The 72,089-nt window shown below is 47.8% G+C and overlaps 1 protein-coding gene across 4 annotated transcripts; it reads left to right on the top strand.

Moving 5' to 3' along the window:
* The first annotated feature begins 20,175 nt into the window (after positions 1–20,175).
* Positions 20,176–62,273, top strand: LOC139250541 (uncharacterized protein C4orf54 homolog). 4 transcript variants are annotated; one of them, XM_070872929.1, is made up of 3 exons: positions 20,176–20,264; positions 24,060–28,648; positions 58,290–62,273. In XM_070872929.1, the coding sequence occupies exon 2, from the start codon at positions 24,161–24,163 to the stop codon at positions 28,625–28,627; it is 4,467 nt and encodes a 1,488-aa protein (XP_070729030.1). In that variant the 5' UTR covers positions 20,176–20,264; positions 24,060–24,160; the 3' UTR covers positions 28,628–28,648; positions 58,290–62,273. The 4 variants fall into 4 exon arrangements, with proteins under 4 accessions (XP_070729030.1, XP_070729048.1, XP_070729023.1 ...); XM_070872947.1 differs by lacking the exon at positions 20,176–20,264 and adding an exon at positions 22,894–23,059 and having other exon boundaries at positions 58,293–62,273; XM_070872922.1 differs by lacking the exon at positions 20,176–20,264 and adding an exon at positions 22,894–23,059.
* The last annotated feature ends 9,816 nt before the right edge of the window (positions 62,274–72,089 follow it).

Here is a 72,089-nt window from a genome sequence, read left to right as displayed (position 1 = left end):
TTATGTTACCACGTCCCTAATAATAGATTCTAGCATTTCCCCCTACTACTGATTTGAGGCTAACCGGCCTGTAGTTCCCTGTTTTCTCTCTCCCTCCTTTCTTGAACAGCAGGGTTACATTTGCTACCTTCCAATCCGCGGGAACCGTTCTAGAACCTAGGGAATTCTGGAAGATGACAACTAATGCATCCTCTATCTCTGCAACCACCTCTTTTAAAACTCTAGGATGTAGGCCATCAGCTCCAGAGGATTTCTCAGCTATTAGTCCCATTAATTTCTCCAGTTCTACTTCTTTACTAATACTAATTTATTTAAATTGCTCATTCTCACTAAACCCTTGGATCCCCATTATTTCCGGAATGTTTTTTATGTCTTCTTCCGTGAAGACAGTTACAAAATATTTGTTTAATATCGCTACCATTTCAGTATTCCTCATTATACTTTCTCCTGTCTCTGCCTATAAGGGACCCATGTTTACTTTCCTTAATCTCTTCCTTTTTACATACCTACAGAAGCTTTTACAATGTGTTTTTATGTCTCTTGCTAGTTTACTCTCATATTTTATTTTCTCTCTCTTTATCAATTTCTTGGTCCTCTTTTGCTGAATTCTAAAATACTCCCAATCCTCAGGCTTACTACTCTTTTTTGGCAACATTATAAGCCTCTTCCTTTAACTTAATATTATTTTTAATTTCTCTTGTTAGACAATTTTCCCTATGGGGTCTTTATTCCTTAAGGTAATGTTTTTTTGTTCTGTCATATCTTTTAATCTAGTTTCCCAACACACCTTAGCCAACTTGCCTCTCGTACCTACAAAGACGGCAGCTCCAGATAATGCAGCACTCCCTCAGTACTGCAGTGAGAGTATCAGCCTGGACATTGTGCTCAGGTCCCTGGTGTGTGACTTGAACCCGCAACCTTCTGACTCCAAGATGAGAGTGCTACCCACTGAGCCAGGCTGGCAGACATTGAAGGTTATTATGGCAAGATTTTTATTGAGTAACAAAGTTAACTTGATGCCGAAACTAACGCTGGCAATAAATGGATGATAAATGGACGTTAGTTTCGATTTTTAGGGAAAATGGGCGATAAATGGGCGTTATACATCATCTCAGTGGTTAAATGGGCAGTAAGTGGGCGGTAGTGAGGCGAAACTGATGGAAAGTCTGGTCCATTCTCTTCCCTCCTAAGTTGATCATGCATTTGTTCTGGTGGAGTTTTGCACTGCTAAAATGCGTCAGAATCACATATATATCATTACTCTTAACATGCAAGGATCGCAATTGCTGCAAATCTGCAATTCCAGTGGGAATGCTGCATTCTGGGGGATTGAGCAACTTTTAGCACATGGCCTTTTTAAAATGTATTCAGTCACAGGGTGTGGGCATCGCCGGCAAGGCCAGCATTTTGTGCCCATCCCTAACTGCCCTTGAGAAGAACCGCTGTTCTTTTTTAAGCAGTTTGGTACAACTGAGTGTCTCGCTGGGCCCTTTCAGAGGGCAGTTAAGAGTCAACCACATTGCTGTGGGTCTGGAGTCACATATCGGCCAGACCAGGTAAGGACGGCAGATTTCCTTCCCTTTCTCTTGAAAAACGAAGGCTGAGGGATGACCTTTTAGAGCTCTTTAAAATTATGAAAGATTTTGATAGAGCGGATACAGAGAGAATGTTTCCACTTGTGGGGAAGAGCATAACTAGAGGCCATCGATATAAAATAGTCACCAAGAAATCCAATGGGGAATTCAGGAGAAACTTCTTTACCCAGAGAGTGGTGAGAATGTGGAACTCGCTACCACAGGGAGGGGTTGAGGCGAATAGTATCGATGTATTTAAGGGGAGGCTAGACAAGCGTAGAGGGAGAAGGGAATAGAGGGTTATGCTGATAGAGTTAGATGAGGAAAGACGGGAGGAGGCTCGAGTGGAGCATAAATGCCGGCATGGACTGGTTGGGCCCAATGGCCTGTTTCTGTGCCGTATATCCTGTGTAATCCTATGTAAAGGACATTAGTGAGCCAGATGGGTTTTTACGGCAATTTGATAGTTACACGTCACCATTACTAATACTCGCTTTTATTTCCAGATTTATTTAATTAATTGCATTTAAATTCCCCAGCTGCCATGGTGTGATTTGAACTCACGTCTCTGGATAATGAATCTAGGCCTCTGAATTACTGGTCAAGTGTAACTTAACCACTGTGCTACCGTACGCCTTTCCTGCCAGGAATCCAGGGGCATATTCTGCAGAGTTTGCCACAATGCGACACAGCAGGTGCCCTCCTCATGACCCCTTTACGTTGCCCTACAAATAACAGCTGACTCTAAATAGAATCAGGTTGAGCAATGTGGACGAACTACTGTTGAAGATAGGTTGAAGGTGAAGCTGAAGGTGCCCCAATTACACTGGCATCACATTACAGTACGGGTCATGCAACATTACACATTTCTTTGCACTGCATTGAATGCCGCATGACCTCACTGCTTGGAGAGGTATCCACTTTGGCATCATGAACTCTCAGATTGGCAAGAGTAATACATAACAACGTTATCACTGAATGTCACTCGAAATTCACAGATGCCCCGTCGCCAAAGTGACGCTTCAGTTGACTGTGTTTCTGCAGAGTAGTTCGGCCTCAACTGGAGTATTGCGTCCAGTTCTGGGCACCGCACTTTAGGAAGGATGTGAAGGCCTTAGAGAGGATGCAGAGGGAGATTTACTCGAATGGTTCCAGGATTGAGCGACTTCAATTACGTGCAAAGACTGGAGAAGCTGGGGTTGTTCTCCTTGGAGCAGAGAAGGTTGAGAGGAGATTTGATCGAGGTGTTCAAAACCATGAGGGGTCTGGACAGAGTAGATAGAGAGGAACTATTCCCATTGGTGGAAGGGTCGAGAACCAGAGGTCACAGATTTAAGGCGATTGGCAGAAGAACCAAAGGCGACACGAGGGAAAAACATTTTTACGCAGCGAGTGGTTAGGATCTGGAATGCGCTGCCTGAGAGGGTGGTGGAGGCAGACTCAATTGTGGCTTTCAAAAGGGAGTTGGATAAGTACCTGAAAGAAAAAATTGCAGGGCTATGGGGAAAGGGCGGGGAGTGGAACTGGCTAAGATGCTCTTGCAGAGAGCCGGCACGGGCTCGACGGGCCGGATGGCCTCTTTCTGTGCTGTAACAGTTTATGATTCTATGATTCTATGTATAGCTCTGCTCATCCGTTACGCAGTAACTACACTTCAAAAGCACTTAATTGGTTTTAAAGTTCTCGAACTGATCGAAAGAGTGAGTTTTTGCAAACGCGGGACTATGGGGTCATTGCACACTGGGTGACGTCACCCAGTGGGTGGGGCGAGCGAGCGCAGCGCAAACTGTCAGTGCCGCCGCTAAACCTTGACGGAATTCGCGGCAGGCACTGATAGTGCGGCGCTTGGGCGGGAGGTGCTTAGCGGCTCCTTGGCGCCCCCTCTCTGCCACTAATGGTGGTGCTAAACAGTCAAATTTCCAGCCCAAGTACTTTACTCTCAAAGTTGGCACGGTCTTTAACCTTCTCGGTATGGATGAACTGAGGACCTGGCATTGGACATAGGATTCTATGGGCTGCGAGACATGCTGATTTGTATGCAAGGCATTTGGAGATTGCATGACCTACGAAAGCTCAATTCACATTGCTGAAGGGTTGCGGATACACTTTTGGAAGGCTACACAGATAAATTAACTGATGTGGAAAGCCCCTTCAGGAAACTTTTTGGGAGAAAGAAAAACTTGCATTTATATAGCACCTTTCACAACCACCGGACGTCTCAAAGCACTTTACAGCCAATGAAGTACTATTGAAATGTAGCCACTGCTGTAATGTGGGAAACACAGCAGTCAATTGCGCACAGCAAGCTCCCACAACAGCAATGTGATAATGACCAGATAATCTGTTTTTGTTATGTTGATTGAGGGATAAATATTAGCCCCAGGACACCAGGGAGAACTCCCTCTGCTCTTTTTCTAAATAGCGCCGTGGGATCTTTTACACCCACCCGAGAGAGCAGACATGACTCAACATCTCATCCAAAAGACGGCACCTCTGACAGTGCAGCACTCCCTCAGCACTGCACTGGGAGTGTCAGCCTAGATTCATGTGCTCAAGTTCCTGGAGTGGGGCTTGAACCCACAACCTTCTGTTGCAAGAGGCGAGAGAGCTACCCACTGAGCCACAGCTGACACTCTTAGATTTGAACCTTAGACTTGATAGGAAGATATTGAGAAGCATGGTGGGCAGCCTTTTATACTGGGCCCTGCACACCTATGCAGGTGACCCTCAGGTCTCCATCGCAAGGCCCTCTGGTGGACAGCCTCTGCCACGAGCACAAAACCCCGGTCTCCACCAGTTGCACCCTCTAGTGGTGCCAGCATAGTATAGAATTGATAATCTGATCGAAAAAAATGTATGCAGGCAGGGTTATATCAATGTCCAATTGGGTTGCCAACCCTCCAGGATTGCCCTGGAGTGTCCAGGAATTGACCATTATTCTCCAGGTCACCGTTGCCAGCAATACCTCGGGAGAAAAATCATTGGGGCATTCAAAAGAATCGTGTTTTTTTCCCCCATTTTCTTTGGACATTCGTTGTAAAAAATATTGGAGATGTGGGGCGGGGGGCGGCGGGGGAAATAAGGTTGTTTGACTCTGTCAAGAATCAGCCAATCGGGTAATGAAGGTTCTGTTCGCTGTCCAATTGGCTGTGCGAAGCCGGGGCACCGCAAATGATGGACGTGTCCAGCGACCAATGGCGGGAGAGTGGGGGCAGGGCAGTTGGAAGCAGCAGGTCATGTGATGAAACCTCTAGGAATATGTTCAACCACAGTTGGCAACCCGAGTGTACAGTGGGACTGAGGACAGATCCTCGTGTCATCTGCCCATAAAACATGACACAATGCAATTAATATTTTTATCACCCATCTCGCATACTTTTTGATCAATCATAGAAATTTACAGCATGGAATGAAGCCATTACGGCCCATCGTGTCCGCACCGGCTGACAAAGAGCTATCCAGCCAATCCCACTTACCAGCTCTTGGTCCGTAGCCCTGTAGGTTATGGCATTTCAAGTGCATATACAAGTACATTTTAAATGTGGTGAGGGTTTCTGCCTCTACCACCCTTTCAGGCAGCGAGTTCCAGACCCTCACCACCCTCTGGGTGAAGAAATTTCCCCTCAAATCCCCTCTAAACTTCTTACCAATCACTTTAAATTTATGTCCCCTGGTTGTTGACCCCTCTGCTAAGGGAAACAGGTCCTTCCTATTCACTGTCACTAGACCCTTCATAATTTTATATACCTCAATAAGGTCTCCCCTCAGCCTCCTCTGTTCCAAGAAAACAACCCCAGCCTATCCAATCTTTCCTCATCCCTAAAATTCTCCACTCCCGGCAACATCCTCGTAAATCTCCTCTGTACCCTCTCCAGTGCAATCACGTCTTTCCTGTAATGTGGTGACCAGAACTGCACGCAGTACTCTAGCTGTGGTCTAACTAGTGTTTTATACAGTTCAAGCATAACCTCCCTGCTCTTGTATTCTCTGCCTCGGCTAATAAAAAAGGCAAGTATCCTGTATGCCTTCTTAACCACCTTATCTACCTGGCCTGCTACTTTCAGGGATCTGTGGACATGCACTCCAAGGTCCCTCTGTTCCTCTACACTTCTCAGTGTTCTACCATTTATTGTGTATTCCCTCGCCTTGTTAGCCCTCCCGAGTCTCGTCGCCGAGAGCATGCAGAAAGCAAGCGCAGGCAGTGGAAGGGGCGTGCGGCAAACCAGACTCCCCACCCACCCTTTCCTTCAACCACTGTCTGTCCCAACTGTGACAGAGACTATAATTCCTGCATTGGACTGTTCAGTCACCTGAGAACTCACTTTTAGAGTGGAATCAAGTCTTCCTCGATTCCGAGGGACTGCCTATAATGTGGTGATAGCCCTCCCCAAATGCATTACCTCACATAAGCAGATTTTTTTAATCAGAAAAGATGAAGTGAGATGTGCAAAAGATTGCACCGGTGAGTTACACTGCAAATGTAGTTGAGCAATGACTCCCATTCTTTTCAAAGTTCCCTTCACTTTTGGCCCAGCACTGCACTATAGTGTTAATGCAGCCTAAACCCACAGTACAGTCCTGAGCGACTACTGGAATGAAGAGGAGTGAGACCGAGGGAGTGACCAATTACTCTGGCCAAGCTTAGCACCAGTGCACAGCGGACACCACTTCACACCGACACTAGTATAACTGCGTTCCAAGACTCACGCCATTAGGTGCAAGGTATATTTTTACTATCCTCTTTCACTTCAAGTGTTTTTAAGAATGGAACTCTGCCCTCTTGCGCATCCCTGATTTAAATTGCTCCACTATTGGTGGCCGTGCCTTCAGCTGCCTGGGCCCCAAGCTCTAGAATTCCCTCCCTAAACCTCTCCGTCTCTCTCTCCTCCTTGAAGATGCTCCTTAAAACCGACCTCTTTGAACAAACTTTTGGCCACCTGTCGAAATAGCGCCTCATGTGGCTCGGAGTCAATTGTTTGTTTGATAATCGCGCCTGTGAAGTGCCTCGGGACCTTTTACTACGTTAAAGGCGCTATATAAATGCAAGTTGTTGTTCTGATGAAAGGTCATCGACCTGAAACATTAACTCTGTTTCTCTCTCCACAGATGCTGCCTGACCCGCTGAGTGTTTCCAGCATTTGCTGTTTCTATTTTAGATTTCTAGCATCCGCAGTATTTTGCTTTTGTAGTGTTGTTGTTGTTGGAGCACATCAACGTGACATGTCAAAGGAGCAACACACCAGGATCACCGCTATTGAAAGAAAAAAGAAAGACTTGCATTTATATAGTGCCTTTCACGAACACCGGATGTCTCAAAGCACTTTACAGCCAATGAAGTACTTTTGGAGTGTGGTCACTGTTGTAACGTAGGAAACGCAGCAGCCAATGTGCACACAGCAAGCTCCCACAAACAGCAATGTGCTAATGAGTAGATAATCTGTTTTTAGTGATGTTGGTTGAGAGATAAATATCAGCCCCAGGACACCGGGGATAACTCCCCTGCTCTTTTTCAAAATAGTGGCCATGGGATCTTTTACATCCAGCTGAGAGAGCAGACGGGACCTTGGATTAATGTCTCATGTGAAAGAAGACACCTCCGACAGTGCGCCGCTCCCTCAGTACTACCCTTCCGACAGTGCAGCGCTCCCTCAGTACTGCCCCTCCGATAGTGCGGCGCTCCCTCAGTACTGCCTCCACGACAGTGCAGCGCTCCCTCAGTACTGCCCCTCCGACAGTGCAGCACTCCCTCAGTACTGCCCCTCTGACAGTGCAGCACTCCCTCAGTACTGCCCCTCCAACAGTGCAGCACTCCCTCAGTACTGCCCCTCCAACAGTGCGGCACTCCCTCAGTACTGCCCCTCCGACAGTGCGGCACTCCCTCAGTACTGCCCCTCCGACAGTGAAGCATTCCCTCAGTACTGCCCCTGCAACAGTGCAGCACTCCCTCAGTACTGCCCCTCCAACAGTGCGGCACTCCCTCAGTACTGCCCCTCCGACAGTGCGGCACTCCCTCAGTACTGCCCCTCCGACAGTGAAGCATTCCCTCAGTACTGCCCCTGCAACAGTGCAGCACTCCCTCAGTACTGCCCCTCCAACAGTGTGGCGTTCCCTCAGTACTGCCCCTCCAACAGTGTGGCGTTCCCTCAGTACTGCCCCTCCGACAGTGCGGCGCTCCCTCAGCACTGGGAGTGTCAGCCTAGATTTATGTGCTCAAGTCTCTGGAGTGAGTCTGGAACCCACAACCTTCTGACTAGAGCGCGACTGGCAGTGAAGTGTGTAAATAAACACACTGCGTGACCGATCGGGTTTCAAAGGGTTAAACTGACAGCAGCTCCAAAAAGGTCACAGCGAGAGACGCGTCTTGCAAATAGAACACAATGGTGTTTATTCCCCTTTGCTATCTTTAGTTACCTAAGGCTGACCTGAGCTCGCCTAAAGTAAGAATTGATCCCGGCTTTCATCGGCCTATACTGGAAAACATCTATTTTGGCTTCAAATCCGAGGGCAAAATTCCCGGTAGGATTTATTTAATGAGCTGTGCAACTGCCGCCCAAATCCCTGTGACCTGGTACACGATTTTTGCGCAGAACATATCATTTTTCATTCAGTCCCTATCGGATGGGCAGAAACTCAAAGAGGATTGGCCGTCGCCCAAGGAATCAGGGATTTCATGTTCCTGTGTTTAAAACGTACAAGAGCATTAAATGATGTTAGGCAGCAGATGCACATAAAACACTTTGACTCCCTCCCACAGGGAGACAATCCAATATAGCATCTCTAATCCAGCTCACGGACTCAATGCCAAAGCCCACTGTGCTGGCAACAACCCCGAATGGTTGGGTTTAAGCACTGAGAACGGCAAGGTGAACATAACTGGGTACAAACAGATAACAATAACAATAGATAGGATTGCCCCTTATCATTGTTCCGAACGAACTGTAAACCAAATTGGGTTAGCCCCTTCAATGTTGAACTTCTGTCTCTTGGTGCACAAGGTGGGCATAGATTCAAAGTAATTGGTAGAAGGATTAGAATGGATTTGAGGAGAAATGTTCTCATCCAGAGGGTGGTAGGGGGGTCTGGAACTCGCTGCCTAATAGGGTGGTAGAGGCGAGCTCCAGGTGGGCAGAGGAAACGTTTCAAGGACACCTTCAAAGCTTACTTGATAAAATGCAACATCCCCACCGATGTTGGGGAAGTCCAAAACCAGGGCTCACAGTCTAAGGGTAAGGGGTAAGCCATTTAGGACCGAGATGAGGAGAAACTTCTTCACTCAGAGAATTGTGAACCTGTGGAATTCTCTACCACAGAAAGTTGTTGAGGCCAGTTCGTTAGATATATTCAAAAGGGAGTTAGATGTGGCCCTTACGGCTAAAGGGATCAAGGGTTATGGAGAGAAAGCAGGAATGGGGTACTGAAGTTGCATGATCAGCCACGATCATATTGAATGGTGCTGCAGGCTCGAAGGGCCGAATGGCCTACTCCTGCACCTATTTTCTATGTTTCTATGATACCTGGGAGTCCCTGGCCAAAGACCGCCCTAAGTGGAGGAAGAGCATCCGGGAAGGAGCTGAGCACCTCGAGTCTCGTCGCCGAGAGCATGCAGAAAGCAAGCGCAGGCAGCGGAAGGAGCATGCGGCAAACCAGTCCCACCCACCCTTTCCTTCAACCACTATCTGTCCCACCTGTGACAGAGACTGTAATTCCTGTATTGGACTGTTCAGTCACCTAAGAACTCACTTTTGGAATGGAAGCAAGTCTTCCTCGATTTCGAGGGACTGCCTATGATGATGATGAGAGGCACAAAACCCTCATCACATTTAAAAAGTACTTGGATGTGTGCTTGAAGTGCCATAAGCTACAGGGCTACGAACCAAGAGCTGGAATGTGGGATTAGGCTGGAAGGATGGAACTAGCAGAGTGGACAAGGGAGAACCAGTGGATGTGGTGTATTTGGACTTTCAAAAGGCTTTTGACAAGGTCCCACACAAGAGATTGGTGTGCAAAATCAAAGCACATGGTATTGGGGGTAATGTACTGACGTGGATAGAGAACTGGTTGGCAGACAGGAAGCAGAGAGTCGAGATAAACGGGTTCTTTTCAGAATGGCAGGCAGTGACTAGTGGAGTGCCGCAGGGCTCAGTGCTGGGACCCCAGCTCTTTACAATGTACATTAATGATTTGGATGAAGGAATTGAGTGTAATATCTCCCAAGTTTGCAGATGCCACTAAACTGGGTGGTGGTGTGAGCTGTGAGGGGGAACGCTAAGAGGCTGCAGGGTGACTTGGACAGGTTAGGTGAGTGGGCAAATGCATGGCAGATGCAATATAATGTGGATAAATGTGAGGTTATCCATTTTGGGGGCAAAAACAGGAAGGCAGAATATTATTTGAATGGCGGCAGATTAGGTAAAGGGGAGGTGCAACTAGACCTAAGTGTCATGGTTCATCAGTCATTGAAGGTTGGCATGCAGGTACAGCAGGCGGTGAAGAAGGCAAATGGTATGTTGGCCTTCATAGCTGGGGGATTTGAGTATAGGAGCAGGGAGGTCTTACTGCAGTTGTACAGGGCCTTGATGAGGCCTCACCTGGAATATTGTGTTCAGTTTTGGTCTCTTAATCTGAGGAAGGATGTTCTTGCTATTGAGGGAGTGCAGCGAGGGTTCAACAGACTGATTCCAGAGATGGCTGGACTGTCATATGAGGAGAGACTGGATCAGCTGGGCCTTTATTCGCTGGGGTTTGGAAGGATGAGGGGGGATCTCATGGAAACGTACAGGATTCTGACGGGACTGGACGGGTTGGATGCGGGAGGAATGTTCCCGATGTTGGAGAAGTCCAGAACCAAGCGACATAGTCTTAAGATAAGGGGTAAGCCATTTAGGACTGAGATGAGGAGAAACTTCTTCATTCAGAGAGTTGTTGGCCTGTGGAGTTCCCTGCCGCAGAGAGTTGTTGAGGCCAGTTCATTGGATATATTCAAGAGGGAGTTAGATATGGCCCTTACGGCTAAGGGTATCAAGGGGTATGGAGAGAAAGCAGGAAAGGGGTACTGAGGGAATGATCAGCCATGATCTTATTGAATGGTGGTGCAGGCTCGAAGGGCCGAATGGCCTACTCCTGCACCTATTTTCTATGTTTCTATGTTTCTATAGCTCTTTTTCAGCCGGCACAGACACGATGGGCTGAATGGCCTCCTGCTGTGTCGTAAATTTCTATGATTCTATCATCCGATGTAATATGCATTTCTCTGGTGAAATCATCCTGCTTTTATCGGGACACGTTGCTGTAGTTTTGGTCACGTTTGCTGTCGTTCGTAGAGAATCTTTTTAAATAGATCCTGTAGACTACTTGCTGAGTAAATAGACTCTGCTGTCAAATAGACAGTTTGCTGGGAGTCCCGCACTGCCTCCAACTCATTGGCTGATAACATGGTGTCAATAGACACTCTAACATTATTCTGGCAGAGTTCACCAAAGGTCCCCCTCTCCTTTATTTTATCCACTGTGCGCAGCAAAAGAATTCTGCTCCCATTCTGGCTTAAAAGGTGAGGGACAAGAGCCAATTTACACATTGTCAGCCATGACTCAGTGGGTAGCACATGCACCTCTGAGTCTAGAAAGTTGTGGGTACAAGTCCCACTCCAGGGGCTTGAGCATAAATAAAATCTAGGATGACACTCGAGTTCAGTGCTGAGGGGGTGTTGCACTGTCGGAGCTGCCTTCTTTAAGTTGAGATGTTAAACCGAGGCCCCATCGGCCCTCTCAAGTGGATGTAAAAGATCTCATGGCACTATTTCAAAGAAAAGCAGGGGAGTTATTCCTTGTGGCCTGGCCAATATTTATCCCTCAATCAACATCACAAAAAAAAAGATTATCTGGGTCATTATCACGCAAATTGGCTGCCACGTTTCCCACATTACAACACTGACTACACTCCAAAATTACTTCATTGGCTGTAAAGCACTTTGAGATGTCCGGTGGTCGTGAAAGGCGCTATATAAATGCAAGTCTTTCTTTTTTTTTAATTCCAACTTAATTGCTGGTTAATGAGCAAAAAAAAACACTGTAAGACCCACGTTTGTAGGTGAACCTGGTTTAGTGACATTGGAGCTAGTTTAGGAGCACAAGTTAAAGTCGACGCTTAACTCACCGCAAACCACAAGATTAGAACTCCATAGTCAGCAAGTGCGCTTACTCCAGCGCACAGAGAACATGGAATCCCTAATGACGTCATGGTCAATCAGAAGTTTGTTTGGAGTTTGTGTGGCCGGCCGACCTCTGCTTGTCCAGTCAGTCACTCGTCAGCTGTTGCCTCTATATTCTGGCCACAGAAAAGTGACAGTCATATCTGACAGCAAGACTAATACCGGACCCGGCTCCTGTCAACAGGCGACAACTGGAGAGCCACATTCCCTTCCCCAGACTTTCTGACAGCCAGTGCGACTGCCACATTTAACATCCCTGCCCCACCACCCCTTAGTCCAAAACTACGGCTTAGAGATTCCATCACCTTTAAATAGACATTAATCCATCCTGAAGTTTCACCAAGTCGAATTTCAAAATTTCCAAACTGTTTACCCAGACAACACTTTCCGTGCGATCAGTTTCAGTGCGTATTTACACCGCAGCATTAAAAGGCATTTCCTACAACAACAGAAGATACACAAACTATTATCTGCATTACAACAACAACAACTTATATTTATATAGCACCTTTAATGTAGTGCAACGTCCCAAGGTGCTTCGCAGGAGCGTTATGCGATTAAAAATTTGACACCGAGCTGCAAAAGTGGAAATTAGCGCAGGTGACCAAAAGCTTGGTCACAGAGGTAGGCTTTAAGGAGTGTCTGGAAAGAGGAAAGAGAGGTAGAGAGGTGGAGAGGTTTAGGGAGGGAGTCACATAGCTTGGGGCCCAGGCAGCAGAAGGCACGGCCACCGATGGTGGAGCGATTCTAATCAGGGATGCTCAAGAGGGAAGAATTAGAGGAGCGCAGACATTTCGGGGGGGTTGTGGGGCTGGAGGAGATTACAGAGATAGGGCGTTACTTGTGAGCAATGTTCCCGATGAGCTGTGTGGCCACATTACTGCGCGAGGGCCTTTGAATGGAAAAAATCACTAGTGCGCAGAAATTTGAATGGACCACGCAGCCGGTTAAAGGGGCCACGCACTCCCCAAGAAACATCAGAGGGAGCATTGCTTGTGAGCTTATTTTAAATGTATTTTTGGGAAAAGATTTCATGACAATGAAAATGATACCCATTGTTATTTATGCATCTTCAAACGATGCGTGGTTAAACTCAAAAATCTAAAAGTTTCTGTCCGAGTTGTGCTGCTCTGCCATTAACTTCACGAAAACAGCATCTCACCACTAAAATGCATTGAGTGGGGTTATGGTGTCCTGGCCAATATCCCTCAACCGGGAATGTCTTGTTCATCTGTGGTTGCATTGCAATTCAAAAGAGATACGATGGGCTGAATGACCTCCTTCTGTGCTGTACTGTTCATTCGGCCCATTGAATGAATAGTATAGCACTCCCTTTGGAAGTGCTGCACTGGCAAAGATGTTGTCATTTGGATGAGACGTTAAACCGAGGCATCGTCTGCTTTCTCAGATGGACTTAAAAGAGCCCATGGCACTATTTCGAAGAAGTTATATTTATCCCTCAATCAACATCACTAAAGCAGATTATCTGGTCATTATCACATTGCTGTTTGTGGGAGCTTGCTGTGTGCAAATTGGCTGCTGCGTTTCCTACATTACAACAGTGACTACACTCCAAAAAATACTTCATTGGCTGTAAAGCGCTTTGGGAAATCTGGGGGTTGTGAAAGGCGCTATATAAATGCAAGTCTTTCTTTCATTCGAAGAGCAGGGGTGTTCTTCTTGTGTCCTGGCCAAAATTTATTCCTCAGCCAACATCACTTAAACAGGGTAATCTGGTCATTATCGTACTGCTGTTTGTGGGAGCTTGCTGTGCGCAAATTGCCTGCCACACTTCAAAAGTGTCTGTTGAGTGGTTTTGGATGTCATGAAAGATGGTAAATAATTGTAAGTTTCTTCTTTCTTTTACATAACAGATAGCGAAAGAAAGATTTGCATTTATATAGCGCCTTTCACGACCACCGGAATTCTCAAAGTGCTTTACAGCCAATGAAGTACTTTTGGTGTGTAGGCACTGTTGTAATGATCAAACAATTCTTATGTAATAAACTGTTTGCCCAGTTCAAAACTGGGAAGGATTAAAAAAAATAAGTCATCATCGTGTGTGTGCCAAGGATCTTGATAAGATTCTTGGCATCATCGGACTCCTGAATGTTAACATGATTGAAGCCTCGCCTGTCATTGTCGGCACGTACATTCCCTGCAGGTTTACGCGTGGATGCTTGGCCGCAGTTGATGGAACTCAGAACATTGAGGAAGCCAACAGAGCTAAAGAATTCCCTCTGGAGAGACAAGAGCAGCCAGCATCGTTCTCCTTATTGCAGAGAAGGTTAAGCGGAGATTTTATAGAGGTGTTCAAAATGATGAACGGTTTTGATAGAGTTAATAAGGAGAAACTGTTTCCAGTGGCAGGAGGGTCGGTAACCAGAGGACACAGATTTAAAGCAATCGGAGATAATGAGGAAATAGAATTTACGCAGCGAGTTGTTGTGATCTGGAACGCGCTGCTTGAAAGGGCGGTGGGAGCAGATTCAATAGTGACTTTCGAAAAGAAATTGGATACCTACATGAAGGGGAGACAACTTGCAGGGTAAAGAAAAAAAGAATTGCATTTATATAGCGCCTTTAAATAGCGCCTTTCATCGACCACCAGACGTCTCAAAGCGAATTAAGTACTTTTTGAAGTGTGGTCATCGTTTGGAAAATGCAGGAAACGCAGCAGCCAATTTGCACATTGCAAGCTCCCAAATGTGACAATGACCAGATAATCTATTCTATTGACATTGACTGAGGGTTAAATATAGGCCAGGACACCAGGGATAACTCCCCTGCTCTTCTTCGAAATAGTGGCATGGGATCTTTTACATCCTATGGGGAAAGAGCAGGGGGAGTGGGACTAATTGGATAGCTCTTTCAAAGAGCTGGCTTGGGCATGATGGGCTGAATGGCCTCCTGCAGTGCTGTAAGATTCTAAGTACTATGAGCCATCATCAGAGGCGGTCCCTCGAAATGAGGATGACTTGCTTCCACGCCAAAAAAATATGAGTTCACAGGTGTTTCAATGAAAGACCTGAACTACATCCTGAAGGGTGGAAGAAGCCTGTGCACCCAGCCACCACACAGGTTTGACAGAGCTAGGTCTTGGTCCAGTGACAAGGATTAACCAGGACGACTGGAGACCAGCTCTGCTGCACGGAGCTAGCACACATATCGCAGTGTGGGCTGGCCCGTGCTGCCCCTGGGCCCCTAGCTCCGACCTCACACCTTCCCTGGGCCCCGATCACGTCCCTCTACAATCTCTCGCCGCTCCTTCGCCCCGACCTCGCCGCTCCTGCTGTACCTGCCCACGCTCCAATCACCGACCTGGACCTTGATGACATCACTCTTCGCTGCCGTCGCCCTCCTGCACCAGCTCGCGCTGCTCTCTGAAGTGGTAGGCTTCCACGTTGCTTCCAAGGACTACACGCTGCTCCCGAGGCCACTCTCACTCAGGTCGGGGCCTCCACACTACTCTGAGCAAAGTGGTGGTAACTTGACAAAAGGACTTTGGAAAATAATGGCTGATAACAACAAATGTGCTCATGATCACATCACAAGAAGGGACTGAGATGCCGGCTATTCTGCCTTGGCATAATTTCCCTTTAGGTCTGTATTTGGAAGCATCATGTACTGTGTGGTGTGCTACATAATTTAATTATTTTGCAAATTAGGCACTCCTGGATAGATTGGTATTCCCTACCTTTCTGGCACAGATAGAAAAGATGGCACAATGTAGACACTGAATGGAATTGTCAGCAAACCTTGTGCCAATTGGTATAAATATAGATGGCCAAATTACACATAGTTTACAGCACAGAAACAGGCCATTCGGTCCAACTGCTCCGTGCCGGTGTTTATGCTCCACACTAGCCTCCTCCTACTCTACTCCATCTAATCCATCAACATATTCTTTCTCCCTCATGTACTTAGCTAGCTTTCTCTTAAATGCACCCAAGCTACTCAGCTCAACCACTCCTTGTGGTAGCGAGTTCCACATTCTCACCGCTCTCTGGGTAGAGAGGTTTCTCCTGAATTCCCGGTTGGATTTATTAGTAACTAACTTATATTGATGATCCCTAGTTTAGGATTTCGCCATCTTCTCTACATCTATCCTATCGAACCCCCTTCATAATTTTAAAGACCTCTATCAGGTCACCCCTCAGCCTTCTCTTTTCCAGAGCAAAGAGCCCCAGCCTGTTCGGTCTTTTCTGATAGTTATAACTGTTCCGTTTTGATATTAGCCTTGTAAAGCTTTGTGCATCTTCTCCAGTGGCTCTTCTAACGCATTGTACAGATTATTCTTCATTTACATAACCTGAAGAAACAGTGATTATCACACTAATAAATACAAAAAATGAATACAAAATCTATAAGCTATTCCTGTGGCCCACCAAGTTCCTAGTCATCCCTTGCCATCATCACCTGCTCCTGCTCACTCATGCCCTTTGTCATACCGAGTGCTTCCTCCTCACAATAACCATCCATGGCTCAGTGGGCACCACATTCGCTTCTGCGTTAGAAGGTTGTGGATTCAAGTCCCACTCCACTTGAACATAAAAATCTACACTGACACTCCCAGTGCAATGCTGAGGGAGTGCTGCATTGTCGGAGGTACCTGTAATGTATGCACCTGTGATTATGCTCACAGGTTTATAGTTGTAGAGCTTCCGTAGTGTAGCAGTTATCATGTTCACTTTACACGCGATAGGTTCCTGGTTCGATCCTGGGTGGGAACATTATAAGTGTGAGTGATGGTGGTATAGTGGTGAGCATAGCTGCCTTCCAAGCAGTTGACCTGGGTTTAATTCCTGACCATCGCAACCAATATAATTTTAATATCCCTGTCAGGTCAGAAATCATTTATGTGAGCTTGAAACAGCAGCATTTCAGGGGCCACTTGTTTTAATCATTTAATTGTCTTACAACAAAATATTTGTAGAGCTGTTGAGTTGGGAGTGGCTTAGCTAGGCATGTGATGTTGACAAGACCCAATAAAACCCCAGCCAGTTGGGTTCGGCGGGTCCACGAAGAGGCAGGTGGTTGTGAGCCTGGTGGATGAACTGGTAATGTGTAGTGTGATTGTTAAACCTTAAAAACCAACTAGTTCTTAATAACATTGTGTTGCTATAAATTCTTAAACAAAGAAGCCATGAAACAAATACATTAAAAGTACCGTCTTTCGGGTGACTTTAAAGCTATTACACGCACCCAGACTGTAGACTAGACCAATACGACTATCTATTCCAAAACTGACTCACCATTCAGAGCTGTCCTTCATTTAGCCTTATGATAATCCTTTTATGGAATGCCATCGTTTGGTGAAGGGTCCCATGTGTTATTTCTTGCTGAGTTGAACTGAGGTTCAGATGATCCTTTTTACCCTGAGCAGCCCCGGTTTACTTACTGTACATGGATTGCCTGACTAATCAGCAAATTGTGCTTTGATGGAGTCAGTCGTTTATCAGATGTTATCATCTATCACTTTCAGACAGCCACGTAACATAATACGCTGCTATTAATGTGCTCGTGTGAATCTATCTCAAGTGAGAATGTCCTATAGAAGCTTTATTATAGTTAAGGATCTCCAATAGCCCAATAAGGTTCTTATCCCAATCAGACTGTTGCAAGCAAGATCCAACAGATACTGAAAGAAAGGAAACAATGAATGGGTGATCATTTTCTGTGGCAGGGCATCTGCCTTTAGTTATACTTGCCCCTGTCCATTTCGGTTTTTACATGTTTTGCACCGCAAGTTGCTAAGAGTAAAGTTGCAGCGAGGAAAATCGGGCATCAGGGACCTGAACAGGACAGCTAACTCTGTGTCTCCTTAAACAATCAGATTGCAGGATTGTGACATTAACAGCGCAAGGGCTGAGAGGGAAATGTAAATTAGAGTGGGTAAATTCAATGTCAAATCAGGTACAGAAAGAGAAATAAAGCCATTGAGCATTTTCAAGAGAGCGATCGATAGATTTTTGATATTGAGGGAATCAAGGGATATGGGAATAGTGCAGGAAAGTGGAGTTGAGGTCGAAGATCAGCCATGGTTTATTCTTGGGTTGGCAATCAGTAACTGGTGGGGTGCCGCAGAGATCAGTGCTGGGACCCCAACTATTTACAATCTATACTAACGACTTGGAAGAAGGGACCAAGTGTAAGGTAGCCAAGTTTGCTGATGATACAAAGATGGGAGGAAAAGCAATGTGTGAGGAGGACACACAAATTTGCAAAAGGACATAGACAGGCTAAGTGAATGGGCAAAAATTTGGCAGATGGAGTATAATGTTGGAAAGTGTGAGTTCATGCACTTTGGCAGAAAAAAATCAAAGAGCAAGTTATTATTTAAATGGAGAAAGATTGCAAAGTGCTGCAGTACAGCGGGACCTGGGGTACTTGTGCATGAAACACAAAAGGTTAGTATGCAGGTACAGCAATTGATCAGGAAGTCAAATGGAATGTTGGCCTTTATTGCATAGTGGATAGAAAATAAAAGCAGGGAAGTCTTGCTACAGTTATACAGAGTATTGGTGAGGCCACACCTGGAATACTGCATGCAGTTTTGGTTTCCATATTTACGAAAGGAAATACTTGCTTTGGAGGCAGTTCAGAGAAGGTTCACTAGGTTGATTCCGGGGATGAGGGGGTTGATTTATGAGGAAAGGTTGAGTAGGTTGGGCCTCTACTCACTGGAATTCAGAAGATTGAGAGGTGATCTGATCGAAACATATAAGATAATGAGGGGGCTTGACAAGGTAGATGCAGAGAGAATGTTTCCACTGATGGGGGAGACTAGAACTAGGGGGCATAATCTTAGAATAAGGGGCCGCCCATTTAAAACTGAGATGAAGAGAAATTTATTTTCTCAGAGGGTTGTGGATCTGTGGAATTTGCTGCCTCAGAGAGCTGTGGAAGCTGGGACATTGAAGAAATTTAAGACAGAGATAGACAGTTTCTTAACCGGTAAGGGAATAAGGGGCTATGGTGAGTGGGCAGGGAAGTGGACCTGAGTCCATGATCAGATCAGCCATGATCGTATTAAATGGCAGAGCAGGCTCGAGGGGCCATATAGCCTACTCCTGCTCTTATTTCTTATGTTCTTATGATCTTATTGAATGGCGGAGCTGGCTTGAGGGGCCGAATGGCTAACTCCTGCTCCTAATTCCTATGTTCTTATAAGAGATTAAACCAAGGCTCCGTCTGCTCTCTCAGGTGGATGCAAATGATCACATAGCACTATTCAAAAAAGAGTAGGGAAGATCTCTCCAGTGTCCCGGGCCAATATTTATCTCTCAACCAACACCTTAATAAACAGCTTATCTGGTCATTATCACATTGCTGATTGTGGGAACTTGCTGTGCACAATTTAGCCACCACATTTCGACATTACAACAGTGACTACACTTCAAAAGTACTTCATTGGCTGTAAAGTGCTTTGGGACATCCTGAGGTTGTGAAAGGCGCTATATAAATGCAAGTTCTTCCTCTGTACCATATATAGATTGTTGCATTAGGCATTGAACAAGTTTTTGACTATAATACCTGATGTAATGCAGATAAAATCCAAACAGTGAATACCATATTTAGTGTATATACTTGCGCTGTAATGTGTGACCAGCTCTAATGTACATGTAATGACATGCAAGTGATATTTTTATACAACGAACAACATAATGTTGAAAATCAACTAATCTGGATGAACTCCTCACTTATGCGACTGAAGAGATTGGGCAAGTGCGATCACTCGTCTCTCTGCAGCAGTCTGGGATCTTGGTTCCGTGGTTTCATTCTTGCTCTTATTTTTGTAGAATTTTAAGAAGATAAGAATTAGGAACAGGAGTCAGCCACACGGCCCCTCGAGCCTATTCCACCATTCAGTAAGATCATGGCTGATCTTCGACCTCAACTCCACTTTCCCGCCCGATCCCTATATCCCTTGATTCCCCTAGACTCCAAAAATTTATCGATCTCAGCGTTGAATATATTCAATGACTGAGCCTCCACAGCCCTCTGGGGCAGAGAATTCCAAAAATTCACCATTCTCCGAGTGAATAAATTCCTCCTCACAGTCTTAAATGGGCAACGTCTTATCCTGAGACGATGCCCCCTAGTTCTAGATTTTCCAGCCAGTGGGAAACAGCATCTCAGCATCTACCCTGTCAATCCCTCACAATCTTGTATGTTTCAATGGGATGGCCTCTCATTCTTCTAAACTCCAGAGAGTATAGGCCCAATCTACTCAATCTCTCCTCATAGGACAACCCTCTCATCCCAGGAATCAATCGAGTGAACCTTCATTGCACCCCCTCGAAGGCAGGTATAGAATGCCTCAGATAAGTCTGATAAATCTCTTTTCTGCAGCTATCTACATCTTTTCGAGAGTGAGATGGAGCATTGCAGCGAGGAAGATAGAGAAGAGCATTGGCGCGGTGACGCAGCCCTGCTTGACTCCGGTCCGGAGGTGGATTGGGTCTGTGGTGGATCCGTTGGTAAGGATCACAGCTTGCATGTCGTCGTGGAGCAGGCGGAAGATGGTGACAAACCTTTGGGGGCAGCTGAAATGGAGGAGGACGCTCCATAGTCCCTCATGATTGACAGTGTCAAAGGGCTATGTGAGGTCAAAGAAGGCCATATACAAGGGTTGGTGCTGTTCCCTGCATTTCTCTTGTAGTTGTCGGGCAGTGAAGATCATGCCTGTTGTACCCCTTAGTGGATGAAATCCGCATTGATCCACAAGATCCTGCAAATCCACTGGGAGGTTAGATGCAGCAACGTCAGTGTTCTCGATCAGGCCACCATCCCCATCGAAGCACTGACCACACACGACCAACTTTGTTGGGCGAGCCACATCCTCTAATTCTGCCCTCCTGAGCATCCCTGATTGTAATCGCTCAACCATTGGTGGCCGTGCCTTCTGTTGCCTGGGCCCCAGGCTCTGAAACTCCCTGCCTAAACCTCTCCGCCTCGCTTTCCTCCTTCAAGACCCTCCTGAAAACCTACCTCTTTGACCTGCGCTAATTTCTACTTACGCGGCTGGGTGTCAAATTTTTATCGCATAATACTCCTGTGAAGTGCCTTGGGACGTTTTACTACGTTAAAGGCGCTATATAAATGCAAGCTGTTGTTGTTGTTTTCTGTATTGAGAGTTCCGTTGCTTCTAAATCATTCCCCCCACCCCCCCCCCCCCCCCTCTCCTACCCACTTAATTAGCCAGTTGTGTTGTACGCGTTACATCAGCGCCAGGCAATTCCCCAACCCACACGGATTGCTGGCCAAGCACAACCGTTTAAACATGTTTTTGTGTGTGTTCTATTTCCATGTTATTATATATTCGGCTGCACTGCTGGGCAGTCAGAGTTACTGGCTGCTGGTGGGAAGGGTCGGGTCGCTCCGTGTATAAAATACACCTGTTGTCGGCTATGTAGCCGACGCTGCAAGCAAAAACAAAATTGCAATCCACATCCACACACTGTGATACTGAGCGAGGGGAGGCACAGCTATAGCGGCTCCCTGTCGGGGTCAAGTTTCTCCCTCATAACTACTGCCCCTTATTTTTAATCTGGTATGGCGATTATGTGTCTACAAATGCATCTATTGCTAGAGAAGTGGGCGAAGTTATCGCTTCTCTTGTTTAACCACGGGTCTTACTGTTTCAATGCCACGGATAGATGGGGCGCATTCCTGTCACTCGATAGGACCCTGCCTTCTATAAAACAGATCCCCAAACCACCCATTAAATTATTTCTAATTTAGCCTATTTTTAGTTGATACTGTACTTAATGCTGTAATTACATCTCCTGATGCCCAAATAATTTGTGGCAAGTTGTGTAGATTCCCAAAAAGTGTCATGTACTTCAATCTCTGAGTAGGTCGATTAATACCTTGTAAGTTATAATACAACAGGCACACATTTAATCACTGCTCCTGGCAGAAAGAAAGACTTGCATTTATATAGCGGCTTTCACGACCACCGGACGTTTCAAAGCCCTTTATAGCCAATGAAGTACTTTTGGAGGGTAGTCACTGTTGTAATGTAGGAAACGCAGCAGTCAATTTGCGCACAGCAAGCTCCCACAAACAGCAATGACCAGATAATTTGTTTTAGTGATGTTGATTGGCCTCAGGACACCGGAAATGACACAAAATAGTGCCATGGGATCTTTTGCGTCCACCTGAGAGAGCAGATAGGGTCTCGGTTTAATGTCTCATCCGAAAGAAGGCACTTCCAACAGTGCAGCACTCCCTCAGCACTGCACTATCAGCCTAGATTTTTGTGCTCAAGTCCCTAACGTGGGATTTGAACCCACAACCTTCTGATGCAAAGGCGAGAGGATTACCCACTGAGCCACTGACACTGTGATTTTTAAGTGGAATAACCTTACTGAATATTACATCCATAGATATTTATTTCTAATATTCAACATTATCTGAAACCTATGGTGTGGTTACCATCTGCTAAATAAAAAAGTATTTTTTTGTACAATGAACACTTTGTGCATAGGTGTCAGCGGCTCAGTGGGTAGCTCCCTTGCCTCTGAGTCAGCAGGTTGTGGGTTCAAGTTCCACTCCAGGACATTCAACTCTCAACCAACATTACAAAAAAAAACATGATCTGGTCATTATTGCTGTTTGTGGGAGCTTGCTGTGCACAAATTGGCTGCAGCATTTCCTACATTACAACAGTGACTACACTTCAAAAAGTACTTCATTGGCTGTAAAGCACTTTGGGACGTTCTCATGGCTGTGAAAGGTGCTATATAAATGCAAGTCTTTCCTTCATTTTTACAGTAAACCAAAATACTATACAAGCACCGTCTTTCTCCGCTGCGGGAACTGAACGTGAAACAGTTCCAGACAGCCACATAAAACGTCTATTTCATCCATAACTTCCGTTGGTCCCGTCATCTCTCTCCCCCTCCCCTTATTTTCACAATGAGCGAATGTAATGGTCAGTTTAAAATAGTACTTTATTCAATCGGCATAACTGACGCATAGTCTATGAATAGTTGATAGTCGGTGACCCAGCGATAGTGTGCAGCGAGAAGCCGCTAACAAAGAACCCCCCCCCCCAACTCCCCCGCTCCCCCGCCCAGTAAAACCCCCAGATACAGCTCCTGCCCAGACTCTGCCCAACTCATCCTGTGTCCCGCCGCTGGGAACTCAGTATTGCCACTGGGAGTTTTCCCTGCGATCAACTATGGTGTGTGTCTCTGATTGGTCTCATTTCTGTTTGGGTCTGATTGATCTATCCAGGATACCTTTCCATTACCACTGTAAAGCCAAGGTAAAATAATTTTTCCGCTGTTCTTCCTGATTCACAACCAAATTAGAATTTACACGGGGGAGGGGGTGCTGCCCACGAACCGCGGTTTTTGCATTCACTAACAGGCTCGTGCGAGTTTTTAAATTGCATTCTTGCATTTTACAGCATGTCGCAAATTAAACACTGCGCTGCCTTTCAGCTGAACTGGTATCACGCCTTTGAACAGGAATGGATACCATGTTGCTGTCAAAATTGGTAGGGCCAGTAAGTTATTCGGTGACTTCACAGATCTCGTGCATTGTTTTGTAAAAATATTACACGCTTTATAATGGATCAAAAAAGTTGGACTAAAACAGTTTGTCTCATACCCCATCCACCCCTTCCCCTGGTTATGGTGCGAATGAATAATTCTCAACTCCAAACTTGCACAGAAGGATTAAATTGGACACGGCGGGACGCGGGGCTTAAAAACAAGCAGAACACATTGAATTTGCGCTTGTCATCGGACGCGGTTTCAGTGTTTAATATCTGTGCACTTTCCATTGGATAAAGGGTCAGTTACTGCGAATTTCGGTGCGAATGTTTGCACTGTAGAATCAGACAGCACACGGAGACCATTCGGCCCATCCTGCAAGCTCTTTGAAAGAACTACCCAATTAGTCCCACTCTCCCCCCCCCCTCCCCCTCCACCACTGTAACACTTTCCCCCAAACAGTATATTATGGGCTGTAAAGTGCGTTGGAACGTCCAGAGGTGGTGAAAGGGGGCTATTGAAATACAAGTCCTTCTCCCACCCTCCACTCTCTTTCACAGCTTCTTTCACAGCCCTGCAAAATTGTCCCTGCAAACAAAAAACACAATTTCTTATTGAAATAAAGTTAGGATTGTTTTAAAAGTTGAAATAACCGATGCACAAGTCTGTGATTTCAGCCCCAAAGGTGTTGCGATTGTCGGCTGCAAATCTGTGTCCACCCACTTCGATCGTTCGACTCAAACGTCTCTTTTGGGTTTTTTTTTTCAGGAAGCGCTGTCAGTCGGCTGGAGGCTGGGCGAAGGCGGACGTTGCAGCGAATGTCCGGCTGCTGACGGGACGCCGGCGGCGGCGCAGCGCAGATCCGTCCCATGCTTTGCCTGCAGCTATCGGTAGCCGGGGCTCTGAATGGGGGGAGCGTTGGGGGCAGAGGGGGCCGAGCCGTGCCGGCGGGATGCCCAGTGAGCAGCGTGCAAGCGGCGGAGCGGCTCCTGCGGCGGTGCGGAAACAGGGGCGGAGATCCGGCGCACCGGCCCTTCCTGGCGGCCGAGGTGGAGAGGGAGGAGGAGGCGGCCGGCCCCGGCGGGCAGGACACTCGGGCGGCCCAGAGCCCGGCCCGCCCCTCCTCCGCCGAACTTTCCGGCTACGATACCGCCGTCTGCTCGGAAACTTCCGAGAGCTTCAGCGACTGTCTGGAATCGCCGCCGCAGGCAGCCCATAATGATCAGCGGGGCGATGGTGGGGGCGAGAGATCCGCCAATGGTGCTGCTGCCTTGCGCCCTACTTTTGGAGCTCAACTGGAGCGTAAGGACGGCGGCGCTCCGCCGGTTTTAACGAGGCCGAGCGAGAGTGACTCTTCCGACGTTTTGCTGTGGGATAATTTCCTGCCCTACGCCAGCGACGAGGCGCATTATATTACCACGCATGAGATCCAACTTTACGAGCTGGACCATGATGGGGATTGCGAATTTGCGGTGGGAGCTGGCTGGGACGTGCAGGAGAGCAATGCGGCCGATTCCTACATGGACACCAGCTCTTTTGACAGCGATGCGTCGGAGGAAGGTTCTCAGACGCCTCGGGGCGCCAGTGTTACGCCGCCGGGCGGTGCGGGCGCGGCGGACCAGGCGCCCAGCCCAGGAACGGCCGGCCAGAGTGCGGCGGAACCCCAGCCCGGCCACGTCCACTTGTCCATCAGCGCAAGTTCGCGGGCTGTGAGCGAGGAGGGCCAGGTCCAGGAAAAGGCGTCCGCTGCGCATTCCGAGGGGGAAGCGGTCAGCGCAAGTTCGCGGGCTGTGAGCGAGGAGGGCCAGGTCCAGGAAAAGTCGTTCGCTGCGCAGTCCGAGGGGGAAGCGGTCAGCGCAAGTTCGTGGGCTGTGAGCGAGGAGGGCCAGGTCGAGGAAAAAGCGTCCTCTGCCCATTCCAAGGGGGAAGCGGCGCAACGTTTGTGGGGAAACTCCGAATGCGTGCAAACCCTCCAGCCGGCGGGGAACATCGCCAACGGCGCAATTCCTAGCGCTAAGTGCGCCCTTCGTGCGAATGCGGGTGCCAACGCGAATTGCAAAGGCGTTGAATATTCCAGCGGGGCTTCTAGCGCAGTGAGCGAGCTGGACGATGCGGATAAAGAAGTCCGCAATTTGACTGCCAGAGCCTTCAAAAGTCTAGCTTGCCCCAATGACGGATATGTGGACACTTACTGCGCCGGTGGGAGACCATCCACCGGGTTGTCCTCCCTGCCGCAGGACAGCGTTGCCCGCAACCGCTGGGCCGCCTACGTCGACCGCCAGTGCCGCAACGCAATTGAGAAGAAGGATGCGCTGGAATTTCCTGCCACAATTGCACAGGCAAGCGTGGGGCCAAAGGCAGAGGGGCCGCCGAGGAGCAAGGCTTCGGGAGCCCAGCACCTCCCGGTCCCGCTCAACGCCAAGCAGGAAAACTCGGCGGAAAAGGAAACTTTCTCCCAAATCCAGCTGACGGGCAAGCTCGAGCACATTGGCTCCCGGGTCATTACGTTAACCGAGACGTTGAATTTCAGCTACGATGTCAAGGAGCGCCTCCCGGCCACGCGGGAGGGGGCAAGGCGCGTGGAATTGGCCAGAAATGCCGGAGGATCGCGTTGCGCCGATGCGGTTAAGGAGCCGGCGCCAAAAGAGGAGGGGAGCGAGAGCGGGAGAGAGACGCGCAAAGCGGCGGACGCAATGGAGGGCGCGCAGAAGAAATCCAAATTCGCCTCCAGCCTCTTGCAGAATGTCATCTGGAAGAAGATGCAATTCGAGCAGGAGCAGAAGATGGAGCGGGGGGAGATCAGCGACACCTCGTTCGCCGGCCGTGCCAGTCCGCCCGCGCTCTCCGCCTCCCCTTGCGCCGAATTTCCCAGAGACGGCGAGCCGCGCGATTTGCAGCGGCCGAATTCCAGCAAGACCTCGCAGAGTCCCCCCGATCCCGGCGGCGAAGTGAGCGGCGGCGAGGCGGCCGCGGCCGCAAACGGCCCCAAGCTCGCGGCGCAGTGCAAAGCCCCGGCCGCAACTTGCGACGCGGCGGACGGCGCTGGGGCCGCAGATCCTTCCAAGGGGACTTTGCCCCGCAGCCAGCACAGTGCATTCCGGTCTTGGAAGGACAGCGGGCTGGACATGCAGAAGAGCCGAGACGGGGAGCCCCAGGAAAGTCCCAAGAAGGGTCAGCGCGTCCGGGCCGAAATTGGAGGTCACCCTCTGTGCAAAGAAACCAAAATGTCACACCTCTTCGTGCCCAGCATTCAGAAGGTCGCCAAAGAAACGGAGCCGGCGGTGCTCAATGTCAAATACACAACCCAAGCTCGGGGAGCTGTGCCGTGTGCCAAGGCTGCGCCGTGTGCCAAGGCTGCCCCGTGCAGCTCCAGGGCAGACTCGGAGAGCAACCTGGCCGCCTGCAGATCGCCAGAAGTCAAAATAAAACTGCGGAGCCCGAGGGAGAGCCAGCACAGCCCACCGCCGGCCGCCGCTGCCAAGCCGCCGACTCCCAGTTTGGGGCGCGGCACTGCCAGCAGGTCAGCTGAGGAGCCCAGATGCCAGGCGCTGTGCGCGCCGCTGGCCGCCGATAGCGCCGAGGACGGCCGCGGGGCCCGGGTGCCGCAGTTCACGGTGCGGGACATCAGGGACAACATCCAGCGGCTGCAGGCGCCCATTCACCAGGTGCGGGACGTGCGCAAGTTGGTGAAGAGCTCGTACCACGTCCTAACGCTGGACGCCAACCACTTGCGCCCCTCGCAGAGCGGCGGCGCCAAGGCCGCCGGCTCGCTGCCGCCCATGGTCATCAAGTGCCAGTCGGTGAGCAGGAAGGAGGCGGCGGGCGCCGCGCCCAGGCTCAGCCAACGGGCGCCCCACGACACCTTCGACTGGTCCAAGGGCGCAACGCAAAACACCTCGGTCTTTGTGCACCGCGCGCCCGGCCGCGTCCCGCTCAAGGAGGTGGCCCCCACCTGCATGGGCGCCCCCGCCAACGCAAGCCCGCCTGCAGCAGCCACCAGTGCGACCATTGCAACCAGCGCAACGGTTGCAAGCGCCGGCGTGGAGAAGCGCCCGCCGGCGGCCGGCAAGCAGCTCGCGCTGGAGAAGCTGACGGCCGCCGTCAAGACCATGGAGCAGCTGTACATCTTCGACAAGAACGAGTGGAAGCGCAAGAGCGGTCGGGGGCCGGGGCCGCTGGCGGGCAGCCACGTGCTGTCGCTGATCGCCAGCGAGGAATCCTCGTGCAGCTGGGAGGGCGGAGCGGCACCAGCCGCGCTAGCTCCCGCGCAACATTCCACCCGGACCCCCACGCCGTGCAAGAAGAGCGTGGCGGCCGGCCCGTGCGTGGCCCCGCAGCCCTCCGCTGTGGCGCCGGTGGCCCCGCAGCCGTCTTGCTTCAAGCTCAGCGCCCGGTCGCCGCCCGATATTCGTCCCCTGCGGGCGCAACAGCGCTGCAAGCCCTGGGAGGAGGGCGACAAGCAATGCAAGCCCGAGCAGGTGCAGCAGTTGCCACTGCAGCAGCGGCAGCCGCCGCTCCCGTCCGAATACGAGAACTACCTCGCCATCCCCGTCAAGGCGGCCCCCCGCGAACCACCGCCGCCCCCTCCCCCGCTGCCGCCCACCGCCTACCCCCATCGCCCGCCGGGCTCCAGCCCCAAGCTGCAGCGCCAGGCCCGCGAGCCTTCGCCCGCCACCATCTACCACCGCCCGCGGCTGCTGTGCTTCAGCCCGCCCGCGCAGCCGTCCCCGGAGCAGCTGGCGGCGGCCACGATGCACCCGCTGCCCCACCCGCCGCTGCTGCTGGACCCCGGGTACCCGCTGCCCCAGACCCAGCGCAAGATGCTGCTGGACCCCGCCACCGGCCAGTGCTACCTGGTCGACACGCCCGTGCAGCCCGCCCGCAGGCGGCTCTTCGACCCCGAGACGGGCCAGTACGTGGAGGTGCCCCTGGCCCCCCTGCAGCCTCAGCAGCCCCTGTCAGTCACCCCCATGCCCCCCATGGCCATCAACCCCGCTGCCTATGGCGCCGCCTACATGCTGTACCCCGGCTTCATGCCCCCGCCAGCCTTGCTGCCCCCGCTGCACGCCCCGCTCTCCCGCACCAACAGCGACGGCGGCGAGGCGGAGAAAACCAACAGTGCCTTGAGCCAACTGGCCTACGTGGAAAGCCCATACTACTCCCCCACCGGGCTGCCCTTGAACCCTGCACAGACTCTGGGCTCCCCGCACAGGCCTGCCAAAGGCTTCTCGGAAGGCAAGCCTGTGATCAGCATAACCTCACAGCAAGGGCCCCGAATTATCGCCCCACCTTCCTTTGATGGCACGACGATGAGCTTTGTACTGGAGCACCGATGAAACATTCTGAGGGTGCCAAATGTAAGTACTCACACTTGGGGCAGCAACCCGTTGGGGGCAATTGTAACATTGCATGAGATTCAGGCACATGATGTTTAGAGTACAGTCATGAATTCAAACCTGCACACTTTTGTTTAATGAAAATCTGCAGGATATTGCACTCTTGACCAAAGTGAGATATCATGACATTTCGGAACAGGAGAAGGCCATTCAGCCCCTTGAATGCTCACAGAAATTATCATGGACATTTACAGCACAGAAGGAGGCCATTCGGCCCATTGTGTCCGTGCCAGCCGACAAAGAGCTACCCAGCCTAATCCCACTTTCCAGCTCTCGGTCCGCAGCCCTGTAGGTTGCAGCACTTCAAGTGCACATCCAAGTACTTTTTAAATGTGGTGAGGGTTTCTGCCTCTACCACCCTTTCAGGCAGTGAGTTCCAGACCCCCACCACCCTCTGGGTGAAGATATTTCCCCTCAAATCCCCTCTAAACCTTCTACCAATGACTTTAAATCTATGCCCCCTGTATTCCCTTGAGTAAAGGGCGATCTAATCGAGCTGTTTACAATGATTAAAGGAGTTGATGGGGTCGATCGAGAGAAACTATTCCCCCTGGTGGGGGGAGTCCAGAACAAGGGGGAGTCACCTTAAAATTAGAGCCAGGCCGTTCAGGGGTGATGTCAGGGAGCACTTCTTCACACAAAGGGTGCTGGGAATCTGGAACTCTCTCCCCCAAAAAGCTGCTGAGGCTGGGAGGAGTCAATTGAAAAGTTCAAAACGGAGATTGATACATTTTTGTTAGGCAAGGGTGTGGAGTTAAGCTCTCTGAGCTCTCTGCCAAAGGAAATAGGTCCCTCCTATCCACTTTATCCAGGACCCTCATAAGTTTCAATTACGTTGGTGGAATCAAATCTGCATACTTTGTTTAATGAGAATCTAGAGTGTACTCTCGCCAACGTGAGAGATCCTGTCATTTAGGAACATGAGTAGGCCATTCAGCCCCTTGAGCCCCTTGAATGTTTCTCCATTCAGTTAGATCACTTGCTTAACTCCACACCCTTGCCTAACAAAAATGTATCAATCTCCGTTTTGAACTTTTCAATTGACCTCTCCCAGCCTCAGCAGCTTTTTGGGGGAGAGAGTTCCAGATTCCCAGCACCCTTTGTGTGAAGAAGTGCTCCCTGACATCACCCCTGAACAGCCTGGCTCTAATTTTAAGGTGACTCCCCCTTGTTCTGGACTCCCCCCACCAGAGGGAATAGTTTCTCTCGATCGACCCCATCAACTCCTTTAATCATCGTAAACACCTCGATTAGCTCGCCCTTTACTCAAGGGAATACAATAACATTAATAAGGAATGTATTTAAGACTGAGATGCGAAACATTTTCACAGAGGGTGGTGAATCTCTGGCATTCTCTGCCCCAGAGGGCTGTGGAGGCTCAGTCATTGAATATATTCAAGGCTGAGCTCGATAGATTTTTGGATATTAGGGGAATCAAGGGGGATAGGGAGGAAAGTGGAGTTGATGTAGAAGATCAGCCATGATCTCATTGAATGGCGGAGCAGGCTCGAGGGACCGAATGGCCAACTCCTGCTCCTATTCCTTATGTTCTTATGTAAACCTGCAGCTTGGAATTTGGTTGCATTAACAATACTTGGCTAACCTCTTGAGTCTCTCATTGGGGCTGAGTGCACAGTTTTACATGTTGCCCTTGCTCATTGTTCCTGCCAATCTGTTCCCTCTCCACTCCTGTTGTCCATAAAACCTTGTCATCTTTGCCAGGGCTCAGATTCAGTGTCGCTTTCCAGTACGTAGCAGAAATGGTCCATTCTTCAAGTGCGAGCCTAGTCAGTGGGTAAATGGGGCAGAGGCGGTCTGAAAATGGCATCGGGGCATTGGTGCTATAGCCACCGCCATCTTGGGTAGGGTCCTGAGACCGGGTGGCCAGCAATGCTCCTGCTAAGGTGCGCACGCATGCAGCCACGCGGTAATGTGAAAGGTCCTCCGCAGGCCGTTCACCGGCTTTTACACTGTAAATACCGCGCCTGTGCAGAAATTTAAAGGGGTCACGCGTTAAAGAAACAGGCCGCGCAGAACAAAGCGCCCATTACGGGGAACATTGGTGGCCAGTACACCCACCCGTTTCAAGCGGGAGGCCAGTTGCAATATGCAAATCGGAGTCCGGTGACGTTCCTAGGACACCGCTTGCAATTTTGAGGTACAGAGGAGCGCAGTGTGCATCGGCGACACACCGCCCATTTGCACTGGCACCGAGCAGCCTGACCAACGGCCCTTAAGAACATAAGAAATAGGAGCAGGAGTCGGCCATTTGGTCCCTCGAGCCTGCTCCGCCATTCAATGAGATCATGGCTGATCTGATCATGGCCTCAGCTCCACTTCCCTGCCTGCTCCCCATAACCCTTCACTCCCTTATCGCTCAAAAATCTGTCTTTCTCCACCTTAAATATATTTAATGACCCAGCCTCCAGAGCTCTCTGGGCAGAACATTCCACAGATTTACAACCCTCTGAGAGAAGAAATTCCTCCTCATTTCCTTTTAAATGGGCAACCCCTTATTCTGAAATGATGCCCCCTAGTTCTAGATTCCCCACAAGGAGAAACATCCTCTCCGCATCTACCCTGTCGAGCCCCCTCAGTATGTTTCAATACGTTTCAATAAGGTGAAGGTGAAGGTTGGTCCAAAATAATGGCCAAAGATATTTCCAAGTTTTTATTTTTGTGGGGCATGTCAGAGTGCACCTCCTGGACCCACTGACAGCCCATGTGAGATCATCGTCCATCCCTGTCCCCCCTGGATTGTCTCTTCGTCACCCCCCCACCTTCCCAGTTCCGATTGGTAGGGCCCGGCTAATTTCCTGCCCGCCCCCAACTAATGCTCTAACATTGGCCCGAGCCTCGTGGCGGCAGCGAGTGATCACTTCCTGCCTGCTGACCGCCCGTTACACCAAACCGAAATTCAGCCCGGCCCCAGTGAGTGCACGCAAGTCCCTTTGACTGTAAACAGGGCATTAACCAACCTTAAACCTTGGTCTTTGGCCCTCACACACGCACACACTTCCAACAGGGATCACCACCAGCGGGAACCCTGAGGTCACTCACAATGTCCAACCACTGCCCCGGCTGAGATAAAAGAAAGAAAGACTTGCATTTTTATAGCGCCTTTCACGACCACCGGACGTTACAGCCAATGAAGTATAATCACTGTTGTAATGTGGCAAACGCTGCGGCCAATTTGCGCCACAGCAAGCAATAATGACCAGATAGTCTGCTTTTGTTATGTTGATTGAGGGATAACTATTGGTCCCAGGACACCAGGGATAACTCCCCTGCTCTTCTTCGAAATAGTGCCGTGGGATCTTTTACATCGACCTGAGAGATCAGACAGCATCGGTTTAACACTTCATCCAAAAGACAGCACTGCGCTCTCTCAACACTGCACTACAGTGTCAGTCCAGACTTTTTTGGGTGCTCATGTTCTTGAAGTGGGATTTGAACCCATAACCTTCTGACTCAAGGATGAGAGTGCTAGCCACTGAGCCACAGCTGACAATCTAAGTTAAGATAAGCTACAGAACCAGCATTCAGTAATCACTGATTAGGCCTCAGCTGGAATATTGTGTCCAATTCTGGGCACCGCACTTTAGGAAGGACGTGAAGGCCTGGGAGAGGGTACAAAGGGGATTCACCAGGGATGAGGGACTCTGAATGTGGAGAGACTGGAGAAGCTGGAGTTGTTCTCCTTAGAGCAGAGAAGGTTTAATAGAGGTGTTCAAAATCGTGAAGGGTTTTAAGAGTAAATAAGGAGCAACTGTTTCCATTGGTGGGTGGCGCAGTAACCAGAGGACACAGACTTATGGTAATTGGCAAAAGAACAAGAGACGACATGAGGACATTTTTCTTTAACGCAGCGAGTTGTTGTGATCGGGAATGCGCTGCCATAAGGGCGGTGGGAGCAGATTCAATAGTAACTTTCAAAAGAGGATATGATATATATTTGAAGCGGAGAAAATTGGAGGGCTATGGAGAAAGAGCAGGATGACTGGGTCTAATTGGGTAGCTCTTTCAAAAAGTCGACACAGGTACTATGATGGCCCGAATGGCCTCCTTCTGTGCCGTATCATTCTATGAATTTTGGACTGAATTAATCTGCTCACCCATCAGGGAAACCAACTTCACACTAAAAGTAAACCCAAATATATTGCTATTCCTTCTCCAGCTCAGTGTGCAACGTACACACTCGCCCCAGCGCCCATTCCCATTCTGCCAAGTTCTGTCCTGGATCAGTCAGCCTGCCCAAGTTTCCTTAACTTCAAGATGCAAGTCTGTATTTTGTACTGTTCCCCCGAGAATGTTCTTCCCCGGTGCTTAATGATTGTTGTGGAGACGGGAAAGAGCAGGGGAGTGGGACTAGCTGAGAGTCGGTATGGATTCGACGGGCCAAACGGCCTCTTTCTGCGCAGTAACCATTCTATGATTCTATAATTACAATGGTCAGGTGCATTTCCAGCAAAGTCACCACTTCCTCGTATTGCACTGAACAATGCAACCGTTTCAATTTGTTAGAACCTGTAAACAGAGCAAATAAACATCATATAGTTTCCTTTGCTGTTAGCACAAAGTGAGTTTTGCTTTACTCTGTGGCCATCTTTTGAAGCCTGACTCTAGAAACTAGAAAACACCAATACTCTTTGCAAAACTTGCCCTGCCTCAGCCCATCTGCTGAAACCCTCATCCATGACTTATTGGGAACGGCAGCATAGTGGTTATGTTACTGGACTAGTAATCCTAGAGCCTGGACTAATGATCCGGAGAGAGGTGAGTTAACTCCCACCATGGCATCAGAGGATTTAAATTCAGTTAATTAGCCAGTAATAAACAATAAAGCCACAATCAGTAATGGTGACCATGAAACCACCGGATTGTTGTTAAAAAACCCATCTGGTTCACTAATGTCTTTCAGGGAAGGAAATCTGCCGTCCTTATCTGGTCTGACCTAAATGTGACTCTAGACCCACAGTAATGTGGTTGACTCTGAAATGGCCTAGCAAACCACTCAATTGTACCAAACCGCTGTGTTAAAGTCAGCACTGTGGGAGCACCTTCACCACACGGACTGCAGCGGTTCAAGAAGGCGGCTCACCACAATCTTCTCAAGGGGCAATTAGGGATGGGCAATAAATGCCGGCCTTGCCAGGAACGACTATTCCAACGCTCTCCTGGCCTGCATAAACTATAGCTCATCCAAAACTCTGCTGCTGCCCGTGTCCTAACTCGTACCAAGTTCCATTCATCCATTGACCTGCATTGGCTCCCGGTTAAAGAACACCTCGCTTTTAAGATTTGCAACCTTGTTTTCAAACTTCTCCATGTCTCGCCCCTCCCTATCTCCTCCAGCCCCACAGCCCTCTGAGATCTCTGCGCTCCTCCAATTCTGGCTTCCTGCGCATCTTTAATTTTAATCGCCCCACCATTAGCGGCCATGCCTTCAGCCGACTGGGCCCTAAGCTCTGGAATTCCCTCCCTAAACCTCTCCCACTCTCCTCCTTTAATACGCCCCTTAAAATCTACCACTTTGACCAAGCTTTTGATCACCTGCCCTACTATCTCGTTATGTGACTCAGTATCAAATATTGTTTAATAACGCTCCTGTAAAGCGTCGTAGGATGTTTTATGACATTAAAGGCGCTATATAAATGAAGCTATTTTAGATAGGAATGATATATGGGGGCAGTGTATATTGTATCGTCTAAACATTTAGATCAGAGAAGTAACAACATAAAATAGAGCTTTTATTAAAACAGAGGACACAGTTTGTTTTTTACTGCTAGTATTGACTTTATTTTAAGAGTAAGATACCATAAATGTTTTAAATCAAAATAATTGAGCATCACTGCTGCAGATTTATTCTGAGTTGCTCAGTTTTCCCAACTCATGTCACCTCAAAACATATTCAAATAGTGGAACAACAGGCAATGAGCTTTCTGCGGGGAAAGGTGGCAGAAGGATTTCTTTCCTCTGTGAAATGGTCAACCATCTCGGAGCAGTTACGTTATAAACCGTGGACATGTGTTGCTCACGACTAAAATTACCGCAGGTACTCTCAGCTGCAAATACAGCTGTCAGAGTGGAATGTCTTGAATGAGTAGTTAAGTTGCTGGTCTGTCTTTAAGATATTGCAGAGTTAATCAGTCCTTGGTCACCGTGACATGTGGGATGCAGGGGGTAGGGCATAGCTTGGAAAATGGGCGGCGAAGAGAAGTTACAACTAAGTCGGATCATGCTGTCACTATAAAATTGAGAGGTGTGGCAAATTGTGACGCGGGTTGCAAAAGGCTGCAGGAGGACACAGGCCGATGAGCAAGGTGGGCAGGGAGGTGTCAGATACAGTTTAGTATTGAGAAATGTGAAGTAATGCATTTTGAGTCGTAAGAATAGGGCAAGAAAGTACACTTTGAATGATAAGATTGCAAATGGTGTAGAAGTGCAGGTGGATCTTGGTGGGCAGGTGCACAAGTTATTAAACATGGCAACGCAAATAGATAAGACCATACTAAAGGAACATAGGAACAGGAGGAGGCGATTCAGCCCCTCGAGCCTGTTCCACTATTCAATAATCATGGCTGATCTGTATTGTAACTCCACCTTACCCGCCTCAGTTCCGTAACCCTGACTACTCTTACCCCACAAAAATCTATCAACCGCAGTTTTGACATTTTCATTTGACTCACCCCAACTCAATAGCTTTTTGGGGGAGAAAGTTCCAGATTTCAAAGGCAAACAGAAGCATTGAATATAACAGCAAAGAAAGTCACCATCGTCATAGGCAGTCCCTCGAAGCGAGGATGACTTGCTTCCACGCCAAAAAGGGATGAGTTCACAGGTGTTTCAATGAAGGTCATAATATTCCAGATCCCGAACTACATCCTGAAGGGTGGAAGATGCCTGTGCGTGGATTGTTTTAACGTGGGGTGACCGTTGCACACCAGCCACCACACGGGCTTGACAGAGCTAGGTCTTGGTCCAGTGGCAAGGACAACTGGAGATCTGCTCTGCTGCACGGACCTAGTGCGCTCACATATCGCAGTGTGGGCTGGCCCCTGCTGCCCTGGGCCCTCGCCTCTCCTGGGCCCCGGTCACTTCCCTCTACGGACTCTTGCTGCTCCTTCGCCCCTCCTGCTGTGCCTGCCCGCACTGCACTCAGCGACCTGGCTTCGCAGCCGTCGCCCTCCTGCAGCAGCACGCGCTGCTCCCTGCAGTGGTATGCCACCACACGCTGCTCCCTCCAAGTAACGTTGTGCTGATAGAGGTCTTCAAAATTATGAAAAGTTTCGATAGGGTAGACATAGAGAAAATGTTTCCACTTGTGGGAGTGACCAAAACTAGGGGCAATCAATATAAGACAGTCGCTAATAAATCCAATGGGGAATTCAGGAGAAACTTCTTTACCCAGAGAGTGGTGAGAATGTGGAACTCGCTGCTGCAGGGAGGGGTTGAGGCGAATAGTACAGAAATATTTAAGGGAAAGCTGGATAAACACATGAGGGGGAAAGGAATAGAAGGATATGGTGATAGGGTGAGATGAGGGGCCTTGGGTGGAGCATGAAAACTGGCATTGATCAATTGGTCCGACTGCTCTGTACTAATTTGTACAAGATGTTATTCAGACTGCAATTAGAGATTTGTGTGTTCCGGACATCCCATTACAGAAAGGAAATAAAAGGCAATGGAAAAGGTGCAAGGCTGGCAGAGTTGAAAGGTTCCAGTTATGTCTTTCTTAAGGAAGGATATACAAGCTTTGGAGGGGATAAAGAGACGATTCACTAGGCCTATTCCGGAGATGAGGGGGTTATCTTATGATGATAGATTGAGTAGACTGGGTCTTTACTCATTGGAGTTCAGAAGGATGAGGGGTGATCTTATAGAAACATTTAAAATAATGAAAGGGATAGACAAGATAGAGGCAGAGAGGTTGTTTCCACTGGTCAGGGAGACTAGAACTAGGGGGCACAGTCTCAAAATATGGGGGAGCCAATTTAAAACCGAGTTGAGAAGGAATTTCTTCTCCCAGAGGGTTGTGAATCTGTGGACTTCTCTGCCCAAGGAAGCAGTTGAGGCTAGCTCATTGAATGTATTCAAGTCACAGATAGATAGATTTTTAACCAATAAGGGAATTAAGGGTTACGGGGAGCGGGCGGGTAAGTGGAGCTGAGTCCAGGCCAGATCAGCCATGATCTTATTGAATGGCAGAGCAGGCTCAAGGGGCTAGATGGCCTACTCCTGTTCCTAATTCTTATGTTCTTACTTATGTTCTTATGTTGAGAAACTTGAGAAGTTAGGACTTAGGCATTCGTACTGAGAAGATTATGAGGGAGACTCGATCGAAGTCTTCAAGGTTATGATGAGGGAAGTAGTGATGGACTGTTTGTGTTAGTCAGCCAGATGCTAACGAGAAGGCACATGTTTAAGAGAAGCACAGAAAAGTATTTTAAGGGGAGTTAGAAAAAATTTTCTTTACACTGGGTGGTTAGAGTGTGGAATTTTCTGCCACACGCCAGTGCTGAAGTCGTTTAACAAAAGCAAAACATTGGAAATCTGAAATAAGAACAGAAAATGTTGGAAACACTCAGCGGGTCAGGCAGCATCTGTGGAGAGAGAGAGAAACAGAGTTAACGGTTCAGGTCGGTGACCTTTCATCAGGACTGGAACAAGTTCGAGATGTAATAGTGTTTAAGCAAGTACAGAGGCGGGGAAAGGGGGGAGAGGAGGAAGGAATAAAAGGTAAGGTCTGTAATAGGGTGGGAGGCAGGAGAGATTGAATGACAAATGGGATGGTAGTGCGAGGCAAGAGGAGATGGTAATGGGACAAGTTAAGAGTCTAGAAGAGGTGTAAATGGGAACGGCAGAATCATTACTAATAGCTGCTGTTCGAAAAAATGGGGGCTGCATTTATGATCTGAAATTGTTGAACTCGATGTTGAGTGCGGAAGGCTGTAAAGTGCTTAATCGAAAGATGAGGTGCTGTTCCTCGAGCTTACACCGAGCTTCGTTGGAGCAGTGTGGAAAACCGAGGGCAGAGAGGTCAGAGTGGGAGTAGGGCGGAGAATTAAAATGGAAAGCTCGGGGCCATGCTTGCGGACTGAACGGAGGTAGAGTTCATAAATTCCTTTTAAGAAGGAATTATATAGTTGCTTTGAAATATTAAAGCCACGGGGAGCGAGCAGGAGAGGGGATTGAGTTAAATGGGAAAAAAAACACTCTCGCAGGTTTGACAAACCAAATAGTCTGTTTCTGTGCTGGAACATGCTGCGATTCTTTCATTATTCCCTTCTATAATTCTGTCCTGGGCCAATATTAATCCCTCAACCAACATCACTAAAACAATTTGTGACCGTCTATCGAGAATGTTCACCCGAGATGCATTCAATTCTCCACCCCAAGAATACATTTCTTCAGATAAACTTTACGACTCATTTTATCACCTATCGCGGTATCCAACACCCCTTTGTGAAGCAGCTATATTAAATGCTCCGTATAAAATTTACTGCTGCTGTGATCAGCTTCAGCGACAACCCAAGTCAAATGTGATATGGAACGAAATATGCTGCTCTGTGCCTTTGCCGTCTCTCATTACTCTCCCCATTGCTTGTGTTTAACAGCTGTGCAGTGTTGACTCAGATAGCACAATACTTTGATGAAGGATCTTTGTGAAGTAATAGAGTTTATAATCCTCAGCAGATCTCTAGTGTCTTAGTGTACGGTGAGTGAGAAGATCAGCTACTTTATAATGATAGGAGCTTGTTCTCCTTGGAGCAGAGAAGGTTGAGAGGAGATTTGATCGAGGTGTTCAAAATCATGAGGGGTCTGGACAGAGTAGATCGAGAGAAACTGTTCCCATTGGTGGAAGGGTGGAGAACCAAAGGACACAGATGTAAGACGATTGGCAGAAGAACCAAAGGCGACACGAGGGAAAACCTTTTCATGCAGAGAGTGGTTAGGATCTGGAATGCGCTGCCTGAGAGGGTGTTGGAGGCAGACTCAATCATGGCTTTCAAAAGGGAGTTGGATAAGTCCCTGAAGGAAAAAGATTTGCAGGGCCACGGGGAAAGGGCGGGGGAGTGGGACTTGCAGAGAGCCGGCACGGGCTCGACGGGCCGAATGGTCTCCTTCTGTGCTGAAACCGTTCTATGATTCTATTATAACCAAGTAATGCACAATAAAAGAAAAACTTACATTTATATAGCACCTTTCACGACCACCGGACGTCTCAAAGCGCTTTACAGCCAATGAAGTACTTCTGGAGTGCAGTCACTGTTGTAATGTGGGAAACGCAGCAGCCTATTTGCACACAGCAAACTCCCACACACAGCAATGTGATAATGACCCAGATAAACTGTTTTTGTGATGTTGATTGAGGGATAAATATTGGCCCCAGGACACCAGGGATAACTCCCCTGCTCTTCTTCAAAATAGTGCCGTGGGATCTTTTACATCCACCTGAGAGAGCAGATGGGGCCTTCTTTTAACGTTTCATCCAAAAGACAGCACCTCCGACAGTGTGGCACTCCCTCAGTACTGCCCCTCCGACAGTGCAGCACTGGGAGTGTCAGCCTAGATTTATGTGCTTGAATCCCAGGAAGTGGGACTTGAACCCACCCACAACCTTCTGACTCAGAGGCAAGTGTGCTGCCCACTGAGCCACAGCTGCAATGTGTTACATATGACTCGCGAATCACCCACCGTGCTGTTCCTGGTACATCAGATGATGTACAATGGCAGGAGCTTTATTGCGTGCGGCACGATCAGTGTTATTGTGCAATAAAAGCAGGTGGTGCTGAAAATCTGAAATAATACCAGAAAATGCTGGAAACACCCAACAGGTCAGGCAGCATCTGTGGAGAGAGAGACTGATTTAATGTTTCAGATCGAAGACTTTTCATCAGAACTGAGTTAAAGATGTAATGCTAAAGCCATTAAAAAAAAAGCAAACACAGCCCTGGGGTTCATTTCTAGGATTGAATTGAAAAGCAGAGAAGTTATGTTAAACTTGTATCGAACCTCGGTTAGATCAACTTGGAGTGCTGCGCACAGTTCTGGTTTCCAAATTTGAAAAGGATATAGAGGCACTGGAGAAGGTGCAAAAAAGACTGACTAGAATGATACGAGAAATGTGAGGTTATCGCATACCTATGAGGATCGGGCAGGAAAGTGAAGCTGGTATCGAAGTTCAGCCACGATCTTATTGAATGGTGGAGCAGGCTCGAGGGGCCGAATGGTCCACTACTGCTCCTATTTCTTATGTTCTCTAGGGAAGATTGAACAGACTAGGAATCTTTTCCTTAGAAAAGAGGAGATTGAGGGGTGACCTGATAGATGTCTTTAAGATTTTGAAAGGGGTTCAATAGGGTAGACGTAGCGAAAATGATTCCAGTTGTGGGCGAGACCTGACTAAGGGGTCGTCAATATAAGGCAGTCACCGATAAACCCAATTGGGGAATTCAGGAGAAACTTCTTTACCCAGAGAGCGGTGAGAATGTGGAACTCGCTGCCACAGGGAGGGGTTGAGGTGAATAGTATCGATGCATTTAAGGGGAAGCTGGATAAACACATGAGGGAGAAAGGAATAGAAGGATATGGTGATGGGGTGAGATGGAGAGGGGTGGGAGGGGGCTGGTGTGGAGCATAAACCCCGGCACGGAACGGTGGGGCCCAATGGTCTGTGTCTGTGCCGTAAATACTTTGTCATAGTGTGTAACAAGTAAGTGCGGTGTCAGGAAAACGATATTATTCTGCTGCTGGGGTGCAACTTTTCTTGAGTGGACCTGTACCTCTAATTGTTGCAAATAAGCAGACGCCTGAGGTAAAGTGGAGTATAATCGCTGCAGATGGGAGCAAGTTTTCGGTTTGTAAATTTATGGCTGCTCGAACAGACAAAAAGTGAAAGGAGCAACAACTTACACTCGGAACGTCGAAGCAGCTTACACATTTACAACTTCAGCATGTAATGGCTGCTCTTTGTCTCAGCCTGTGGCACCCTCACCTCTGGGTCAGAAGATTGTGGGTTCAAGCCCCACTCCAGAGGCTTCAGCGCACAATCTAGGCTGACACCCCCAGTGCAGTGCTGAGGGAGCGCTGCATTGTCGGAGGTGCTGTCTTTCGGATGAGGGATGTTAAACCGAGGCCCCCGTCTGCTCTCTCTGGTGGATGTAAAAGATCCCATGGTGCTATTTCGCAGACGAGCAGGGGAGTTGTCCCAGGGCCAATATTTATCCCTCAATCAACACAATGGGCCTGAAATCCTGGTGCTGGGCTTCCCACAGACACTCGCCTAAAAATAAGGAAAAAGATCCGCACCCATCTTTTGCTACAGCGATCCTGGTCGGAGGCCTCCTCTCCCCGTGCATTGGAGCGCGTTCAGAGAAGCTGGAGTCACGTTCCACTGGGCAGCCAATCAAGATACAGTATTCTCATTCATAATAATGGGAACTCCGTAAGTAGGAGTTATTATGAATGAGAACCCTCCCCCTCAAATAGCCAAAGACAAATAAAAAATAATAAAAACACCCCACATATTTAACATTCATTTAAATTAAAGTTAATGAAATATGTTTGAAAAAAGACATTTTTTTTTTAAGTGTTGTAATTAGGGTTTAGAATAAACTTACCTTAGTGGACAGGGTTTTTAACATAAAAATGTGTTTTTAAATTTTATTTTTATATGTTTTAAAACTCCTATGCTGGTAAAAGTAGGCTATGTGCCTGCTTTTCCCAGGCTCAAGAGTTTGAAGGACATGCGCTATTTGCAATCTCTTCCGCACGAAGTCCTGGCTGCCGAGATGTGTTGGATCTGTCAAGCTAAAACTCGACAGATCGGAAAAGCCGGTTTTAGGCGGATGTGCATCACGCGCCGAAAACCGGCTTTTGCTGGGCCTCGCCGGGTCCATACACACTCCGTACAGATCCGACTAGGCCGGACTTTCAGGCCCAACAAAAAACAGATTATCTGGTCATTATCACATTGCTGTTTGTGGGAGCTTGCTGTGCGCAAGTTGGCTGCTGCGTTTCCTACGTTACAACAGTGACTACACTCCAAAAGTACTTCATTGGCTGTAAAGCACTTTTGAGACGTCCGGTGGTCGTGAAAGGCGCTATATAAATGCAAGTCTTTTATTTTCTTAACTTTTTTTTTGACAGTTTGCGCTGTGATATCTGAAGTGTGATGTTTTCAAAACTTTATAAAGAATGGATTGATACAATGATTTCTGATTTATTTCTCAGCTGGCTAGTGCAGCGCCAGTTTCAATCTGTTACTCTCATCACAATCTGGTTTGTTTTGTTTTGGTGTTAAGGCAGTGGAGGTTGAGAAAGTCAAACTTAGGTTGCTGTGCTGCTGTAAATAGCTCCCAGCCACTTGCCCTTTCTAATATATACTTTCGAAGCTGTGCCAAGTGGCCAGTTGCTGACATTCAAAACAAAGTTGTTGATCACTGTGTTATAATTACAAAGTATTTACGGCACAGAAACAGCCCATTGGACCCACCGCTCCGTGCCGGGGTTTATGCCCCACCGCTCCGTGCCGGTGTTTATGTCCCACCGCTCCGTGCCGGTGTTTATGCTCCACACCAGCCCCCTCCCACCCCTCTCCATCTCACCCCATCACCATATCCTTCTATTCCTTTCTCCCTCATGTGTTTATCCAGCTTCCGCTTAAATGCATCGATACTATTCACCTCAACCCAATCCCTGTGGCAGCGAGTTCCACATTCTCACCGCTCTCTGGGTAAAGAAGTTTCTCCTGAATTCCCCATTGGGTTTATTAGTCACTATCTTATATTTATGGCCCCTAGTTCTGGTCTGCCCCACATGTAGAAGTATCTTCTCTATGTCTACCCTATCGAACCCCTTCACAATCTTAAAGACCTCTAACAGGTCACCTCTCTATTAGCGGGTCAGGCAGCATCTGTGGAGAGAAAGCAAAGTTAAAGTTTCGGGTCGATGACCCTTCGTCAGACCTGAAACATTAACTCTGCTTCCTCTCCACAGATGCTGCCTGACCCGCTGAGATTTCCAGCATTTTCTGTTTTTATTCCAGATTCCAGCATCTGCAGTATTTTGCTATGGTACCCCTCTATTTTTAACTTCCTCCCCTTTTTATTCCAACCACTTTGTGGTAAAAGCCAACATTTGTTTTTCCAACATTTCTCCAGAGAAAAAGAGCCCAAGCCTATTCAATCTTTCCTGATAGGTATAAGCTCTCAGTCCTGGTATAATTCCAGTAAATCTTTATAATATGGAGACCAGATCCGTGCACACTACACCAAGTGCGGTCGAACCAAGGTTCTACTCAGGTTTAATTATAATGTTAAAATTCTACTTGTAGATACAGCATATTAACGATGGTCCATTTGCTGGGCTAGCACATTTAATTGAGCATGCTAATAAAAAGAAGCAATCAGAATTTTAAAGAGAAGGAGCAGGTGCTTGTACTATTCCATGGGAGTCTTTTGTTAACATAAGAAATAGGAGCAGGAGTCGGCCATTCGGTCCTTCGAACCTGCTCCGCCATTCAATACGATCATGGCTGATCTTCTACCTCAACTCCACTTTCCCGCCCGATCCCCATATCCCTTGATTGTTCTGGAAGCACACATAGGAACAGGAGTAGGCCATTCAGCCCATCGAGACTGTTCCGCCATTCAATTAGATCATGGCTGATCTGTATCTTAGTTACATTTACCTGCCCTGGTTCCGTAACCCTTAATACCCTTGCCCAACAACAATCTATCAATTTCAGTTTTGAAATTTTCAATTGCCCCTCCCCCAGCCTCAGCCGCGTTTTGGGAGAGAGAGTTCCAGATTCCCAGCACCCTTTGTGTGAAGAAGTGCTTCCTGACATCACCCTGAACGGCCTGGCTCTAATTTTAAGGTGACACCCCCTTGTTCTGGACTCCCCCCACCAGGGGGAATAGTTTCTCTCGATCGACCCCATCAACTCCTTTAATCATCGTAAACACCTCGATTAGATCGCCCCTTAATCTTCTACACTCGAGGGAACACAGCCCAGTCTGTGCGACCTGTCCTCGGGATTTAACCCTTTCAGCCCCGGGTACCATTCTGGTGAATCTGCGCTGCCCCCCCCCCCCCCCGAGGCTGATATACTCTCCCCGCGGGGCGGGGCCCAGGACTGGACGCAGTGACTCCCGATGGGGTCTGAGCAGAGCTTTATACTACTGAAGCCTCACTTACTCCTGTTCTTATTCCAACCCCCTTGAGGTAAAGACAACATTTTGGATATTCTAAGGATGTGAAAGGCGCTATACAAATGCAAGGTTTTTTTTTTCCCAGATAACATTCAGGCACTGTTTAAGATTTGCTTTTGTGGTTTATGAAGTTGTCTGAATTACTTAACTTTATAACACAGGAATAGGAGGAGGGCATTCAGCCCCCTCCAGCCTGTTCCACCATTCGGGGGGATCATGGCTGATCTGTGACCTAACTCCATCCACCCGTAACCATTAATACCCTTACCCAACAAAAGTCTATCGACCACAGTTTGAAATGTACAATTGACCCCCCCCAGCCTCAGCAGTAGCTTTCTGGGGGACGAGAATTCCAGCAATCCACCAACCAATAATTGCCACCTTGTACCAAGCTGTCCTTTCAGACGCTGTTTTTGAATCAAAATATTACTTAAATAAAATGATGAACATCTGCTTTTCAAATAAAATCAAAATCGCTTATTTTTTATTTTAATCGGAATAAGAATGTATATAATGGGTTCTAAGTAAAGGGTCAAGTCATATAGCATAAAAGAGATCTTCAGGAAAAGGGGAGGTGCAACAAGACCTGGGTGTCATGGTACATCAGTCATTGAAAGTTGGCATGCAGGTACAGCAGGCGGTGAAGAAGGCAAATGGCATGTTGTCCTTCATAGCTAGTGGATTTGAGTGTAGGAGCAGGGAGGTCTTACTGCATCTGTACAGGGCCTTGGTGAGGCCACACTTTGAATATTGTGTTCAGTTTTGTTCTCCTAATCTGAAGAAGGACATTCTTGTTATTGAGGGAGTGCAGCGAAGGTTCACCAGACTGATTCCCGGGATGGCAGGACTGACATATGAAGAAAGACTGGATCGACTAGGCTTATATTCACTGGAATTTAGAAGAATGAGAGGGGATCTCATAGAAACATATAAAATTCTGATGGGATTGGACAGGTTAGATGCAGGAAGAATGTTCCCGATGTTGGGGAAGTCCAGAACCAGGGGTCACAGTCTAAGGATAAGGGGTAAGCCATTTAGGACCGAGATGAGGAGAAACTTCTTCACTCAGAGAATTGTGAACCTGTGGAATTCTCTACCACAGAAAGCTGTTGAGGCCAGTTCGTTAGATATATTCAAGAGGGAGTTAGATGTGGCCCTTATGGCTAAAGGGATCAAGGGGTATGGAGAGAAAGCAGGAATGGGGTACTGAAGTTGCATGATCAGCCCTGATCATATTGAATGGTGGTGCAGGCTCGAAGGGCCGAATGGCCTACTCTTGCACCTATTTTCTATGATTCTATGTTTCAAGCACTTTAGGACTGTCACATGAAAGGGAAAATTAGGATGCAGTCTCGAAATCTCTTCGCCGTGTTATTGACACTTAAAATCTTGCAAAGGGTGTATATTTCCCATCCACACACCTTGCTTCCTGTTGTCACAATTTTTGGTCACACATTCTTCTCAACACTTAACCATTGTAAATAGCTGTCAACATTTCCTATCCTATTTTGCTATGTCAACTGTCACAGTGTAGTTGCGTGCTCTGGCCACTAGGTGACTGAGTTTCTGAAGTTTCTCCCAGTTTTGTTGCCATCTTTAATTTAACAAAAAAACTTGTATTCATCAACTGACCCCGACCCTTTATGCGGCATAACCAGCGCACACCATCAAAATGCCAACTAAATAAAAAAATGTATTTTATTTAACTTTTAATGTGGAGCTAGGAGGAGCAAAAAGTAGAAAGACTTGCCTTTTTATAGCTCTTTTCACGATGTCCCAAAGCGCTTTATAGCCAATGAAGCATTTTGTGGTGTAGTCACTGTTGAAATGTAGGAACCGCGGCAACCAATTTGTGCACAGCAAGCTCCCACAAACAGCAATGTGATTATGACCAGATAATCTGTTTTATTGATTTTGATTGAGGGATAAATATTGGCCCAGGACACTGGGGATAACTCCCCTGCTCTTCTTCGAAATAATGCCATGGGATCTTTTACATCCACTTGACAGAGCAGACGGTGCCTCAGTTTAACGTCTCATCTGAAAGACGGCACCTCCGACAGTGCAGTGCTCCCTCAGTACTGCCCCTCCGACTGTGCAGCACTCCCTCAGTACTGCCCCTCCGACTGTGCGGCGCTCCCTCATCACTGCCCCTCCGACAATGCAGCACTCCCTCAGTACTGCCCCTCCGACTGTGCGGTGCTCCCTCAGCACTGCCCCTCCGACAGGCCGCACTTCCTCAGTATTGCCCTTCCGACAGTGCGGCGCTCCCTCAGTACTGCCCCTCCAACAGTGCGGCACTCCCTCAGTACTGCCCCTGCGACAGTGCGGCGCTCCCTCAGTACTGCCCCTCCGACAGTGCGGCGCTCCCTCAGTATTGCCCTTCCGACAGTGCGGCGCTCCCTCAGTACTGCCCCTCCGACAGTGCGGCGCTCCCTCAGTATTTCCCTTCCGACAGTGCGGCGCTCCCTCAGTATTTCCCTTCCGACAGTGCGGCGCTCCCTCCGTACTGCCCCTCCGACAGTGCGGCACTCCCTCAGTACTGTCCCTCCGACAGTGCGGTACTCCCTCAGTACTGCCCCTCCGACAGTGCGGCGCTCCCTCAGTACTGCTCCTCCGACAGTGCGGCACTCCCTCAGTACTGCCCCTCCGACAGTGGGGCGCTCCCTCAGTACTGCCCCTCCGATAGTGCGGCACTCCCTCAGTACTGCCCCTCCGACAGTGCGGCGCTCCCTCAGTACTGCCCCTCCGACAGTGCCGCACTCCCTCAGTATTTCCCTTCCGACAGTGCGGCGCTCCCTCAGCACTGCCCCTCCGACAGTGCGGCACTCCCTCAGTACTGCCCCTCCGACAGTGCGGCGCTCCCTCAGTACTGCCCCTCCGACAGTGCGGCACTCCCTCAGTACTGCCCCTCCGACAGTGCGGCGCTCCCTCAGTACTGCCCCTCCGACAGTGCGGCGCTCCCTCAGTACTGCCCCTCCGACAGTGCGGCACTCCCTCAGTACTGCCCCTCCGACAGTGGGGCGCTCCCTCAGTACTGCCCCTCCGACAGTGCGGCACTCCCTCAGTACTGCAGGATTCACTGCCGTGTGACTCTCCATGTGGCGGGCACACACCGCTTCCGACCTGGTTCTCTGAGGCTGCGACAGCAGCTGCCCAGCTGGAAGAAGCCTTCGTTGATCACGGTTTATTTTAAACTGGTTAACACCTCTGCTAAACCAGCAGGGGAGAGAGACCTCGGCTAAATGCTTCAAAGCATTCAATCGTTAAATCTTCCATTGTGTGGCTTGTGTCTTTTTGTAAATACAATGGCCAAAATGTTCCCATGCGTGGTCTCTCCACCATCATCATAGGCAGTCCCTCGGAATCGAGGAAGACTCTACCAACCTGCCCCGGCCACACAGCACTGCTCCCCGGTTATCAAAATGCACGATGAGGCCTTGGACAACGTGGACCATTTTCCATACCTCGGGAGCAGATGTCAATGACAAAGTTCAACACCACCTTCAGTGCACCAGTGCAGCCTTCGGTCGCCTGAGGAAGAGGGTGTTTGACGACCAGGACTTCAAACCTGGCATCAAGCTCGTGGTCAACAGAGCAGTAGTGATACCCGCCTTCCTATATGGCTCAGAGACATGGACTATGTACAGCAGGTACCTCAAAACACTGGAGAAGTACCACCAACGCTGCCTCTGCAAGATCCTATTGGCAGGATAGACGCACCAACGTCAGTGTTCTTGCTCAGGCCAACATCCCCAGCATCGCAGCACAGACCACACTCGATCAGCTCTGCTGGATGGGCCACACTGTCCACATTCCTGATACGAGACTCCCAAAACAAGCGCTCTACTCGCAACTCCGACACGGCAGAGGAAATGCTTCAAGGACACCCTCAAAGCCTCCTTGCAAAAAATATAACAACCCCACCGACACCTGGAAGTCCCTGGCCCAAGATCGCCCAAAGTGGAGGAAAAGCATCCAGGAAGGCGCTGAACACCTCGAGTCTCTTTACCGCGAGCAAGCTGAAGCCAAATGTCTACAGCGGAAGCAGCAACCCGTGCACTGCACCCACCTGTTCCTTCAATCACCTGTGACAGACTGTAGGTCCCACATTGGACTCTTCAGTCACCTGAGAACTCATTTCTAGTTTGGAAGCAAGTCATTTTCAACTCCAAGGGACTGCCTACGATGATGACTCCCTCAGCACTGCACTGGAGCATCTGCCTAGAATTTTGTGCTCAAGTTCCTAGAATGGGATTTGAACCCACAGAGACGAGTGTGCTACCCACTGAGCCAGAGCCTTAACTTTACTGACAGGCTTAGCTGTATAACACGACGTATAAAAGATTGGATCAATCAAAGCACACAGAATCACAGAATAGTACAGCACAGAAAGAGGCCATTCGGCCCATCGAGTCTGTACCCGCGCTTTCGAAGAGCGATCCAGTCAGTCCCACTCCCCCGCTATTTCCACATGTACCTGCAATTTTTATCTCCTTCAAGTATTTATCCAATTCCTTTTGGAAGGCTACTACTGACTCTGCCTCCACCACCCTGTCAGGCAGTGCATTCCAGATCCTAACCACTTGTTGCTTAAAACAGTTTAGAATTTCATATTTTCCAGCTACAATTTAAAAGAAATGAGATACTCTTTTGTAATATTTGCTATTTTAGCATTGATACACATCATCTTAAATTTGCTAAAACATAAAGCTTTTCTTTCTCCATTTGTAGCAGCTGTGGCTCAGTGGGCAGCACTCTTGCCTCTGAGTCGGAAGGTTGTGGGTTCAAGTCCCACTCCAAAAAGGAATTAGGTGAAGTCTTTACTACTAGGGGGATCAAGGGGTAAGGCGAGAAAGCAGGAATGGGGTACTGAAGTTGCATGTTCAGCCATGAACTCATTGAATGGCGGTGCAGGCTCGAAGGGCCGAATGGCCTACTCCTGCACCTATTTTCTATGTTTCTATGTTTCCAGGGACTTGAGCACAAACATTCTTGGCTGACACTGCAGTACTGAGGAAGTGTCACACTGTCGGAGGGGCAGTACTGAGGGAGTGCCACACTGTCGGAGGGGCAGTACTGAGGGAGTGCCACACTGTCGGAGGGGCAGTACTGAGGGAGTGCCACACTGTCGCAGGGGCAGTACTGAGGGAGTGCCACACTGTCGGAGGGGCAGTACTGAGGGAGCGCCGCACTGTTGGAGGGGCAGTACTGAGGGAGTGCCACACTGTCGGAGGGGCAGTACTGAGGGAGTGCCACACTGTCGGAGGGGCAGTACTGAGGGAGTGCCACACTGTCGGAGGGGCAGTACTGAGGGAGTGCCACACTGTCGGAGGGGCAGTACTGAGGGAGCGCCGCACTGTCGGAGATGCTGTTTTTGGATGAGACGTTAAACCAAGGTCCCGTCTGCCCTCTCAGGTGGACGTAAAAGATCCCATGGCACTTTTATGAAGAAGAGCAGTGGAGTTATCCCCGGAGTCCTAACCAATATTTATCCCTCAATCAACATCAATAGAACTGATTATCTGGTCATTATCACATTGCTGTGTGTGGGAGCTTGCTGTGCGCAGATTGGCTGCTGCGTTTCCCACATTACAACAGTGACTACACTCCAAAAGTACTTCATTGGCTGTAAAGCGTTTGAGATGTCTGATGGTCGTGAGAGGTGCTATATAAATACAAGTCTTTTTCCTTTCATGGTTAAGTGGTGGTTCTTTGAATGATAACCTTGAATCATTCTACTCCTCTGCAAACCTTTTAGGCCATCCACAGATTTAGACTATAGTTGTCTGGAAAAGCAAGATGTTCTGAGGAGCAGGAAGTTGTCAAGAATGTGCGGAGACAGCAAATGGGCATATGAGTGGCAGATGATATTGGAAAGTGCAATTTAATACCTATTGATGCTAAAATTAGTAAGTAGGATTACGTGATGAGGGATGCATCATAACAAAAGGTAGGGATTAGGGACAGAGAAATAACTGAGTGTGACAGTTGACCAGATGTTGGAAGTGTTGTCATATGGCATGGTCACAATTACTAAGGTCATTTATTGAGATGTATCTACCGATCTCTCTCGATCTCTATCTATCTCTATCTGTTTATCTCTGTCTACCTATCTCTCTCTACATCTATCTGTCTATTTCTGTCTATGTTTATCTGTCTATCTCAAGTTGTTGAGGCCAATTTGTTAGATATATTCAAAAGGGAGTTAGATGTGACCCTTACGGCTAAAGGGATCAAGGGATATGGAGAGAAAGCAGGAATGGGGTACTGAGGGAATGATCAGCCATGATCATATTGAATGGTGGTGCAGGCTTGAAGGGCCAAATGGTCTACTCCTGCACCTATTTTCTACGTTTCTATGATTCTATCTGTCTATCTTTGTCTATCTCTATCTGTCAATCTCTATTTGTCTATCTATGTCTATCTCTATCTGTCAAACTCTATCTGTCGATCTCTGTCTATCTCTATCTGTCTATCTCTGTCTATCTCTGTCTACCTGTCTATCTCTATCTGTCTCTATGTATCTATTTATATCTATCTATCTTTGTCTACCTATCTCTGAGTATCTCTGTCTACCTAGCTCTATCTGTCTATCTCCATTTTTCTATCTATGTCTATCTCTATATGTCTATCTCTGTCTATCACTATCTGTCTATCTCTGTCTATCTCTATCTGTCTATCTCTGTCTACCTATCTCTATCTGTCTCTATGTATTTATTTATATTTATCTATCTTTGTCTACCTATCTCTATCTGTCTATGTCTGTCTATCTCTGTCTGCCTGTCTATCTCTATCTGTCTCTATGTATCTATTTATATCTATCTATCTTTGTCTACCTATCTCTGTCTATCTCTGTCTACCTAGCTCTATCTGTCTATCTCTGTCTATCTCTATCTGTCTATCTCTGTATGCCTGTCTATCTCTATCTGTCTCTATGTATCTATCTATATCTATCTATCTATCGATCTCTATCTCTATCTATCTCTCTATTTATGTCTATCTCTCTCTCTCTTTATCTCTCTATCGCTATCTATCTATCTCCAGCTATCTCTCTCTATCTCTATCTCTCTTTATCTCTCTATCTCTCTCTATATCTCCAAGTCTGGAGCTAGGCACAACACAGACAATGACCTCCTCCTGTGCTATAATTTCTCTAAAGGCAGGGAAATAGGATCAGACTAAGAGCTCTGGTTGAACAGCGAGCACCAAAATAGCCACGATGGGCCAAATGGGCTCTCAGTGTTGTTGTTTCTATGGTAAGTTGGTAAGTGTAATAAAGAAATGATGGCTTGCATTGAAATGATGGCTTTCATGACCTCAGCACAGCCAATGCAGTACTTTTCAAGTGTAGGCTCTGGTAATGTAGGGAAAGTGACAGCCAATTTGCGCACAGCACACTCCCACAAACAGCAATTAATGACCAGATAAACTGTTTTTGTGATGCTGGTTGAGGGATAAATATTAGCCCAGGACACCGGGGAGAACTCCACATCTCTATATCAACATAGTGCCGTGTGATCTTTTACATCTACCTGAGAGGGTAGACCGTTTCTCGGTTTAATGTCTCATCAGAAAGACGGCACCTCCGACAGTGCAGCATTCCCTCAGCACTGCACTGGGAGTGTCAGTCTAGAGTGGGACGTGAACCCACAAACTTCTGACTCGGAGGTTCCTGGCATTGTCTTCCTCAGCCACCTCTTCCCACTGAAGGCAGAGGTGTTCCTTGAACAAGCCCAATGTTTTTGTATTGTAACTTTGCTCACCAGATTATTCCAAACTTTAGCCACTCTGTCCTGTGATATGAATTTACTTATCGCTAATTTCCACTTATGTATGTAATCTGTTCCGCTATACAAACCCTGGTTAGGCCACACCTGGAGCACTGTGAGCAGTGCTAGGCACCACACCTTAGGGAGTGCAGCGTAGGTTTACCAGAATGATACTCGGACTCCAAGGGATAAGTTACGAGGAGAGATTATACAAACTAGGGTTGTATTCTCTGGAATTTAGAAGGTTAAAGGGTGATTGGTTGAAGTTTTCAAGATATTAAGGGGAACCAACAGGGTTGATAGAGGGAAATGATTTCCACTGGTTGGGAAGTCTAGGACTAAGGGACATAGTCTAAAAATTAGAGCCAGGCCTTTCAGAAGTGAACCTACTCAAAGGGTGGTAGAAGTTTGGAACTCGCTTCCGCAAATGACAATTGATGCTATGTCAATTGTTAATTTTAAATCTGAGATTGATAGCTTTCTGCTAACCCAAGGTATTAAGGGATATGGGGTGAGACCACATCAGGGGGAGTCCTACACTTTCCTTGTCGGGCCCAAAGGAGCTAGGGTCCACCATAAAACATTAGTTTGGCCCCAACTGGAGTATTAGGTCCAATTCTGGGCACCGCACTTTAGGGAGGATGTGAAGACTTTGGAGAGGGTACAGATAGTATTTACTAGAATGGTTCCAGGGATGAGGGACTTCAGTTATGTGGTGAGACTGGAGAAGCTGGGGTTGTTCTCCTTGGAGCAGAGAAGGCCAAGAGGAGATTTGATGGAGGTGTTTAAAATCACAAAGGGTTTAGATAGAGTAAATAAAGAGAAATTGTTTCCAATGGCTGATGGGCCGAATGGCCTCCTTCTGTACTGTACTGTTCTGTGATTATAAGAATCCTGAAATATCAAGTAGCAAGTGTAGAGTTAAACTTCAGAGACCTCTAGCTGTGAGGCCCCACCATTTGTTAAAATTCATTCACGGGATGTGGGCGTCGCTGGCAAGGCCGGCATTTATTGCCCATCCCTAATTGCCCCTTGAGAAGCTGTTGGTGAGCCGCCTTCTTGAACCGCTGCAGTCCGTGTGGTGAAGGTGCTCCCACAGTTCTGTTAGGGAGGGAGTTCCAGGATTTTGACCCAGCTACGATGAAGGAACGACCGATATATTTTCAAGTCAGGATGGTGTGTGACTGGGAGGGGAACGTGGAGGTGGTGGTGTTCCCATGCGCCTGCTGCCCTTGTCCTTCTAGGTGGTAGAGGTTGCGGGTTTGGGAGGTGCTGCCGAAGAAGCCTTGGCGAGTTGCTGCAGTGCATCTTGTAGATGGTGCACACTGCAGCCACGGTGCGCCGGTGGTGGAGGGAGTGAATGTTGAAGGTGGTGGGTAGCGTGCTGATCAAGCGGGTTGCTTTGTCCTGGATGGTGTCGAGCTTCTTGAGTGTTGTTGGAGCTGCACTCATCCAGGCCAGTGGAGAGTATTCCATCACACTCCTGACTTGTGCCTTGTAGATGGTGAAAAGGCTTTGGGGAGTCAGGAGGTGAGACAGAATACCCAGCCTCTGACCTACTCTTGTAGCCACAGTATTTATGTGGCTGGTCCAGTAAAGTCCACCAGTGATGGAGGGAGTGGATGTTTAAGGTGCTTGACATGACAGTGATCCTTTACATGGTTTAAGTAACTCTTGTGAATGCTTGGACTGGTTGGTATGAAGTCCTGTGAGCTTAAGTGCACAGTGGGGCTGTCATCTCTGGTTTCAACACAGTTGGATGTTAGCTGGAGGGAGTTGGTACACATGGATTCACATACCTCACTTCTGCCCAGAGTCCCGCTCCTGCACAGGTCAAGGGGTGGTACTAAGGGAGAGCCCAACCACAAGGCATGGCTGGAGTGAGCACAGCTCAGGCTACACCTCTGGACGATGCCACGTCTGACCTCCCACCTTCTTGTCCCTTTCTACTTAAAGCAGAAGGTATGCCAAGAATCGGGCCGAGCCAGCTAACGACTGCATCAGCCGACCTAGTGGCACCAGTTACTGAGCCAGGAGAGCAGGCTAGAGGGGCTGAATGGCCTACTCCCATTCCTATACTCCATGTCAGGGCGTGGCCCCCACTCAGGTTCACAGCGATTCCTGTCCCAAGAGGTTTCCGCTGACAACCTGCAGCCAGCCACCTCAATTACTATTGCCAGGGTAAAACACACAAGGCACCATACACTTACCACTTCTATTGTATTAAATTTAGTTGCATTTTATCTTAACAGCAATAACAATAATTTGTATTTATATAGCGCCTTTAATGTAGTAAAAACGTCCCAAGGCGCTTCACAGGAGCGTAAATTGGACATCAAGCCATATGAGATATTAGCGCAGGTGACCAAAAGTTTGGTCAAAGAGGTTGGTTTTGAGGAGTGTCTTAAAGGAGGAGAGAGACGGAGAGGTTTAGGAAGGGAATTCCAGAGCTTGGGGTCCAGGCAGCTGAAGGCACAGCCACCGATGGTGGAGCGATTATAATCAGGGATGCTCAAGAGGCCAGAATTGGAGGAGCACAGACATCTCGGGGGGCGGGTGGTGGGGTGGGGGAGGCTAGAGGAGGTTAGGCTATGCTTAAACAACAGCAAAATACTCTGGGAAATCTGAAATACAAACAGAAAACACTGGAAACACTCAGCAGGTCAGACAGCATCTGTGGAGCGAGAGAATCATTTCAGGTTGATGGATTTTCACTCGAACTGGAAGAGGTGCGAAATTTAGCCATTTATAAACAAGTACAGAGGAGGCGAGGAGATAACGAGGGGAAGGTCTGTGGTAGGGTGGGAGGCAGGAGAGATTAAATGACAAACGGGATGATGGTGCAAGGTAAAAAGAGGCGGTAATGGGACAAGTAAAGACACAAAACGTGGGTCTAGAGGAGGTGTAAATGGCAGAACCGTTACCAACACCTTCTGTCCGAGAAAATGGGAGTGGTGATTATAAGAACATAAGAAGTAGGAGCAGGAGCAGGCCATTATGCCCATTGAGCCTGCTCCGCCGTTCAATTTGATCATGGCTGATATTCGACCTCAACTCCCCTTTCCCGACTGATCCCCATATCGCTCGATTCCCCGAGATTCCAAAATTCTATCGATCTCAACCTTGAATATACTCAACGACTGAGTATCCACAGCTCTCTGGGGCAGAGAATTCCAAAGATTCACCACCCTCTGAGTGAAGAAATTCCGCCTCATCTCAGTCCTAAATGGCCGACCCCTTATCCTGAGACTGTGACCCCTGGTTCTAGACTCCCCAGCCCGGGGGGAAATATCCTCCCTGCATTTGCCCTGTCAATCCCCCTCAGAATATTATATGTTTCAATGAGATCACCTCTCATTCTTCTAAACTATAGAAAGTATAGGCCCAGTCGACTCAATCTCTCCTCATAGGACAACCCTCTCATCCCAGGGATCAGTCCAGTGAGCCTTCGTTGCACCGCCTCCAAGGCAAGTATATCCTTCCTTAAGGTACGGAGATCAAAACTGTTCACAGTTTTTGAGTTGTTGAATTCAATGTTGCGGCCGAAAGTGCCTCATTGAAAGATGAGGTACTGTTCCTCACTGTAATATATTTGCTTCAAGGGTTCTTTGCTTAAGAATTCATAGCAACACATTGCTATTAAGAACTAGTTGGTTTATGAGCACATTACCAATTCATCCATCATCATCATCATCATCATAGGCAGTCCCTCGAAGTGCGGAAGACTTGCTTCCATGTCATAAAGTTCACAGGTGTTTCAATGATGGACCTAATATTCCAGATCCAGAACTACATCCTGAAGGGTGGAAGATACCTGTGCGTGGATTGTTTTAACGTGTGGTGACTGTTGCACACCAGCCACCACACGGGCTTGACAGAGCTAGGTCTTGGTCCAGTGGCAAGGATTAAAACCAAGATGCTCTGCTGCACGGACCTAGTGCGTACACATATTGCAGTGTGGGTTGGCCCGTGCTGGCCCTGGGCCCTCGCCTCTTCTGGGCCCCGAAGTCACATCTCTCCTGGACCCCGATCACGTCCCTCTTCAATCTCTCGCAGCTCCTTCGCCCCGACCTCGCCGCTCCTGCCTGTACCTGCCCTCGCTCCAATCACCGACCTGGATCTTCACTGCCGTTGCTCTCCTGCTCCAGCATGTGTTGCTCCCTGGAGTGGTCCTTCCGCTCCCCGGCCTGCTCCCATGGTGCTCACAACCACCTGCCTCGACGTGGATGACCCAGACCCAACTGGCTGGGGTTTTATTGAGTCTATGTGAGCATCACGTGACGGGCTAAGCCACTCCCGACTCAACAGCTCAACCCTGTGAGCATACTCACAGGTGCATAAATTACACTCGCCATTATACTTAAATTACACCAACACAACTGCTTTTCACTGACGCTGTAAGCCTCCGTTGGGGGTTGATTTTCAACTTGCTGCCTTGGTGTAAGACTGCCGTTATAGTTTCCCCCCCCCCCACTCCTCCACTCCCCGTCTCCAGTGAAGATGAAAATCATGCGCTTTCTATAAAGGCCAGACAATCCACAAGGTCAATTTTACACTCAGGTGGCAATTCGAAAATCCACCTCCTTAAATTTCATTGGCTCTCAGGCAAGAAGCGAAACCTTTGTTGCGTGTCGAAGTGCCCAGCGAAGCTATTTTTATCTACTGAGCTTTGTTTACTTTGCCATGGGAACCTGTGCCAGCGCCAGAATGCGGTGCCCCACATGCTGATGATGCCTTGCTATTTCATGGACTTACTCAGCTTCCTGGTAAAGCAGATAAAGGTCATTCCTCTTCTTAATCACGAGTTAAAGATAGCTGCAAAGTAAAGCAGGAACGTCAAGTCCCAACAACCCGAGGAAACTATCGCAAAGTTCAAAATCAATGGAGGAAATGAAAAGGGAAGAAATTGGGAGATAGATCACCCCCAAAAAAATTAGGGAAGAAAATAAGCAAATGATCAAAAGAATACACAAACCTTTGAAGATGGCAGGACACAAAAACTGTGAACATAAGGCTATTGTTTTTTAAAAAGCATATGGGATCCTGGGCTTTATAAATTCAGTACAAAAACAAGGAAGTTACGTTGAACCTTTATAAAACACGAGTTAGACCTCAACCGGGGTATTGGGTCCAATTCTGGGCACCACACTTTAAGTGGAGACACAGAGGGAGAGAGAGAGAAAGAGAGCAAGAGAAAGAGAGGGAGGGACAGAGAGATAGAAAGAGAGCGAGAGACACAGAGAGAGAGAGAGAGGCAGAGAGAGAGAGAAAGAGAGCAAGAGAAAGAGAGAGAGGGACAGAGAGATAGAAAGAGAGCGAGAGACAGAGAGAGAGAGAGACAGAGAGAGAGAGAGAAAGAAAGAGAAAGAGAGAGAGAGAGAGACAGAGAGACCGCACTTTAGAAGGATGTCCAGGTCTTGGCGAGGGTACAGATGAGATTTACTGGAATAGTACCAGGGGTGACGGACTTCAGTTACGTTGATACACTGGAGAAGCTGGGGTTGTTCTCCTTAGACCAGTAAACGTTAAGGCAAGAGGTGCTCAAAAATCATGAAGGGGTTTTGATAAAATAAGTAAGGATAACCTGTTTCCAGTGGCAGGAGGGTTGGTAACCAGAGGGCACAGATTTAAGATAATCGTCAAAAGAACCAGAAATGAGGTGAGCAGAATTTTCTGCTTATACGCAGCGGGTTGTTGTGATCATGAAGGCGCTGCCTGAAACGGTGCAAGAAGAAGATACAAGAGGAGATTTGAGACCACACCTGGAGCACTGCGTACAATTTGGGTCTCCTTATTTAAAGATGGATATACTTGCATTGGAAACAGTTCAGAGAAGGTTCACGAGGTTGATTCCTGAGATGAAAGGGGTTATCTTATGAGGAAAGGTTGAGCAGGTTGGGTCTGTACTCATTGGAGTTTAGAAGAATGAGAGGTGATCTTATTAAAACGTACAAGATTCTGAGGGGACTTGACAGGGTGGATGCAGAGAGGATGTTTCCGCTCGTGGGGGAATCTAGAACTAGGGGGCATAGTCTCAGAATAAGGGGCCGCCCAATTAAAACGGAAATGAGGAGGAATTTCTTCTCTCAGAGAGTTGTGAATCTTTGGAATTCTCTGCCCCAGAGAACTGTGGAGGCTGGGTCATTGAATATATTAAAGGCGGAGATAGACAGATTTTTGAATGATAAGGAAGTTGAGGGTTATGGGGAGTGGGCAGGGAAGTGGAGTTGTGGCCAAGACCAGATCAGCCATGATCCTATTGAATGGCGGAGCGGGCTCAAGGGGCCAGATGGCCTAATCCTGCTCCTATTTCTTATGTTCTTATGTATATACTAAAAAAGGGAAAATTTGCATGGCAAAAAGCAGGGGGAGTGGGATTGATTGGAGAGCACTGTCACAGAGCCGGCACAGGCACGATGGGCCAAATGGCCTCCTCCTGGGCTGTAAGATTCTTTATGATTCTATTCTATACTAATGATGTACTTTCTATAATTATAATATATGGTAACTAGTCTGTTTCCTCCTATTTACAAAGGTTAAGATGGATTATCAAATGTAGATATTGCAGTGCAATGTATGGGATTAATTCTGATGTTATCTATGTTTATTTAGCAGGAGATGAGGCTGAAGAAGGTTGTAAGAAGACTGCATTACAATGCAAAGCAACTACTTAAAACTTCCCTAAGATGTTCCTGTTCTCAAACGTAGTTATGTGTGTTGAATATAATTGCTTTACTGTTCAAAAAAAAAAGCAAGCACCATTCTTTTTGGAAGCATGTACAAATATTATTTTATGCGGGAGCATTCAGTGCCTTTTTAATACACTACTGAGGACTCTGTGTATGACTGTGGTGGTGCTGATTGGTGTTGAACGTGGTAATTGGAGTGTCATTGCAGTGAACCTTGTGCATGACACCACTTTGACCATGAAGGGGGTTAAGTGCAGTGAGTGGCGGATGTTCTGCCCTCAGTCATCTAGCAATAACGCAGCGACCCTGAATTAATTTGTGCACATTTGACATTTGCAATGCCAGAGCGCTCGAGGAAATATTATTGCAGTCAAGCCCGAACTTTTTTCTCTCTCTCTCTAATAAACTGTGTGAAACAGGCAATTCAGTGAAGGTTAACGTTATCACATTCATAATAATTCCACCGGATCCATACCTCAACTGTTTAAACTTTTATTAACCGTCTCTAGTATTAGGGCTGAGCAAAAGTAACAATATGTAACCGACAGAATAGTTTGTCTATTTTTAGATTAATTTGATTTGAATTCTCTGACACTTTATAAAACTAGATGGCTGTTTATTCATTTTTATTTTATTCGTTCACGGATTGTGAGCATCGCTGGCAAGGCCGGCATTTATTGCCCATCCCTAATTGCCCCTTGAGAAGGTGGTGGTGAGCCGCCTTCTTGAACCGCTGCAGTCCGTGTGGTGAAGGTGCTCCCACAGTGCTGTTAGGGAGGGAGTTCCAGGATTCTGACCCAGCGACGGTGAAGGAACGGTCGATATATTTTCAAGTCGGGATGGTGTGTGACTGGGAGGGGAACGTGGAGGTGGTGGTGTTCCCATGCGCCTGCTGCCCTTGTCCTTCTAGGTGGCAGATGTCGCGGGTTTGGGAGGTGCTGTCGAAGAAACCTTGGCGAGTTGCTGCAGTGCATCTTGTAGATGGTACACACTGCAGCCACGATGCGCCGGTGGTGGAGGGAGTGAATGTTGAAGGTGGTGGATGGGGGGCCGATCAAGCGGCTGCTTTGTCCTGGATGGTGTCGAGCTTCTTGAGTGTTGTTGGAGCTGCACTCATCCAGGCAAGTGGAGAGTATTCCATCACACTCCTGACTTGTGCCTTGTAGATGGTGGAAAGGCTTTGGGGAGTCAGGAGGTGAGACATTTGCCGCAGAATACCCAGCCAATGACCTGCTCCTGTTGCCACAGTATTTATGTGGCTGGTCCAGTTAAGTTTCTGGTCAATGGTAAGCCCTAGGATGTGTGACTGTTTGGGGATTACAATATCAAATCATACGATAGTGATCAATTTTCCCATTAATTTGATTGGGTGTGCTGCCCCTTTAAGGGGCCGCACGGCCTCTTCAAAATATCGCGCAGCACGGATTTTCCTATTTAAGAGCCGGTGAGCCGGCAGTGTGGGAGCTGCAGAGCGCGGTGCGGTCACGCAGCATAAAGGGATTTAGTTTGATACCGCTTATTCTTTTTAAGCAAAGACTTGTTTAAAATAAAGCAGATGTTTCCTTGAAGTATTCAGTGTCCATTCACTAAATGGTCAGCCAGTGCGAGCGTACATATACGCTAACTGGTACCAGACATGGGTTCCTAATACAAATGTGAAAGAAGTCGTGGACGTTACCCAGAATGATAGTAATGATGGCAAACTGTAGCCTGTAATGTATTTGCTTCATGGGTTCTTGTTTAAGAATTCATAGCAACACATTGCTATTGAGAACTAGTTGAGTTATTAGCAAAGGTTTAACAATCACACTACACATTACCAGTTCATCCACCAGGCTCACAGCCACCTGCCCCATCGTGGATCCCCCGAACCCAACTGGCTGGGGTTTTATTAAGTCTTGTGCGTATCACGTGACTGGCTAAGCCACTCCAAACTCAACAGCTCTACAACTATTTTAAATTATAACTTTAAGCCAAGTGCTTCCTTTGGTAAGGGCACTAGAACCTTCAAATTAACACATAAACTTTAAGGAAACCATAACAAATCAAATTAAAATTCTGTTCCTTGCTTTAATTATGCACTCCAGTCCCTCCAACGCCCAACACTTGCGGAAGGCCGCGAGCGTACCGGTTAAACAAAAGCCATGAGATGCTATTGTAAGAACTGCTTACAACCAGAGTCATCAGAGGATTATTTTATCCTCAAGTAGAAAGTAAGAGATGTGATGGCTGGGAATCAAACCCGGGTCAATAGCTTGGAAGGCAAACATGCTTACCACTGCATCACCACACAGCTCTACAACTATTTGAGTAGAAACTTTAAATCAACTGCTTGGAACAGCTCCACAATTATTTTTGTGAATCTATAAATCAAGGGGCACTAAAACCAACAAATTAAACTTTAAACGATCGAATTAAAATTGGTTGCCGGGGTGATGATGCACTCCAGTCCCTTTGGCGCCCACCTCTCGCGGAAGGCCACGAGCGTACCGGTGGACACCACGTGCTCCATCTCCAGGGACACCCTGGCTCGGATGTAACCGCGGAAAAGAGGCAGTCGGGCTGAACGACCGCCTCAACCGCCAGCTGCCTGGGCCGGTTGATGGCCCCCTTGGCCATGCCCGGGAACAGTCCTACGAGGAGGCCCTCCGACCTGCCCGCTCCCCTCCGCACAGGGTGCCCAAAGATCAGGAGTGTGGGGACTGAAGTGCCACACAGCTCTACAAAGCTGTGAGCATACTCACTGGTGCAACTTTACATTGACCTCGGCAGTTTATGTCACAGCCTTCTGTCCATGGTGCTCTGTCATTTATGACTGAGAAACATGACCAAGACAAGCCTGTTCATCTGCACTCGCTTCTCCCCCAAACCCACCCCCCTCCAAAAAATAAATCAACATCGTAAGACAGGACTAGCTAATGGTTTAGTGTTTCTGGACTGATGGTGGCAATTTGTGCCAAGCAAGGGGAATATTAGAGCTCGGACATATTCACATTTCCTATCCTCCTGACTTCCTGTGAAGACCTGGATTTTTATAGTGTTGCTGCAATATGTTTTTAAACACGACACCAGCAGGTGTTTCCTGAGAGACGTGACTCTAAAGGCAATGCCAGGCATATTCACGTTTTCAGCGGTTTGCGAGTCCTGAGCAAAGGAGATGAATTCCTGGCTGTCAGTGGAGACAGAAGGGGAGAGCTTCCTGGGATTATGGAATCGGCTGTGTGTAAGCAATTACAGGATTGCAGCATGCGCCCCTGATGACAGAAATCAACAGATTTTTGAACATTACGGGAATCAAGGGATATGGAGACAGTGCAGTTGAAGTAGAAGATCAGCCAGGATCTTATTGAATGGCGGAGCGGGCTCAAGGGGCCGAATGGCCGTCTCCTGCTCCTAATTCTTATGTTCTTGTATTGCCCGCTTGATTTTGCAACGTTCAAAGTTAAACCACTCTTTGGGGGAAAAGATCCATTCAATAGCTTGTATTCCACGAAGATCTTTTCAAGCCTTTGTGTTTGCGCATTTCCTTCCACATATATCGATACCACATCTAAATATTTGTAACGCGCTAGGACAGCTAGAAATTCCGTTGCGCCCCGCTTGAGGCAATAACTTTTGAAATGTGTTGAAAAGTATTGCGAGTCAATCATTTTTTTTCAGCTTTAGCGCTCCAAGAGGGAAGTGGAGTGCTAAATCAAGCGCTAACCACTTCTCTTAGAGCGCTAAAGTGTGTGAGAGGGGCGGGAGCGGCAGAGCACTGAACAATGTTCCGCGCAGTGCTGCCGGCATCAGAGGCTCCCTCCTCGCTTACAGGGAAGGGACAATGCTGGTTTGCAGCGTTCTTCTTCTCGCTTCTGACGGACCTGCGCGACTTCCAGTAAAGTCCCAAACGCTGTCAGAGAGTGGCGGGGGGGTGGGGTCAGCTAGGGCGAACGTTATTCCTTGCACCGGTGCGAGGAATAACGTTCGCCCTAGCTGACCCCCCACCGCCTTTAATTATCGCTCCCCCGAGCGGCCGGCCGAGGTGACACCGCCTCCCGCAGCTGCCGTTGTTGACGCCTGCCGATGCTGCAGGGGAGGGAGCCAATATTGCAGTAACGGGGCGCTGCGCACCGGATGGCGTCACGATCTAAGGAGCGCTAGAGAGCGAGGCGGTGAGCATTAGCGCCAGCGCAGAACCACCAGAGAAGTTTGCGGGTTTCAATGGATTCACCGTGCCCGGTCGGTAAACCCCTTAGCGCCCCGTTACCACCCCCTGCAGGCGCTAACGGGAGGCGCAAGGCAGCCGAATTTCTCCCCCACCCCAACTCTTGTCAGTTGACTGAGAAGGGGGCCTGGCAATCTGCTGCTGCAGTGCGCCCGGGCTTCAAGTATTGCAATATTTGTTCAGGAAACCAGCACAGACACGATGGGCTGAATGGCCTTCTTCTATGTTGTAATTTTAGTATGATTCTATGAAACGTTGACTGTATGCCAAGGTTCACAAGCTGCTAATGTTACAAACTCTTTGTTAAAAAAAATGCCTGTTGCCTTCCACATAAGTCTTTTTTAAATTATTTTCTTCTTTTCCATCGCCTTGGTTGGTACTATGGGCTTTTCATTGAAGGTCAATCACTTAAAGACAATGAAGTGCATGTTGAAGACACTTCCCTGGGTAGACCGTGTTACGTGCGCTAGTTAGCTCCCCTCCCCTGATTTTTGTAATATTTTCTTTCTATGGTGAACCATATGGAGGTCCACGTGGCCTGGTGTTTACACTGTTTCAACATGTCAAGGGTGCAGTTGCAAGGAGAAGGGTGCGAGAGTACGTGTGAAGACTGCAAGGTGTGATCGACAGGCATGGAAGGAGGATATCCCGCCCTGCAGGACAACTGAGAAGTCGCTAGCCTTGGGAGCTGAAGACCGAAATCGATCCAGAAAGAGGAATTGTCGGTTTTCAGCCAGCATTGGGTGGATGTTGGGACGGAGGTGAAATGGAAGAGGAAGCTATTAGCAGAAAGGGAGCAGAATGAGGGACAGAGAGAAAGGTGCTTGAGAAAGATCCTCAGAACCGAGGATACAACAATGTAAACGATACAGTTGTATAGCAGGAAATTGCACTAGTCAAGCGTTGCACAAAGGGAAAGTATTTTTTAAACAGTGTTAATAGATGGAGGACTGTTTGTTATTTCTTTATAAAGCCAAATATGGAAACAATGTGCAAGCCAATGTTTATGTATGTATTGGATTTGCTTAATAAAGATAATGTAATTTTCCAGTGATCAGTTGCGTGCACCTTAACTTTTCTCTTCAAAGAAAGACTTGCATTTCTATATCGCCTTTCACTACAATAAAGCCAGAGCCAGAGCTTTATTGTACAAATCCTTAGTGTTATGCCCTATAGTTACAGGAACCTGTTGCCATTTTGGATTTTTTTGATATAAACATTTTCTGGTGCCTGCTTTTAAAGAAAGACTTACATTTATATAGCGCCTTTCACTATCACCGGACGTCCCAAAGTGCTTTACAGCCAATGAAGTACTTTCTGAAGTGTAGTCACGGCAGTCAATTTGTGCACAGCAATGTGATAATGACCAATTAATCTGTTTTATTACTGGGATAAGTATTGGTCCTATGACACTGAGGATAACTTTCCTGTTCTTCTCAGAAATAGTGGCCATGAGATATTTTATAGTCACTTAAGAGAGCAGATGGGGCTTCGGTTTAACGTCTCATCCAAAAGTCGGCACCTCCGACAGTGCAGCACTCCCGCAGTACTGAGCTGGAGTGTCAGGCTGGACTTTTGTGCTCAAGTCTCTGGAGTGGGACTTGAACCCACAACCTTCTGACTCAGAGGCAAATGTGCTACCCACTGAAGCACTGGCTGACACAGGGGTTCTTTTGATGGATCAGGGTTTCAGATCAGTTATGCAAGCTCATTATTTTATACATTTAATAGAGAAAATCCCACTAAATTTCTGTCATATGATTGTGTTAGAATGAATGTTAATTCCCTTTCCCCTGTCATATCATCAGAACATAATATCAAACTCAAAGATGAAATAAAATTAAATTATCCAGTTATTTAACTTAACCATTGAATTAAAACATCAACATTTTAAAAAATTACATAGGATTACACAGGATATACGGCACAGAAACTGGCAATTCGGTCCAACCAGTCCATGCCGGCGTTTATGCTCCACTTGAGCCTTCTCTCTCTCTCTCTCTCTCGCCTTCTCTCTCTCTCTCTCTCTCTCTCGCCTTCTCTCACCTGCTCTCTCTCGCCCCGAACTAGAAAATCTCACTTTGCATCGAATGTCCACCTTCCCTCACCTTCATATGGTCCATCACCGACTCTTCCCTTCCCTTCCTCGACTTCTCCGTCTCCATCTCTGGGGATAAGCTTTCGACCAGTATCCACTATAAGCCCACTGACTCTCACAGCTACCTAGACTATACTTCCTCCCACTCTGCATCCTGTAAGGACTCTATTCCATTCTCCCAGTTTCTCCGTCTGCATTGCATCTGCTCTGAGGACGCCACTTTTCACACTAGTGTCTCCGATATGTCTTCCTTTTTCCTTAACCGAGGATTCCCCTCCACCGTGGTTAACATGGCCCTCGACCGTGTCTGTTCTATTTCCCGCACCTCTGCTCTCAGCCCTTCCCCTCCCTCTCAGAACCACGACAGGGTTCCCCTTATCCTCACCTTTCACCCCACCAGCCTCCACGTTCAACAGATCATCCTCCACCATTTCTGCCACCTCCAGCGTGATCCCACCACCAATCACATCTTCCCCTCCCCTCCCCTCTCAGCGTTCCGAAGGGACCGCTCCCTCCGCGAACCCCTGGTCCACTCCGCAGTCACCCCCAGCACCCCCTCCCCTTCCCACGGCACCTTCCCGTGCAAGCGCAGGGGATACAACACCTGCCCTTTTACCCCCTCCCTTCCCACTATCCAGGGCCCCAAATACACCTTCCAGGTGAAACAGCGATTTACTTGTACTTCTTTCAATTTAGTATACTGTATTCGCTGCTCACGATTTGGTCTCCTCTACATTGGGGAGACCAAGCGGAGATTGGGTGATCGCTTTGTGGAATACCTCCGTTCAGTCTGTAAGCGTGACCCCGTCGCCTTTCACTTTAATTCCCCACTCCATTCCCACTCTGACCTCTCTGCCCTCGGCCTCCTAACTGTTCCAGCAAAGCTCAACGCAAGCTCGAGGAACAGCATCATCTTTTGTTTAGGCACTTTACAGCCTTCTGGACTCAACATCGAGTTCAATAATTTCAGAACGTAACCGCTGTCAATCTTTGGCTCCCTTCCCCCCCCGTCGCCCCCCCCCCCCCCCCCCCCGTTCCCCCTCGAGCTTATGTTTTTTTCCTCTTTGTCTCCAATGGCAGCTGGTCATGATTCCGTTCACACCCTATCCAGATTAACCTTTTTCTAACTTCTGCCATTACCATTTCAATTCGGCCCATCATCCCTTTTGTCTCTCTAATCTCTCCTATCTTCCATCCGATCCCAGATCTTCCCTTTGTTCTTTTTTCCCCTCCCTCTTTCAGTGCTTGTTAAGAAGGTGCACATTTCGAACATTCGCCAGTTTTGACGAAGGGTCGTCAACCGGAAACGTTAACTCTGTTTCTCTTGCCACAGAAACTGCCTGACCCGCTGAGTATTTCCAGCATTTTCTGTTTTTATTTCAGATTACAGCATCCGCATTATTTTGCTTCTGTTTCAGATGATCACAGTGCTGTGTGTGGGAGTTTGCTTGTGCGAAAATTGGCTGCCGCGTATCCCACATTACAACAGTGACTACACTCCAAAAGCACTTCATTGGCTGTAAAGCGCTTTGAGACGTCCGGTGGTCATGAAAGGCGCTATATAAATGCAAGTTTTTCTTTCGCGTGTAGTTAAATCAGTTAAAAGAACGTCGGTGTCAGTTCAGGACAGCCTGAAAGTTATACTAAAGGGACTAAATCATGTTGCTTGGTATCATCTGTACCAGAATCTAGAGCAGGTGCCTGTAGAATTAACACATTATACTGTAAACTGAAAGAAGAGAATGGCAGCCACTGAACCAGGAGCCAAGTTGATACCTGAAACCGCTGAACTCGTGATTTCCCCAGGGATTACTTTCTTTCTTATTAAACTTGACAATTCTCTGCGGTGGGTCCATGGAACTGTTAAAGTGAACCAGTTGCAGTTCTGATATTGTGGACAAATAAAGTGGGGTTAATGCTGTTTTGCTGGGACAAAGGGACGTAACCTTAAAATCAGAGCCAGGCCATTCCGGACAGGAGTTGGGAAACATTTCTTCGGCCAAAGGATGGCGGACGTGTGAAACTCTGCCACAAAAATGCAGCAGATGTCAGCTCAATCCATCATTTCAAGGATGCGGCTGTTGCCAACGAACCGGAAGTGGACTGCGCATGTAGGGAGGGAGCAGGTTGGTTCCAAAATTTCGGGAGAGAGCAGGAAAAGTGCCAGAGGGGAGCGGGCTGCGAGGATAAATACCGGTCAAAAATGCTCCAGGGGGGGAAAAAAAGCTTCGGGTTCCAGATTAATGCGCAGTATGCTTCTGCGCAGCTTCCAGTCGTTGGCAGGAGTCACTCCGTAATTTTAAATCTGAGATCGAGAAAACTTTTTCCAGCCAAGTGCATTCATGGATTATATGGAACCAAGGTAGGTCGATGGAGTTAGATTACAGGTCCCCATGATCTCATTGAATGGCGGAAGAGGCTCGAGGGGCTGAATGGCCTTCTCCTGCTCCTATGTGGGAGAGGGTAACAAGTACAGTGCAGCCAAACTGCAGACATTTCGGTGACATTACCGGGAAGCTGAAACACACAGTGGCCCTGCGCTCCGATTTCTTCCTTGCCCCACAAACAAGCACTGAATATTTAAAATCACCATTTATTGGGCAAAATGTGAAGAAGAGCAGGGGCGTTATCCCAGGTGTCCTGGCCAATATTTATCCCTCAATCAACATCACTAAAACAGATTATCTGGTCATTATCACATTGCTGTTTGTGGGAGCTTGCTGTGTGCAAATAGCCTGCCGCGTTTCCCACATTACAACAGTGTCTACACTTCAAAAATACTTCAGTGGCTGTAAAACACTTTGAGACGTCTGGTGGTTGTGAAAGGCGCTATATAAATCCAAGTCTTTCTTTCAAAATGTGCGTAGTGAATTGAAACATTTTCACCTTTTTTCTAACACCAATAGCCCAGAAATGTACCTCAGGGAGAGAAATGATTTGTGCATTTGACACAGTAATCTGTGAAATTTATTGGGAGATATTTTCACTGACTTCATGAGAACCACTCAAAAACCTGGTCTAGATTGATAATGTGATAGGGATGAACATAAGATCATAAGAAGTAGGTGCAGGAGTCGGCCATTCGGCCCCTCGATCCTGCTCCGCCATTCAATAAGATCATGGCTGATCTGATCTTGGCCTCAACTCCACTTCCCCGCCCACTTCCCATAAAGCTTTGACTCCCTTATTGCTCAAAAATCTGTCGATCTCCACCTTAAAAATATTCAATGACTTGCAAAGTTATTCAGGTGTCCCATGCATGTACCAGCTTTTAAACATCATCATCATAGGCAGTCCCTCGAACTAGGATGACTTGTTTCCACGAGTTCACAGGTGTTTCAATGAAGGACCCAATATTTCAGACCCCGAACTACAGTTGAAGGGTGGAAGATGCCTGTGCGTGGATTTTTTTAACGTGAGGTGACCATTGCACACCAGCCACCACACGGGCTTGACAGAGCTCGGCCTTTATCCAGTGGCAAGGGTTGACCAGATCGACTGGAGACCTGCTCTGCTGCACAGACCCAGTGCGCACACATATCGCAGTGTGGGCTGGCCCGTGCTGCCCTTGGGCCCTCGGCTCTTCTGGGCCCCGTACCCTCATTTGCCGCACCTCCGCCAAAATCTCTCGCTGCTCCTCCGCCACAAACATTCACCGCTCCTCCACCATGATCTCTCACCGTTCCTCCGCCAAACATTTCCCTCACCTCCGCCGCGAATTAAACAATCTTTTAAGTAAACAATTAAACAGCTTTTAAACAATCTGCCCCTGAAACACGGTGCTGCTAATGTAATTTAAAAAAAAACTTTCATATCTTTTGATGTGTGGGACAAATGCAGCGAATAATTCTAGACACCAGTGCCAGCCGGAAAAAACATCTGAACTGCTCTGGTGCCGGTGTGACAGGGATCGATCCCGTTAAGGCAGCATGGCGAAGATATCGGGATATGGTGCGACTTTTCAAACCTTTGATCAGCGTACAATAGAAGTCATCAGTGTCCCCAGATGGCTGATGGCAACAAGGATATTCAAGGCAGCAGTAACTATATCAGAAGTCCTGACACTGCACTGCAGACACATGGCAGCTTTCCCAAATACTGCCATGAAACTTAATATGCGCTAACACTCCCAAAGCTAAAATTGATTGAGAATACTTTAACCAGACCTCTTTTGAGGATCATCTGATCACACCCAACTCTTTATTACTTTCCCAGTGCCAAGTTCTAGTGATAAGCTGCATTTTCCGTTACCAATTTTGAAAAACCTGCAAAGTACCTGGAAGGAAATTGTGACTCAGTTGCATTCTAAGCCAATCATCTTGACGCAAAGATTTCATAGGCGGTCCCTCGAACGAGGATGACGTGCTTCCACGAGTTCACAGGTGTTTCGATGAAGGACCCGATGTTCCAGTCCTGAACTCCAATTGAGGGGGTGGAAGATGCCTGTGGGTGGGTTTTTTTAACGTGTGGAGACCGTTGCACACCAGCCACCACACGGGCTCGACAGAGCTAGGCCTTGGTCCAGTGGCAAGGATTAACTAATACAACTGGAAACCAGCTCTGCTGCACGAACCTAGCAGTGTGGGCTGGCCCGTGCTTCCCCTGGGCCCTCGCCTCTTCTGGGCCCCAAAGATTTAGCACACTTACATAAGAACATAAGAATTAGGAGCAAGAATCGGCCATTCGGCCCCTCGAGCCTGCTCCACCACTCAAAGAGATCATGGTTGCTCTTCTACCTCAACTCCACTTTCCCGCCTGATCCCCATATCCCTTGATTCCCTTAATATTTAAAAATCTATCGATTTCTGTCTTAAATATACTCAATGACTGAGCCTCCACAGCCCTCTGGGGCAGAGAATTCCAAAGATTCACTACCCTCTGAGTGAAGAAATTTCTCCTCATTTCAGTCCTAAATGGCCGACCCTTTATCCTGAGACAGTGACCCCTGGTTCTAGACTCCCCAGCCCGGGGGAAACATCCTCCCTGCATCTACCCTGTCAAGCCTGTAAGAAACATAGACATAGAAACATAGAAAATAGGTGCAGGAGTAGGCCATTCAGCACTTCTACCCTGCACCGCAATTCAATGAGTTCATGGCTGAACATGCAACTTCAGTACCCCCTTCCTGCTTTCTCGCCATACCCCTTGATCCCCCTAGTAGTAATGACTTCATCTAACTCCCTTTTGAATATATTTAGTGAATTGGCCTCAACTACTTTCTGTGGTAGAGAATTCCACAGGTTCACCACTCTCTGGGTGAAGAAGTTTCTCCTCATCTCGGTCCTAAATGGCTTACCCCTTATCCTGAGACTGTGACCCCTGGTTCTGGACTTCCCCAACATTGGGAACATTCTTCCTGCATCTAACCTGTCTAAACCCGTCAGAATTTTAAACGTTTCTATGAGGTCCCCTCTCATTCTTCTGAACTCCAGTGAATACAAGCCCAGTTGATCCAGTCTTTCTTGATAGGTCAGTCCCACCATCCCAGGAATCAGTCTGGTGAATCTTCGCTGCACTCCCTCAATAGCAAGAATGTCCTTCCTCAAGTTAGGAGACCAAAACTGTACACAATACTCCAGGTGTGGCCTCACCAAGGCCCTGTACAACTGTAGCAACACCTCCCTGCCCCTGTACTCAAATCCCCTCGCTATGAAGGCCAACATGCCATTTGCTTTCTTAACCTCCTGCTGTACCTGCATACCAACCTTCAATGACTGATGTACCATGACACCCAGGTCTCGCTGCACCTCCCCTTTTCCTAATCTGTCACCATTCAGATAATAGTCTGTCTCTCTGTTTTTACCACCAAAGTGGATAACCTCACATTTATCCACATTATACTTCATCTGTCATGCATTTGCCCACTCACCTAACCTATCCAAGTCACTCTGCAGCTTCATAGCATCCTCCTCGCAGCTCACACTGCCGCCCAACTTAGTGTCATCCGCAAATTTGGAGATACTACATTTAATCCCCTCATCTAAATCATTAATGTACAATGTAAACAGCTGGGGCCCCAGCACAGAACCTTGCGGTACCCCACTAGTCACTGCCTGCCATTCTGAAAAGTACCCATTTACTCCTACTCTTTGCTTCCTGTCTGACAACCAGTTCTCAATCCACGTCAGCACACTACCCCAAATCCCATGTGCTTTAACTTTGCACATTAATCTCTTGTGTGGGACCTTGTCGAAAGCCTTCTGAAAGTCCAAATATACCACATCAACTGGTTCTCCCTTGTCCACTTTACTGGAAACATCCTCAAAAAATTCCAGAACGTTTGTCAAGCATGATTTCCCTTTCACAAATCCATGCTGACTTGGACCTATCATGTCACCTTTTTCCAAATGCGCTGCTATGACATCCTTAATAATTGATTCCATCATTTTACCCACTACTGAGGTCAGGCTGACCGGTCTATAATTCCCTGTTTTCTCTCTCCCTCCTTTTTTAAAAAGTGGGGTTACACTCGATAGGAACTGATCCAGAGTCAATGGAATGTTGGAATATGACTGTCAATGCATCCGCTATTTCCAAGGCTACCTCCTTAAGTACTCTGGGATGCAGTTCATCAGGCCCTGGGGATTTATCGGCCTTCAATCTCATCAATTTCCCCAAAACAATTTCCCGACTAATAAAGATTTCCCTCAGTTCCTCCTCCTTACTAAACTCTCTGACCCCTTTTATATCCGGAAGGTTGTTTGTGCCCTCCTTAATGAATACCGAATCAAAGTACTTGTTCAATTGGTCTGCCATTTCTTTGTTCCCCGTTATGACTTCCCCTGATTCTAACTGCAGGGGACCTACGTTTGTCTTTACTAACCTTTTTCTCTTTACATATCTATAGAAACTTTTGCAATCCGCCTTAATGTTCCCTGCAAGCTTCTTCTCGTACTCCATTTTGCCTGCCCTAATCAAACCCTTTATCCTCCTCTGCTGAGTTCTAAATTTCTCCCAGTCCCCGGGTTCGCTGCTATTTCTGGCCAATTTGTATGCCACTTCCTTGGCTTTAATACTATCCCTGATTTTGCTTGATAGCCACGGTTGAGCCACCTTCCCTTTTTTATTTTTACGCCAGACAGGAATGTACAATTGTTGTAGTTCATCCATGTGGTCTCTAAATGTCTGCCATTGCCCATCCACAGTCAACCCCTTAAGTATCATTCGCCAATCTATCCTAGCCAATTCACGCCTCATACCTTCAGAGTTACCCTTCTTTAAGTTCTGGACCATAGTCTCTGAATTAACTGTTTCATTCTCCATCCTAATGCAGAATTCCACCATATTATGGTCACTCTTCCCCAAGGGGCCTCGCACAATGAGATTGCTTATTAATCCTCTCTCATTACACAACACCCAGTCTAAGATGGCCTCCCCCCTAGTTTTGTATGTTTCAATGAGATCACCTCCCATTCTTC

Source organism: Pristiophorus japonicus, chromosome 2 (genome assembly GCF_044704955.1).
Source record: "Pristiophorus japonicus isolate sPriJap1 chromosome 2, sPriJap1.hap1, whole genome shotgun sequence".
Lineage (NCBI taxonomy): Eukaryota > Metazoa > Chordata > Chondrichthyes > Pristiophoridae > Pristiophorus > Pristiophorus japonicus.
Note: the sequence above shows the minus strand (reverse complement) of the source record. Positions and strands in the feature narration are given on the sequence as shown.

Bases quoted from the DNA above. Each gene is read 5' to 3' on its own strand.
- LOC139250541 (XM_070872929.1), top strand. From the start codon at position 24,161: ATGCTTTGCCTGCAGCTATCGGTAGCCGGGGCTCTGAATGGGGGGAGC.